This window comes from Dermacentor variabilis, chromosome 6 (genome assembly GCF_050947875.1).
Source record: "Dermacentor variabilis isolate Ectoservices chromosome 6, ASM5094787v1, whole genome shotgun sequence".
In the NCBI taxonomy this organism is placed as follows: Eukaryota; Metazoa; Arthropoda; class Arachnida; order Ixodida; family Ixodidae; genus Dermacentor; species Dermacentor variabilis.
The window spans coordinates 196,387,745-196,459,833 of record NC_134573.1 but is presented as its reverse complement, the minus strand read 5'-3'; positions in this window follow the sequence as shown (position 1 = coordinate 196,459,833).

The window sequence follows — 72,089 nt, the reverse complement described above, 5'->3', positions numbered from 1 at the left end:
CACTCCCCATACGTGGGCCAATCCCGAAGATAGTGCAATACCGGGCCTACCCAAGGTGAGGCAGGCGTTAAACACTCCCCATACTTGGGCCGATCGCGAACATAATGGAATGCCGGGCCGCCCCGCGGTGGAGGTGCAGTTCGCCGTCAAGGTGCCCACATACACAGCTTCGCTGCTCATACTTCTGCATCGAGTGTAAGGGAACGGGGGTTCTTTCATTTGCATTGATTTCGCTTTTGGAAAGAGATAATGCTATAAAAGCAATGTCGTTCGTTCTTGTCTAGTAGATTTAAATATGGGTTTAAATAAACTGCAGTGTATATCCTATTCATCCCCAAAAGTATATGTAAGCGGCCAAATGCTCGCAAGCTCTCTATCTCTCTCTCTCTCACACACACATACACACGCACACACACACACACACACGCACGCACGCACTATACTGAGACACAAACACGCGCGCACTATCAAATACAATTACACACGCACGCACGCTCAAGGTGTGCACACCCATATACACTCCCTCTCTTGCTCTGTTGCCTCACAAAAACATACGTGTGCAAACAGACTTAATGACACTCGCTCTGCAATTACCGTTTAGAACTTCAGTTGTAATAAATCGCTTTACGTTTTATTTTTCGCGCTTCTCCTCGTCAATATGCCCTCTTCTGATAGGGTGCAGAACCATTTGCTCTTGTCGTGCGAATTAACTGCCCATTCCCGACCACTACAGTGCTTTAACGCACCACCAATGTTCCAACTAAATGCCATAAATGCATATGTTGTTACAATGGACTACACTTGGTGCAGACAGCTGAAACTTGTTACTCGGCTATTATATATAAATAAAATTGTTTAAAATTTTGCCTATAGATTTAGGCGTGTACATTGCCGTGAAGTTCCACAGGATGGTGAAGGCGCAAGTCCGGAATTCTTGAGCATGTCTATCATACAAGGCACGAATAGTAATTTTTTTCAACGTAACACAAAGACATGCGCATGCTTGTTGTTATGTAGTGCAAGGAATAAAATCTAATAATATAAACGATGGCTTAACAAATAAAGAACACAGTGCTACGTTTCAGGAAGTGAAAATAGAGAAAATAATATTTGAAGAGCCCTCCTGAAAAAACCGGAACTGAAACCAAATCTTGAGTTTTTTGTTTCGGCCATCTGCATGGTGGGAGACTGTCGAACTGAATCCTACGCGGTGTTAAAAAAAAGCTGTCGCGCAGCGCGGCATCGAACGGCTGCCATGATGACGTGGAACGAAATGTGCGAGTGATTAAACGACTCGGCCAGGGTTCCAATGCTTCCTCAAGTGATAAGCTTGCAACGACGAAAGCTGAGCTACTTGGTAAGGATTCATTATGCTAAAAAGAAGAAGCGTGCAGGCAGGACACAAGAGTAGAGAAGTGGACAACACGAACGCCATAAACAAACGTTCGTGTTCTCCAATTCTCTACTCTTGTGTCCTATGTGCACGCCTCACCTCTTTTTTGCATAATAATAAGCTTGGGTTTTTATAGATACCATGTGAACTTCAAACTGTGCTTCAAAGTTTTTTGGGGAACAGTGTTACGCCATGGGTAGAGAGTCGAGAAAGCATCCATGGAAAGCTGAGACTCCGTACTGCGTACGCTGCAGCGGCTATTACAATAGACGCCTAGTTTTATCACAGCTGCAGTTTGTCTTGGCTTACATTGCTGAATGTTTCGCCGCTGTGGGAACAAAATTCTTGCTTGTCACAGCGTGATCACTGCATTTGGCTCGTGTGGATTGTCTTGCAGAACATGTCTGTCACCTGCCTTTTTCAATAATCGACCTACAACTTTTATTATTATAGAAAAACCCGCTCGTTCCATTGAAAACGCGCTAGGTTCGTGCCGGGGCCGCTTGGAGCGCTAGTTGGTACGTGTCCAGAAAAGCTGGATATAGGATAAACCTTATGGGACGACTGCTTGCGGCACAAAGTGACACTTGCTGATCAGTTGGTTGAAACGGATAGGAATCTTGAGAACTGGTTTTGTAAGCATTAATCGGCTACTATTTACAGAGATTTTAAGAAGATTTTCGGCACGCGGTTTCGTGGAAGAAAAATGGATCCTGATGGGCACAACGACGAACGAAATATTTAGCTTGAGGCGAACAGTGCAAAGAAAGGGCTTGATACAAAGGAAGACGACCACAGCGCTGAATTTAATTTTTCTCATATTAATTGTGGTGTTTTCCGTGCCAGAACCACCATCTCATTATGATGCGCTCCTGTGGTTTATCATTCCAGATTGCTTGCCAGGCCGCACGCGAGATTGAAGAAGCGTTTTTTATTACCAACCCGGGTGAAAATTATGTCGCAAAGCATCTGTTACATTGTATGCCTCAGAGATAGAATATCTGGATGTGCATCACTGAGCGACCAGTGCTTTGTTGCCTACGCCTTCAAAAAAATTGCTCCGCCACTGTTTGTTTAGAGTACATGCTGTGCTTTATTAATTCATTAATTCATTCTTTACCTACAGCATATTTTACAAGATACGAAAGCATTACTGGACCCATATCCATTGCCTAGTCCCGGGTCCATAGTCAACTTATGTTATAAAACGCAGCACGTGAGCAAACAAAAAAAGCAGACATAAAACATAATAGTAATATTAACATAGGTAACTATGACAAGAATGTACATATACACTCGGTGTTCTTTTATCCTGCACACACGCGAGCAAACAAAACAGACATAACACATAACAATGAAATTGACATGCACAACTTGAGCAATTGACATGCACAACAAAGGCAGGAATGTAAATATAAAGAAGTGTACTTTTATGGACAGTATTTCTTAAAGAAGTATTTTCTCACAGCAGACCTAAAGTTACGGGCTTCTTTTATATGTCTCGGCAGAGAATTCCAAATAAGTGCGCCGTTAAATTCCACGAGCCTTTTCCCATACAGATTATGACATGGAGGCAAATTAAAAGACTGATTAGTGGCAGGTCTTGTATTTCGGAACGGGATTTTAAATAAACTAATTGGAAGTGGATTATTGGTTTCAATAATATTGTGAATGACCTCAGCAATTTTCAATTCATACAATGCATGCACTGGCAACACATGCAGTGAGCTATACAAGTACATACTGGATTGTGTACACCTAGAAGAAGTGACAATTCTTGATGCGCGTTCTTTGCAGACGGAATACAGGCACAAGCTAAGTCATAAAAGTGTTTCCCCATGAATCAATACAGTAATATATGTGACTCTGAATGAAAGAAAAGTACAGAATGCGTAGGACAGGATATTGGAAACATTCACGAGCCTTAAGAAGAATATAACATCCGTAAGCAAGCTTGGAACAGAGGTATTTAATGTGAGTTTTCCAGTGCATGTCTGAATCAAAGAAAATGCCTAAATATTTGTAGGAGACAACTTGTTGTAGTTTTGTGCCTCGTAGTGACATGTCCAGTATCTCAGTATTGAGTTTTTCCTTCCTGGAATGAAAAACTGTATACTTAGTCTTATTAAGATTAAGGGTCAGTTAGTTGGACGTGAACCACTTAAAAACATTATCTAACTGCATTTATTTTATTCTGTGTGTCAAGCAGACTGTCTCCAGTAAATAGAAGAGCGGTGTCGTCAGCATACATTAAAGCGTGCGAATGTCTAAGCGTTGCAGGGAAATCATTCACGTAATGTGAGAAAAGCATGGGACCAAGAACGCAACCCTGTGGCACACCAGTTAGTACGGTTTGTGAAGTAGACGTACAATTTTTAAGTATTACTTGCTGCTTGCGGTTACTGAGGTCGCTTCGAAGCAAGTTCAGGATTTCGCCCCTAAATCCTAGATTGTTGATCTTGTTCAGTAATATCTGATGGTCAACTGTATCGAAGGCCTTTTTTATGTCGAGATAGACAACGACCACAATTTTATTCTGCTGGAGAGCGGTATTTAGTAGGTGCGTCAGGGTGAAAACAGCGGAAGAAGTAGATTTTTGAGGCCTGAAATCGTGTTGGTGGGGGCTCACTATATTGTATTTGGATATGAATTTGTTTATGTCCACGGAAAGTATCTTTTCAAAAACTGTGTTGATAATGCTATTAATTCAAATCGGCCGATAGCTTGATGGATTAAAACGATCTCCGTTGTTATAAATCGGAATTACCTTTGCTATCTTTAATTCTGAAGCATATATTTCGGAATCAAGGGAGTGATTAAATAGGTGGAGGAGGGGACCCGCTAATATATCAGTGTTGTCCTTAATTAGCTTAACAGGTATTTTGTCAAGCCCAGCTGCCTTAGCTTTTAGCCCATTAACAACTGCTATTATTTCAACCACTGTGATATCCTCAATTACCATAGTATTCACCACTGATTGGATAGACTGCGTACATTCGGTGACTTGAGGAAGTTGGTTTGCTAGTTGTGGTCCTATGTTTACAAAATACTCGTTAAATTCATCAACTGTTTCCTGGTCAAGTACAACAGGCAATATACGCTGCTCTGAAGGAAGCCCTACTGCACCTGTTACAATATTCAAAATTTTACCTGTGCTGCCCTGAGCATTAATGATAAGTGAGGAGTAGTATTCTTGTTTTCTTTTATGCAGTAGAGACACCGACAGGTTCCTGAAACGCTTAAATTGGCTTAGATAATAATTATTGGTTTTAGCACGTTTCCACTCCTCATGCCATTTTTCTTTCTCCTTCAGTATGCGTAGCATGTCGGGAGTCATCCATGGGCATATAGGTGCAACGTATCGACCCGAGGTCTTGTGTTTGGTGCTCTGCAAGACGGCACTCTGGACAACTGTAAAGAAGTTTGCATATTCTTTGCTTATGTCAGTATCATAGGTATCAAAGAAGTTTACTTGCTGCAAGTTCTCGCGAAGTAATCGATAGTCAATCTTTTTCTGCGGTTCATGACCAAATATTCTCGCAGTTATCTTTCCTTGCGTTTTAACCGCAACAAATATGGGTATGTGATCGGCTATTGTATCTAGGTAAGTTCCGGCCCATCTGTTACATGTGATGTTCGTAAGCGCATGGCCTATTAAAGCGCTAGAAGTGCTAATGATACGCGTTGGCTCTGTTGTAAGATTGCACATGTTATATGACTGTAGAAGTAAGGTGTAATTGTTAGTTTCTCCAGAAACATCTATGTTAAAGTCTCCTACAATTACAATACGGTAACTTTTTTTAGAGGTTAAGATTTCTATAATTAATTCAAGTTTCTCAGTAAAAATTGAAACAGCAGAACCGGGAGGCTGGTAGACCACACCGATTGTTATACCACACTCAATTTTTATAAAAGGTGCTTCAATTGTAGGGTCACTGATAGTAAGGGTAGGAAGAACTTCAGAAGCAATACTTTCTTTTATAAAGAAGGCAACACCACCTCCTCGTGCCCTTGAAACCCTTGGCAGAGAAGAAAGTTTGCAGCCTGGTATATATGGCGACTCTTTATCCTTGAGCCAGGTTTCCATAATAGCGATAAAGTCGAAAAGAAAAGTGTGCTGGGATAGGTAAGCACTCAGTAAGTTAAGATTTTTTTGGATACTGCGCACATTGGAATGAAAAACTGAGAACCCATTTTTATGTTTTATTAATTGATCAACTTGATACCAACTAAAGGTCATGATGAAATAGAAGGACAGCAAGAAGATATGAACAGAGGAAAAAAGTATGCAATTTGAGTCGGGTCGCTCTCACTCTCAATTCTCAACACAGTTGAGGTTTCCGTCTTTCTCATGAAGATCTTTCCTTGCGAAACCCAGGCAAACTTCCATTTTTTCTCTAGGCGCAGATGACGTGCTCTGCTCAACAATACTTTGATCTCAATGCAGAGATGCTCATTAACATAAACCGGATTGCTTTCTTCGAAGCCAAGAACCTCAGTGGTAAGCCTTGCCTTTCTAGCTGCCGAGAAGAACTTATCCCGCACAGCACGAGTGGAAAACCACAACACAACATTAGGTCTATCCTTGTCCTTTGAATGGACGCGGTGTACAACGTCATTGTCGTCTTCGGAGACATCGACAACCACGAATGTTGCTATTTTTTCCACAGACTTACGCAGATTGTCATCAGGTAGCACTGGTACGCCTTTTATTTCTACGTTCTGGCTCCTGCTGTATTGCTTTAGCTCAATAATTTCTTTCTTTGCTTCCACTACTGCCTTCTGCATCTGCTTAATTTCATACTGGCATTGAGAATTGTGTGTTTCGATTTCGGTCACCTCGCGATGGAGCTCCACGACATCCTTCTTGAACTGCTCAAAGCTCTCATTCATGAAACCCATAGCTCCTCGTATTCCCTCTAGTTCAGAATGGATGTCAATGTTTGATGTTCGCACGGCTGCAATTTCATTCTTCACGTCAGTTGCGAACTTGTCAAGCTTCGCTAGTACGTCTTTTAACACTTTCACAATATCTTTTATGCTATTCGGTTGTTTTTCGTCAAAAGCCGTGACAGCGTCCCCCCGAGTGCCGGTGTTCGCCATAATTAAAAAAACAGAAAGCACCAGCGAACCGCCAATGTCACCGCGAACACGAATTTGACAACACGCAAACAATTGGCAATACACACGTTGCAGCAACAGTGACGGCGCGGCGTAATATTTCCACAAATAGGAACGCAATTACCACCAACCTGCGAAAGGTAGATCAGGTTGGTTATGACGTGTCTGTATGCCGCCGCTGCTGCTGCCAAAGTGAATGCAGCAAGCAGGAATGCAGCCCCTTCGATGAAGACGATAAGCCCAGGAGTAGTCTCCGGTCAGCGAAAACAGATGGCAGCAGGCGTGAGTCCTGTTGCACTTGAAGTACTGGGTTTTCTTCAAGATTGGCAACGCACGAAGGCAGATATGTTCCGGGACCCTTGCAATATGCTGGCAGCTTACGCTGGCAGCGCTTTTGTCCTGCTCCTGCGAAAGGTAGGTCAAGTTGGTTATGCCGCGTCTGTACGCCGCCGCTGCTGCTGCCAATTAGCCGTCAGCCGATAACGCTGTGTTCTTTACTTTTTTGAGCTGCTCGCTTCAAGAATGGAATACCACCACGGCCAGCAACAAGCCACCCTCCTGAAAGACAAAAATTATGTATAACTCTGCTATCGCAAACACCAGAGACCAGCAGAGCTGGGGGAAGGCCAGTAAAGTAGTACTAAACCGCACACTTAGTCTAACTTTTCCTGGGCTTCCCCCAGCTGTGCTGGTCTCTAGTGTTTGCGATAGCAGAGCCAGGCATAATATTTTTTCACTGCGAGGAAGAGGACCGCCGAAACGAGCGCACGGATTTTTATCGGAGAGCAATGACGTCACACCACCTGTGTCTCAGCCACGCCACTCCTTCTCTCTCGCGAGGCTCCTCCCACACTCACCGCGTCGCTATCCTGCCCGATGCTATATTTATAATCTGCCTTCACTCTCTCTCAACTCTCTCACCCCCAGCTCGGCAAGGCTGCGGACGTCAAGAGAAACCCAGCGAGGTTCTAACAGGTCCACTGTAAAAGGGTGAAATAATAGTAGGCCATGCGAAGGGCTTCATGGCTTGCAGCTGCTTAGCGCTGTCATCGACTCTACGCTGCGAAGTGTTAAATTCTGTCGTTTTACATGACAAAACCGCGGTCTGCTTAAGAGGCACGCGGAGGCCGGGGACTGCGGATTAATTTCGACCACCTGGGGTTCCTTAACGTGCATCTGAAGAACGACGGTACCCAAAGGTTTTTGCACTTCGTCCCCATTGAAGTACGCCAGCCGCGGCCGGGGTTTGATTCCACGACCTCGGGCTTAGCAGCGAAATGCCATAGCCACTAAGCCATGCACCATGGCACGTGTCGGCTGGCAATTCTGAATATATATTTACGTTGAATTTCAATCACGAAAGTTGGGATTGTATATCATGTGATTCCACCATGATGTGGTATGTAAAAAAGAAAACGATTTCTCAGGTACGTGAGTGTATTTTTAAAACAACTTTGTATCGCGGGCATTAGGTTTTTGGAGTACTGGTAGGGCGCCTGAATCAGAGCCCAACTAAGAAATAGAGAAATTTTTGACATTATTTGCTGAGTTGCTAATAACCCTGTCACCGGCAAACTCATTTAACTCCGTCGTCTTTGTCTCGAGGAAACTGCACTCGGTGTCGCACGGTCGCCCTTCCGCTGAGGGATGGAGCTTTTTGCTTACAGATCTCCCTCGGCGGCTGAACGGAGTACTGTCGTGCCCATACTTGTAAAACTGGTAAGTTAATTACTGTTTGCATTAAGATTAATGTTGCTATGTTTAGAACGTTTCTGATGAATTAAATAAACTTTCCAGCGCAATTAAGCAACAATTATGTTTACTGCTGCACAATACTCTCAACCTAGGCCGCTTGGCGCTATGCCTTTCTCGTCTTTCAGGGCGCTTACACGGACCCGACAGAATCGGGTCGAGTCGGCTTGTAGGGCTGGAGTATGCCTGTCGAGTTCATGCAAACGCTAGCCGGTCGGACTGGACAAGCGTCGAGTCGGGCTGAGCGTCGAGTAGGGCAGGTTGACCCGAATCGACCTGTTGGTAGCGTGCATGTAGACGCGGACGAGTCCGGCCCGCCAGCATCGGGACTTGCGCAGGAACACTGGGACGTCGCGATTTATGCGCCGGCAGCGGGAATAGTAGCAGGATAATCCCAAGAAGGCACAAGCAGAACGCAGAGCAATCTCAAGCAGAACGCAGAGCCAACGCGCCACAGCACAGGGTGGCTAGCGTCGCTGTCAGCACTGCTATGTTTAGTCAGGGGACTATGATTTTATTCAGTTATATTTATTCAATATACCTTACAGGCCTGAAGAATGGGCATTGGGTAAGGGAAAAAATTTTACACAGTATAAAGAGCAAAGAATTATACAAAATTATACAATTATACAATTTTGTGAATAATAATACAAAGACGAGTCAAGTTTACACAAACTCTAAAATTCTGAAATATCTATATCTATCTATCTAAAATACACTCCAGGCGCATCCTGTCGCAGTCGGCGTTGTCGTGATGCTCCGTATAAAGTCCAGGGCGATAAAACCGTCGCCGCGCCCTATGCTGCATGTGCGAGTGAAAGCGTGTGAGGGTGAGCTGGCGAAGGCTGTTCAATCTCGCGTGCGCAAGTGAGGAACGCGGCCCGGGTGCGTGCCCTCTCCTGTCGCGCGCGAGGCAGTGGGGTCAGGCGAAGGAGGAGGGGCGTTGTTCCTACACCACCTACACGAGCGAAGGCCTGAGCGCTCGGCGAGTGACGCCACGGAGAAGAAGCCGGCAGCGTGCTAGTGGATACAGGTTCAATGACGGGGTCGCGCCCTTATAGGCAACGTTGACCAGAGCGTAGTTATTACTTTTCTTTTAGGCATAGTTGAGCGGATGGCCCGCAGAGAACATAGGCTCTTCAAAGGTTATTTCTGCAAAGCTATTTACGCGCTGCGTTATTAAAAAGCCCGTCCATAAAAGATGAAACGGTTCAACCTTAGGATTGAGAAGGAATTTGGGGTAAATGATGACAGGGAGCATGGCTTATATTGAAAAGTCACAGTGCTGCCCTCCTCTTCACAGTAGCTACCTTGCCTTGATTTATCGTCGGCGTCAAAAAGCTTGCCCTTAATACCACCACAAAAGTTCTTCAACAAAATGTTAGCTCTGCACCATAACACAGATTTCATGACAACTTCACTGGTGTGCCCTTCTTCACATTCGGGACACATGTATTTATTCCAGTCTAGATTAGGCTGTAAACGAATAACATTGCTTGCGAGGCATTATTACATACGAGTACCGCAGTCCGCATATTTACAACACATCAAATGAGCTTAGCAACGGAGATACAAAACATTCGTGCAACTATTTACAAAGAAACATCATCCTTATTCCGCAGAATTCCAGCTTTGACAGATTGACATCCAATATTCTGTCATTGATTTTCCGGAAACATGAACGCATGATTTTTCCGCCCCGATTTGTAATTGCTCCAGCAATTGGACACGCCGCACTTATTGGGAATATCCTGGCATGAGCGTAATCCACATTCATTGGCAATGAAGGCTTGCCGGAAACACAACCGCAATCGCAGCACAACAGCAGAAACTACATGGGCGGTCCACGTCCAGAAAAAAAGTGCGCTCGGAAGCATGTTGCAGAGCGCCAGGACTTTTCTAACCCCCAAGCTATCCAAGGAGCGGCAGCGATGCGCCAATACCGGAGATAATGAAATACAAAGCATGCGTTCCCATAGGGGTGGGGGGCTAGCATTGGCCAGATTACGTCCGTATAAGCGAAAGGAGTGTGTGCGCCCATCCCAGAAATAGTGCAGTACGAGGCATGCGTTCCCAGCGGGCTACCGTGGCTGGCTTACGCTCGTATAGGGGAGGGGTATGATGCGCCAATACCGGAGATAGTGAAATACCGGGCATGCGTTCCCATAGGGGTGGGGGGCAACATTGGCCACATTACGTTCGTATAATCGAAAGGAGTGAGTTCGCCCATCCCGGAGATATTGCAGCAGCGGGCATGCGTTCCCAGAGGGCTACCGTGGCCGGATAACGCCCGTATAGCCGACAGCTATGATGCGCCAATACCGGAGATATTGAAATACTGGGCATGCGTTCCCATAGGGGTGGGGGGCAACATTGGCCACATTACGTTCGTATAATCGAAAGGAGCGAGTGCGCCGATCCCGGAGATCGTGCAGTAGCAGGCATGCGTTCGCAGAGGGCTAGCGTGGCCGGATAACGCCCGTATAGCCGACAGGTATGAAGCGCCAATACCGCAGATAGTGAAATAGTCGGCATGCGTTCCTATCGGGGTGGGGGGCAACATTGGCCACATTACGGTCGTATAATCGAAAGGAGTGAGTGCGCCGATCCCGGAGATAGTGCAGTAGCAGGCATGCGTTCCCAGAGGGCTACCTTGGCCGGATAACGCCCGTATAGCCGACAGGTATGATGCGGCAACACCGGAGATAGTAAAATAATGGGCATGCGTTCCAATAGGGGTGGGGGGGCAACATTGGCCACATTACGTTCGTATAATCAAAAGGAGTGAGTGCGCCGATCCCGGCGATAGTGAAGTAGCAGGCATGCGTTCCCAGAGGGCTACCGTGGCCGGATAACTCCCGTATAGCCGATAGGTATGATGCGCCAATACCGGAGATAGTGAAATACTGGGCTTGCGTTCCCATAGGGGTGGGGGGCAACATTGGCGACATTACGTTCGTATAATCGAAAGGAGTGAGTTCGCCGATCCCGGAGATATTGCAGTAGCGGGCATGCGTTCCCAGAAGGCTACTGTGACCGGATAACGCCCGCATAGCCGACAGGTATGATGCGCCAATACCGCAAATAGTGAAATACTGGGCATGCGTTCCAATAGGGGTGGGGGGCAACATTGGCCACATTACGTTCGTATAATCGAAAGGAGCGAGTGCGCCGATCCCGGAGATAGTGCAGTACCAGGCATGCGTTCGCAGAGGGATAGCGTGGCCGGATAACGCCCGTATAGCCGACAGGTATGATGCGCCAATACCGCAGATAGTGAAATACTGGGCATGCGTTCCCATAGGGGTGGGGGCCAACATTGGCCACATTACGTTCGTATAATCGAAAGGAGCGAGTGCGCCGATCCCGGAGATAGTGCAGTAGCAGGCATGCGTTCGCAGAGGGCTACCGTGGCCGGATAACGCCCGTATAGCCGACAGGTATGATGCGCCAATACCGCAGATAGTGAAATACTGGGCATGCGTTCCCATAGGGGTGGGGGCCAACATTGGCCACATTACGTTCGTATAATCGAAAGGAGCGAGTGCGCCGATCCCGGAGATAGTGCAGTAGCAGGCATGCGTTCGCAGAGGGCTACCGTGGCCGGATAACGCCCGTATAGCCGACAGGTATGATGCGCCAATACCGGAGATAGTGAAATACTGGGCATGCGTTCCCATAGGGGTGGGGGGTAACATTGGCCACATTACGTTCGTATAATCGAAAGGAGCGAGTGCGCCGATCCCGGAGATAGTGCAGTAGCAGGCATGCGTTCGCAGAGGGCTAGCGTGGCCGGATAACGCCCGCATAGCCGACAGGTAGGATGCGGCAACACAGGAGATAGTGAAATACTGGGCTTGCGTTCCCATTGGGGTGGGGGGCAACATTGGCGACATTACGTTCGTTTAAACGAAAGGAGTGAGTGCGCCGATGCCGCAGATAGTGCAGTAGCGGGCATGCGTTCCCAGAAGGCTACCGTGGCCGGATAACGCCCGTATAGCCGACAGGTATGATGCGTCAATACCGCAGATAGTGAAATACTGGGCATGCGTTCCAATAGGGGTGGGGGGCAACATTGGCCACATTACGTTCGTATAATCGAAAGGAGCGAGTGCGCCGATACCGGAGATAGTGCAGTAGCAGGCATGCGTTCGCAGAGGGCTAGCGTGGCCGGATAACGCCCGTATAGCCGACAGGTAGGATGCGACAATACCGGAGATAGTGAAATACTGGGCACGCGTTCCCATAGGGGTGGGGGGAAACATTGGCCATATTACGCTCGTATAATCAAAAGGAGTGCGTGCGCCGATCCCGGAGATATTGCTGTAGCGGTCATGCGTTCCCAGAGGGCTACCGTGGCCGGATAACGCCCGTATAGCCGACAGGTATGAAGCGCCAATATCGCAGATAGTGAAATACTGGGCATGCGTTCCCATAGGGGTGGGGGGCAACATTGGCCACGTTACGTTCGTATAATCGAAAGGAGTGAGTGCGCTGATGCCGGAGATAGCTCAGTAGCAGGCATGCGTTTCCAGAGGGCTACCGTGGCCGGATAACTCCCGTATAGCCGACAGGTATGATGCACCAATACCGCAAATAGTGAAATACTGGGCATGCGTTCCCATAGGGGTGGGGGGCAACATTGGCCACTTTACCTTCGTATAAACGAAAGGAGTGAGTGCGCCGATCCAGGAGATAGTGCAGTAGCGGGCATGCGTTCTCAGAGGGCTACCGTGGCCGGATAACGCCCGTATAGCCGAAAGGTATAATGCGCCAATACCGCAGATAGTGAAATTCTGGGCATGCGGTCCCATAGGGGTGGGGGGTAAAATTGGCCACATTACGGTCGTATAATCGAAAGGAGTGAGTGCGCCGATCCCGCTGATAGTGCAGCAGCAGGCGTGCGTTCCCAGAGCGCTACCGTGGCCGGATAACGCCCGTATAGCCGACAGGTATGATGCGCCAATACCGGAGATAGTGAAATACTGGGCATGCGTTCCCATAGGGGTGAGGGAGGCAATGTTGGCCAGATTAAGTTCGTATAGACGACAGCAGTGTGTGCGCCGATCCAAGAGATAGTGCAATACCGGCCATGCGTTCCCAGAGGGCTATACCATGGCCGGATAACGCCCGTATAGCCGACAGGTATGATGCGCCAATTCCGGAGATAGTGAAATACTGGGCTTGCGTTCCCATAGGGGTGGGGGGCAACATTGGCGACATTACGTTCTTATAATCGAAAGGAGTCAGTGCGCCGATCCCGGAGATAGTGCAGTAGCAGGCATGCGTTCCCAGAGGGCTACCATGGCCGGATAACGCCCGTATAACCGACAGGTATGATGCGCGAATACCGCAGATAGTGAAATACTGGGCATGAGTTCCCACAGGGGTCGGGGGCAACATTGGCCACATTACTTTCGTATAATCGAAAGGAGTGAGTGCGCCGATCCCGGAGATAGTGCAGTAGCAGGCGTGCGTTTCCAGAGGGCTACCGTGGCCGGATAACGCCCGTATAGCCGACAGGTATGATGCACCAATACCGCAAATAGTGAAATACTGGGCATGCGTTCCCATAGGGGTGGGGGGCAACATTGGCCAGTTTACGTTCGTATAATCGAAAGGAGTGAGTGCGCCGATCCCGGAGATAGTGCAGTAGCGGGAATGCGTTCTCAGAGGGCTACCGTGGCCGGATAACGCCCGTATAGCCGACAGGTATGATGCGTCAATACCGCAGATAGTGAAATACTGGGCATGCGTTCCAATAGGGGTGGGGGCAACATTGGCCACATTACGTTCGTATAATCGAAAGGAGCGAGTGCGCCGATACCGGAGATAGTGCAGTAGCAGGCATGCGTTCGCAGAGGGCTAGCGTGGCCGGATAACGCCCGTATAGCCGACAGGTAGGAGGCGACAATACCGGAGATAGTGAAATACTGGGCACGCGTTCCCATAGGGGTGGGGGGAAACATTGGCCATATTACGCTCGTATAATCGAAAGGAGTGAGTGCGCCGATCCCGGAGATATTGCTGTAGCGGTCATGCGTTCCCAGAGGGCTACCGTGGCCGGATAACGCCCGTATAGCCGACAGGTATGAAGCGCCAATAACGCAGATAGTGAAATACTGGGCATGCGTTCCCATAGGGGTGGGGGGCAACATTGGCCACTTTACGTTCGTATAATCGAAAGGAGTGAGTGCACCGATGCCGGAGATAGCTCAGTAGCAGGCATCCGTTTCCAGAGGGCTACCGTGGCCGGATAACTCCCGTATAGCCGACAGGTATGATGCACCAATACCGCAAATAGTGAAATACTGGGCATGCGTTCCCATAGGGGTGGGGGGCAACATTGGCCACTTTACCTTCGTATAAACGAAAGGAGTGAGTGCGCCGATCCAGGAGATAGTGCAGTAGCGGGCATGCGTTCTCAGAGGGCTACCGTGGCCGGATAACGCCCGTATAGCCGAAAGGTATAATGCGCCAATACCGCAGATAGTGAAATTCTGGGCATGCGGTCCCATAGGGGTGGGGGGTAAAATTGGCCACATTACGGTCGTATAATCGAATGGAGTGAGTGCGCCGATCCCGTTGATAGTGCAGCAGCAGGCGTGCGTTCCCAGAGCGCTACCGTGGCCAGATAACGCCCGTATATCCGACAGGTATGATGTGCCAATACCGGAGATAGTGAAATACTGGGCATGCGTTCCCATAGGGGTGAGGGAGGCAATGTTGGCCAGATTAAGTTCGTATAGACGACAGTAGTGTGTGCGCCGATCCAAGAGATAGTGCAATACCGGCCATGCGTTCCCAGAGGGCTATACCATGGCCGGATAACGCCCGTATAGCCGACAGGTATGATGCGCCAATACCGCAAATAGTGAAATACTGGGCATGCGTTCCAATAGGGGTGGGGGGCAACATTGGCCATATTACGCTCGTATAATCGAAAGGAGTGAGTGCGCCGATCCCGGAGATATTGCTGTAGCGGTCATGCGTTCCCAGAGGGCTACCGTGGCCGGATAACGCCCGTATAGCCGACAGGTATGAAGCGCCAATATCGCAGATAGTGAAATACTGGGCATGCGTTCCCATAGGGGTGGGGGGCAACATTGGCCACTTTACGTTCGTATAATCGAAAGGAGTGAGTGCGCCGATGCCGGAGATAGCTCAGTAGCAGGCATCCGTTTCTAGAGGGCTACCGTGGCCGGATAACTCCCGTATAGCCGACAGGTATGATGCACCAATACCGCAAATAGTGAAATACTGGGCATGCGTTCCCATAGGGGTGGGGGGCAACATTGGCCACTTTACCTTCGTATAAACGAAAGGAGTGAGTGCGCCGATCCAGGAGATAGTGCAGTAGCGGGCATGCGTTCTCAGAGGGCTACCGTGGCCGGATAGCGCCCGTATAGCCGAAAGGTATAATGCGCCAATACCGCAGATAGTGAAATTCTGGGCATGCGGTCCCATAGGGGTGGGGGGTAAAATTGGCCACATTACGGTCGTATAATCGAAAGGAGTGAGTGCGCCGATCCCGGTGATAGTGCAGCAGCAGGCGTGCGTTCCCAGAGCGCTACCGTGGCCAGATAACGCCCGTATATCCGACAGGTATGATGCGCCAATACCGGAGATAGTGAAATACTGGGCATGCGTTCCCATAGGGGTGAGGGAGGCAATGTTGGCCAGATTAAGTTCGTATAGACGACAGTAGTGTGTGCGCCGATCCAAGAGATAGTGCAATACCGGCCATGCGTTCCCAGAGGGCTATACCATGGCCGGATAACGCCCGTATAGCCGACAGGTATGATGCGCCAATACCGCAAATAGTGAAATACTGTGCATGCGTTTCAATAGGGGTGGGGGGCAACATTGGCCACATTACGGTCGTATAATCGAAAGGAGTGAGTGCGCCGATCCCGGTGATAGTGCAGTACCAGGCATGCGTTCCCAGAGGGCTACCATGGCCGGATAACGCCCGTATAACCGACAGGTATGATGCGCGAATACCGCAGATAGTGAAATACTGGGCATGAGTTCCCACAGGGGTCGGGGGCAACATTGGCCACATTACTTTCGTATAATCGAAAGGAGTGAGTGCGCCGATCCTGGAGATAGTGCAGTAGCAGGCATGCGTTCCCAGAGGGCTACCGCGGTCGGATTAAGCCCGTATAGCCGAGAGCTATGATGCGTCATTAGTAGAGATAGTGAAATACTGTTTATACGTTCCCATAGGGTAATATGGCAACATTTGCCATATTACTTTGTATAGACGACGAGTGTGTGTGCGCCGATCCTAGAGATAGTGCAGTAGCAGGTAGGCGTTCCGCGAAGGCTACCATGGCCGGCTCACGCTCGTATAGGGTAAGCTATGATGCGCCAATACCGGAGATAGTGAAATACTGGGCATGCGTTCCCATAGGTGTGCGGGGGCAACATTGGCCAGTATACGTTCGCATAAGCGAAAGGAGCGCGTGCGCCGATGTCAGAGATAGTGCAGTACCGGGTATGTGTTCCCAGAGGGCTACTGTGGCAGCTTACACCCGTATAGCCGACAAGTATGATGCACCAATACCGGAGATAGTGAAAAATTGGGCATGCGTTCCCAAAGGCGGTAGGTTGTGCCCTGGGCAGCTTACTTTCGTATAAGAGACAGGAGTGTGTGAGCCGATTCTGGAGACAGTGCAGTACAAGGCGTGTGTTCACCGAGGCCTACCGTGGCCGCATTGCGCCTGCATAGGGGACAGGTATGGCGCCCCTATCCTGCAGACAGTGAAATGCTGGGCAAGGGTTCCTATAGCGGGGGTGCCACCCTGGCCAACGTACTTTCGTATAAGCGTCAGGACTATGTGCGCCGATCCCAGAGATAGTGGAGTACCGGGCATGCGTTCCCAAAGCGCTACCGTGGCCGGATAACGCCCGTATAGCCGACAGGTATGATGCGCCAATACCGCTGATAGTGAAATACTGGGCATGCGTTCCAATAGGGGTGGGGGGCAACATTGACGACATTACGTTCGTATAATCGAAAGGAGTGAGTGCGCCGATGCTGCAGATAGTGCAGTAGCAGGCATGCGTTCCCAGAAGGCTACCGTGGCCGGATAACGCCCGTATAGCCGACAGGTATGATGCGCCAATACCGCAGATAGTGAAATAGTCGGCATGCGTTCCCATAGGGGTGGGGGCAACATTCGCCACATTACGTTCGTATAATCGAAAGGAGTGAGTGCGCCGATCCCGGTGATAGTGCAGTAGCAGGCATGCGTTCGCAGAGGGCTAGCGTGGCCGGATAACGCCCGTATAGCCGACAGGTATGATGCGGCAATACCGGAGATAGTGAAATACTGGGCATGCGTTCACATAGGGGTGAGGGAGGCAATGTTGGCCAGATTAAGTTCGTATAGACGACAGCAGTGTGTGCGCCGATCCAAGAGATAGTGCAATACCGGGCATGCGTTCCCAGAAGGCTACCGTGGCCGGATAACGCCCGTATAGCCGACAGGTATGATGCGTCAATACCGCTGATAGTGAAATACTGGGCATGCGTTCCAATAGGGGTGGGGGGCAACATTGACGACATTACGTTCGTATAATCGAAAGGAGTGAGTGCGCCGATGCTGCAGATAGTGCAGTAGCAGGCATGCGTTCCCAGAAGGCTACCGTGGCCGGATAACGCCCGTATAGCCGACAGGTATGATGCGCCAATGCCGCAGATAGTGAAATACTGGGCACGCGTTCCCATAGGGGTGGGGGACAACATTGGCCACATTGCGTTCGTATAATCGAAAGGAGTGAGTGCGCCGATCCCGCAGATAGTGCAGTAGAAGGCATGCGTTCCCAGAGGGCTACCGTGGCCGGATAACGCCCGTATGGCCGACAGGTACGAAGCGCCAATACCGCAGATAGTGAAATAGTGGGCATGGGTTCCTATCGGGGTGGGGGGCAACAATGGCCTCATTACGTTCGTATAATCGAAAGGAGTGAGTGCGCCGATCCCGGAGATAGTGCAGTAGCAGGCATGCGTTCCCAAAAGGCTACCGCGGTCGGATTAAGTCCGTATAGCCGAGGGCTATGATGCGTCATTAGCAGAGATAGTGAAATACTGTTTATACGTTCCCATAGGGTAATATGGCAACATTTGCCATATTATTTTGTATAGACGACAAGAGTGTGTGCGCCGATCCTAGAGATAGTGCAGTAGCAGGTAGGCGTTCCAAAAAGGCTACCGCGGCCGGCTCACGCTCGTATAGGGTAAGCAATGATGCGCCAATACCGGAGATAGTGAAATACTGGGCATGCGTTCCCATAGGGGTGCGGGGGCAACATTGGCCAGTATACGTTCGTATAAGCGAAAGGAGCGTGTGCGCCGATGTCACATATAGTGCAGTATCGGGTATGTGTTCCCAGAGGGCTACCGTGGCAGCTTACACCTTTATAGCCTACAAGTATGATGCACCAATACCGGAGATAGTGAAAAACTGGGCATGTGTTCCCAAAGGCGGTAGGTTGTGCCCCGGGCAGCTTACTTTCGCATAAGGGACAGGAGTGTGTCAGCCGATTCCGGAGACAGGGCAGTACAAGCCGTGTGTTCACCGAGGCCTACCGTGGCCGGATTGCGCTTGTATAGGCGACAGGTATGGTGCCCCTATCCTGCAGACAGTGAAATGCTGGGCAAGCGTTCCTATAGCGGGGGTGCCACCCTGGCCAACGTATTTTCGTATAAGCGACAGGACTATGTGCGCCGATCCCAGAGATAGTGGAGTACCGGGCATGCGTTCATAAAGCGCTACCGTGGCCGGATAACGCCCGTATAGCCGACAGGTATGATGCGCCAATACCGGAGATAGTGAAACACTGGGCATGCGTTCCCATAAGGGTGGGGGGCAACAATAGCAACAGTACGTTCGTATAATCGAGAGGAGTGAGTGCGCCGATCCCGGAGATAGTGCAGTAGCAGGCGTGCGTTTCCAGAGGGCTACCGTGGCCGGATAACGCCCGTATAGCCGACAGGTATGATGCACCAATACCGCAAATAGTGAAATACTGGGCATGCGTTCCCATAGGGGTGGGGGGCAACATTGGCCAGTTTACGTTCGTATAATCGAAAGGAGTGAGTGCGCCGATCCCGGAGATAGTGCAGTAGCGGGCATGCGTACTCAGAGGGATACCGTGGCCGGATAACGCCCGTATAGCCGACAGGTATGAAGCGCCAATACCGCAGATAGTGAAATAGTGGGCATGCGTTCCTATCGGGGTGGGGGGCAACATTGGCCACATTACGGTCGTATAATCGAAAGGAGTGAGTGCACCGATCCCGGAGATAGTGCAGTAGCAGGCATGCGTTCCCAGAGGGCTACCTTGGCCGGATAACGCCCGTATAGCCGACACGTATGATGCGGCAACACCGGAGATAGTAAAATAATGGGCATGCGTTCCAATAGGGGTGGGGGGGGGCAACATTGGCCACATTACGTCCGTATAATCAAAAGGAGTGAGTGCGCCGATCCCGGCGATAGTGAAGTAGCAGGCATGCGTTCCCAGAGGGCTACCGTGGCGGGATAACTCCCGTATAGCCGACAGGTATGATGCGCCAATACCGGAGATAGTGAAATACTGGGCTAGCGTTCCCATAGGGGTGGGGGGCAACATTGGCGACATTACGTTCGTTTAATCGAAAGGAGTGAGTGTGCCGATCCTGGAGATAGTGCAGTAGCAGGCATGCGTTCCCAGAGGGCTACCGCGGTCGGATTAAGCCCGTATAGCCGAGAGCTATGATGCGTCATTAGCAGAGATAGTGAAATACTGTTTATACGTTCCCATAGGGTAATATGGCAACATTTGCCATATTACTTTGTATAGACGACGAGAGTGTGTGCGCCGATCCTAGAGATAGTGCAGTAGCAGGTAGGCGTTCCGAGAAGGCTACCATGGCCGGCTCACGCTCGTATAGGGTAAGCTATGATGCGCCAATACCGGAGATAGTGAAATACTGGGCATGCGTTTCCATAGGGGTGCGGGGGCAACATTGGCCAGTATACGTTCGCATAAGCGAAAGGAGCGCGTGCGCCGATGTCAGAGATAGTGCAGTACCGGGTATGTGTTCCCAGAGGGCTACTGTGGCAGCTTACACCCGTATAGCCGACAAGTATGATGCACCAATACCGGAGATAGTGAAAAATTGGGCATGCGTTCCCAAAGGCGGTAGGTTGTGCCCTGGGCAGCTTACTTTCGTATAAGGGACAGGAGTGTGTGAGCCGATTCTGGAGACAGTGCAGTACAAGGCGTGTGTTCACCGAGGCCTACCGTGGCCGCATTGTGCATGCATAGGCGACAGGTATGGCGCCCCTATCCTGCAGACAGTGAAATGCTGGGCAAGCGTTCCTATAGCGGGGGTGCCACCCTGGCCAACGTACTTTCGTATAAGGGTCAGGACTATGTGCGCCGATCCCAGAGATAGTGGAGTACCGGGCATGCGTTCCCAAAGCGCTACCGTGGCCGGATAACGCCCGTATAGCCGACAGGTATGATGCGCCAATACCGGAGATAGTAAAATACTGGGCATGCGTTCCCATAGGGGTGGGGGCAACATTCGCCACATTACGTTCGTATAATCGAAAGGAGTGAGTGCGCCGATCCCGGTGATAGTGCAGTAGCAGGCATGCGTTCGCAGAGGGCTAGCGTGGCCGGATAACGCCCGTATAGCCGACAGGTATGATGCGGCAATACCGGAGATAGTGAAATACTGGGCATGCGTTCACATAGGGGTGAGGGAGGCAATGTTGGCCAGATTAAGTTCGTATAGACGACAGCAGTGTGTGCGCCGATCCAAGAGATAGTGCAATACCGGGCATGCGTTCCCAGAAGGCTACCGTGGCCGGATAACGCCCGTATAGCCGACAGGTATGATGCGTCAATACCGCTGATAGTGAAATACTGGGCATGCGTTCCAATAGGGGTGGGGGGCAACATTGACGACATTACGTTCGTATAATCGAAAGGAGTGAGTGCGCCGATGCTGCAGATAGTGCAGTAGCAGGAATGCGTTCCCAGAAGGCTACCGTGGCCGGATAACGCCCGTATAGCCGACAGGTATGATGCGCCAATGCCGCAGATAGTGAAATACTGGGCACGCGTTCCCATAGGGGTGGGGGACAACATTGGCCACATTGCGTTCGTATAATCGAAAGGAGTGAGTGCGCCGATCCCGGAGATAGTGCAGTAGAAGGCATGCGTTCCCAGAGGGCTACCGTGGCCGGATAACGCCCGTATGGCCGACAGGTACGAAGCGCCAATACCGCAGATAGTGAAATAGTGGGCATGGGTTCCTATCGGGGTGGGGGGCAACAATGGCCACATTACGTTCGTATAATCGAAAGGAGTGAGTGCGCCGATCCCGGAGATAGTGCAGTAGCAGGCATGCGTTCCCAAAAGGCTACCGCGGTCGGATTAAGCCCGTATAGCCGAGGGCTATGATGCGTCATTAGCAGAGATAGTGAAATACTGTTTATACGTTCCCATAGGGTAATATGGCAACATTTGCCATATTATTTTGTATAGACGACAAGAGTGTGTGCGCCGATCCTAGAGATAGTGCAGTAGCAGGTAGGCGTTCCAAAAAGGCTACCGCGGCCGGCTCACGCTCGTATAGGGTAAGCTATGATGCGCCAATACCGGAGATAGTGAAATACTGGGCATGAGTTCCCATAGGGGTGCGGGGGCAACATTGGCCAGTATACGTTCGTATAAGCGAAAGGAGCGTGTGCGCCGATGTCACATATAGTGCAGTATCGGGTATGTGTTCCCAGAGGGCTACCGTGGCAGCTTACACCTTTATAGCCTACAAGTATGATGCACCAATACCGGAGATAGTGAAAAACTGGGCATGCGTTCCCAAAGGCGGTAGGTTGTGCCCCGGGCAGCTTACTTTCGTATAAGGGACAGGAGTGTGTGAGCCGATTCTGGAGACAGGGCAGTACAAGCCGTGTGTTCACCGAGGCCTACCGTGGACGCATTGCGCTTGTATAGGCGACAGGTATGGTGCCCCTATCCTGCAGACAGTGAAATGCTGGGCAAGCGTTCCTATAGCGGGGGTGCCACCCTGGCCAACGTATTTTCGTATAAGCGACAGGACTATGTGCGCCGATCCCAGAGATAGTGGAGTACCGGGCATGCGTTCATAAAGCGCTACCGTGGCCGGATAACGCCCGTATAGCCGACAGGTATGATGCGCCAATACCGGAGATAGCGAAACACTGGGCATGCGTTCCCATAAGGGTGGGGGGCAACAATAGGAACAGTACGTTCGTATAATCGAGAGGAGTGAGTGCGCCGATCCCGGAGATAGTGCAGTAGCAGGCGTGCGTTTCCAGAGGGCTACCGTGGCCGGATAACGCCCGTATAGCCGACAGGTATGATGCACCAATACCGCAAATAGTGAAATACTGGGCATGCGTTCCCATAGGGGTGGGGGGCAACATTGGCCAGTTTACGTTCGTATAATCGAAAGGAGTGAGTGCGCCGATCCCGGAGATAGTGTAGTAGCGGGCATGCGTTCTCAGAGGGCTACCGTGGCCGGATAACGCCCGTATAGCCGACAGGTATGAAGCGCCAATACCGCAGATAGTGAAATAGTGGGCATGCGTTCCTATCGGGGTGGGGGGCAACATTGGCCACATTACGGTCGTATAATCGAAAGGAGTGAGTGCGCCGATCCCGGAGATAGTGCAGTAGCAGGCATGCGTTCCCAGAGGGCTACCTTGGCCGGATAACGCCCGTATAGCCGACAGGTATGATGCGGCAACACCGGAGATAGTAAAATAATGGGCATGCGTTCCAATAGGGGTGGGGGGGGGGCAACATTGGCCACATTACGTCCGTATAATCAAAAGGAGTGAGTGCGCCGATCCCGGCGATAGTGAAGTAGCAGGCATGCGTTCCCAGAGGGCTACCGTGGCGGGATAACTCCCGTATAGCCGACAGGTATGATGCGCCAATACCGGAGATAGTGAAATACTGGGCTTGCGTTCCCATAGGGGTGGGGGGCAACATTGGCGACATTACGTTCGTTTACTCGAAAGGAGTGAGTGCGCCGATGCCGCAGATACTGCAGTAGCGGGCATGCGTTCCCAGAAGGCTACCGTGGCCGGATAACGCCCGTATAGCCGACAGGTATGATGCGTCAATGCCGCAGATAGTGAAATACTGGGCATGCGTTCCAATAGGGGTGGGGGGGCAACATTGGCCACATTACGTTCGTATAATCGAAATGAGTGAGTGCGCCGATACCGGAGATAGTGCAGTAGCAGGCATGCGTTCGCAGAGGGCTAGCGTGGCCGGATAACGCCCGTATAGCCGACAGGTAGGATGCGACAATACCGGAGATAGTAAAATACTGGGCACGCGTTCCCATAGGGGTGGGCGGAAGCATTGGCCATATTACGCTCGTATAATCGAAAGGAGTGAGTGCGCCGATCCCGGAGATATTGCTGTAGCGGTCATGCGTTCCCAGAGGGCTACCGTGGCCGGATAACGCCCGTAAAAGCCGACAGGTATGAAGCGCCAATATCGCAGATAATGAAATACTGGGCATGCGTTCCCATAGGGGTGGGGGGCAACATTGGCCACTTTACGTTCGTATAATCGAAAGGAGTGAGTGCGCGAATGCCGGAGATAGCTCAGTAGCAGGCATGCGTTTCCAGAGGGCTACCGTGGCCGGATAACTCCCGTATAGCCGACAGGTATGATGCACCAATACCGCAAATAGTGAAATACTGGGCATGCGTTCCCATAGGGGTGGGGGGCAACATTGGCCACTTTACCTTCGTATAAACGAAAGGAGTGAGTGCGCCGATCCAGGAGATAGTAAAGTAGCGGGCATGCGTTCTCAGAGCGCTACCGTGGCCGGATAACGCCCGTATAGCCGACAGGTATAATGCGCCAATACCGCAGATAGTGAAATTCTGGGCATGCGCTCCCATAGGGGTGGGGGGTAAAATTGGCCACATTACGGTCGTATAATCGAAAGGAGTGAGTGCGCCGATCCCGGTGATAGTGCAGCAGCAGGCGTGCGTTCCCAGAGGGCTACCGTGGCCGGATAACGCCCGTATAGCCGACAGGTATGAAGCGCCAATACCGCAGATAGTGAAATACTGGGCATGCGTTCCCATAAGGGTGGGGGGCAACATTGCCCATTTTACGTTCGTATAATCGAAAGGAGTGAGTGCGCCGATCCCGGAGACAGTGCAGTAGCAGGCATACGTTTCCAGAGGGCTACCGTGGCCGGATAACGCCCGTATAGCCGACAGGTATGATGCGCCAATACCGGAGATAGTAAAATACTGGGCATGCGTTCCCATAGGGGTGGGGGCAACATTCGCCACATTACGTTCGTATAATCGAAAGGAGTGAGTGCGCCGATCCCGGAGATAGTGCAGTAGCAGGCATGCGTTCCCAGAGGGCTATACCATGGCCGGATAACACCCGTATAGCCGACAGGTATGATGCGCCAATACCGGATATAGTGAAATACTGGGCTTGCGTTCCCATAGGGGTGGGGGGCAACATTGACGACATTACGTTCGTATAATCGAAAGGAGTGAGTGCGCCGATGCTGCAGATAGTGCAGTAGCAGGCATGCGTTCCCAGAAGGCTACCGTGGCCGGATAACGCCCGTATAGCCGACAGGTATGATGCGCCAATGCCGCAGATAGTGATATAGTGGGCATGCGTTCCTATCGGGGTGGGGGGCAACAATGGCCACATTACGTTCGTATAATCGAAAGGAGTGAGTGCGCCGATCCCGGAGATAGTGCAGTAGCAGGCATACGTTCCCAAAAGGCTACCGCGGTCGGATTAAGCCCGTATAGCCGAGGGCTATGATGCGTCATTAGCAGAGATAGTGAAATACTGTTTATACGTTCCCATAGGGTAATATGGCAACATTCGCCATATTATTTTGTATAGACGACAAGAGTGTGTGCGCCGATCCTAGAGATAGTGCAGTAGCAGGTAGGCGTTCCAAAAAGGCTACCGCGGCCGGCTCACGCTCGTATAGGGTAAGCTATGATGCGCCAATACCGGAGATAGTGAAATACTGGGCATGCGTTCCCATAGGGGTGCGGGGGCAACATTGGCCAGTATACGTTCGTATAAGCGAAAGGAGCGTGTGCGCCGATGTCAGATATAGTGCAGTATCGGGTATGTGTTCCCAGAGGGCTACCGTGGCAGCTTACACCCGTATAGCCGACAAGTATGATGCACCAATACCGGAGATAGTGAAAAACTGGGCATGCGTTCCCAAAGGCGGTAGGTTGTGCCCCGGGCAGCTTACTTTCGTATAAGGGACAGGAGTGTGTGAGCCGATTCTGGAGACAGGGCAGTACAAGCCGTGTGTTCACCGAGGCCTACCGTGGCCGGATTGCGCTTGTATAGGCGACAGGGATGGTGCCCCTATCCTGCAGACAGTGAAATGCTGGGCAAGCGTTCCTATAGCGGGGGTGCCACCCTGGCCAACGTACTTTCGTATAAGCGACAGGACTATGTGCGCCGATCCCAGAGATAGTGGAGTACCGGGCATGCGTACCCAAAGCGCTACCGTGGCCGGATAACGCCCGTATAGCCGACAGGTATGATGCGCCAATACCGGAGATAGTGAAACACTGGGCATGCGTTCCCAGAGGGCTACCGTGGCCGGATAACTCCCGTATAGCCGACAGGTATGAAGCGCCAATACCGCAGATAGTGAAATAGTAGGCATGCGTTCCCATAGGGGCGGGGGCCAACAATGGCCACATTACGTTCGTACAATCGAAAGGAGTGAGTGCGCCGATCCCGGAGATATTGCAGTAGCGGGCATGCGTTCCCAGAGGGCTACCTTGGCCGGATAACGCCCGTATAGCCGACAGGTATGAAGCGCCAATACCGCAGATAGTGAAATACTGGGCATGCGTTCCCATAAGGGTGGGGGGCAACATTGCCCATTTTACGTTCGTATAATCGAAAGGAGTGAGTGCGCCGATCCCGGAGACAGTGCAGTAGCAGGCATGCGTTTCCAGAGGGCTACCGTGGCCGGATAACGCCCGTATAGCCGACAGGTATGATGCACCAATACCGCAAATAGTGAAATACTGGGCATGTGTTCCCATAGGGGTGGGGGGCAACATTGGCCACTTTAAGTTCGTATAATCGAAAGGAGTGAGTGCGCCGATCCCGGAGATAGTGCAGTAGCAGGCATGCGTTCCCAGAGGGCTACCGCGGTCGGATTAAGCCCTTATAGCCGAGAGCTATGATGCGTCATTAGCAGAGATAGTGAAATACTGTTTATACGTTCTCATAGGGAAATATATCAACATTTGCCATATTACTTTGTATAGACGACAAGAGTGTGTGCGCCGATCCTAGAGATAGTGCAGTAGCAGGTAGGCGTTCCGAGAAGGCTACCGTGGCCGGCTGACGCTCGTACAGGGTAAGCTATGATGCGCCAATACCGGAGATAGTGAAATACTGGGCATGCGTTCCCATAGGGGTGCGGGGGCAACATTGGCCAGTATACGTTCGTATAAGCGAAAGGAGCGCGTGCGCCGATGTCAGAGATAGTGCAGTACGGGGTATGTGTTCCCAGAGGGCTACTGTGGCAGCTTACACCCGTATAGCCGACAAGTATGATGCACCAATATCGGAGATAGTGAAAAACTGGGCATGCGTTCCCAAAGGCGGTAGGTTGTGCCCTGGGCAGCTTACTTTCGTATAAGGGACAGGAGTGTGTGAGCCGATTCTGGAGACAGTGCAGTACAAGCCGTGTGTTCACCGAGGCCTACCGTGGCCGGATTGCGCCTGTATAGGCGACAGGTATGGCGCCCCTATCCTGTAGACAGTGAAATGCTGGGCAAGCGTTCCTATAGCGGGGGTACCACCCTGGCCAACGTACTTTCGTATAAGCGTCAGGACTATGTGCGCCGATCCCAGAGATAGTGGAGTACCGGGCATGCGTTCCCAAAGCGCTACCGTGGCCGGATAACGCCCGTATAGCCGACAGGTATGATGCGCCAATACCGGAGATAGTAAAATACTGGGCATGCGTTCCCATAGGGGTGGGGGGACAACATTGGCCACATTACGTTCGTATAATCGAAAGGACTGAGTGCGCCGATCCCGGAGATAGTGCAGTAGCAGGCATGCGTTCCCAGAAGGCTACCGTGGCCGGATAACGCCCGTATAGCCGACAGGTATGATGCGCCAATACCGGAGATAGTAAAATACTGGGCATGCGTTCCCATAGGGGTGGGGGCAACATTCGCCACATTACGTTCGTATAATCGAAAGGAGTGAGTGCGCCGATCCGGGAGATAGTGCAGTAGCAGGCATGCGTTCCCAGAGGGCTATACCATGGCCGGATAACACCCGTATAGCCGACAGGTATGATGCGCCAATACCGGAGATAGTGAAATACTGGGCTTGCGTTCCCATAGGGGTGGGGGGCAACATTGACGACATTACGTTCGTATAATCGAAAGGAGTGAGTGCGCCGATGCTGCAGATAGTGCAGTAGCAGGCATGCGTTCCCAGAAGGCTACCGTGGCCGGATAACGCCCGTATAGCCGACAGGTATGATGCGCCAATGCCGCAGATAGTGAAATAGTGGGCATGCGTTCCTATCGGGGTGGGGGGCAACAATGGCCACATTACGTTCGTATAATCGAAAGGAGTGAGTGCGCCGATCCCGGAGATAGTGCAGTAGCAGGCATGCGTTCCCAAAAGGCTACCGCGGTCGGATTAAGCCCGTATAGCCGAGGGCTATGATGCGTCATTAGCAGAGATAGTGAAATACTGTTTATACGTTCCCATAGGGTAATATGGCAACATTTGCCATATTATTTTGTATAGACGACAAGACTGTGTGCGCCGATCCTAGAGATAGTGCAGTAGCAGGTAGGCGTTCCAAAAAGGCTACCGCGGCCGGCTCACGCTCGTATAGGGTAAGCTATGATGCGCCAATACCGGAGATAATGAAATACTGGGCATGCGTTCCCATAGGGGTGCGGGGGCAACATTGGCCAGTATACGTTCGTATAAGCGAAAGGAGCGTGTGCGCCGATGTCAGATATAGTGCAGTATCGGGTATGTGTTCCCAGAGGGCTACCGTGGCAGCTTACACCCGTATAGCCGACAAGTATGATGCACCAATACCGGAGATAGTGAAAAACTGGGCATGCGTTCCCAAAGGCGGTAGGTTGTGCCCCGGGCAGCTTACTTTCGTATAAGGGACAGGAGTGTGTGAGCCGATTCTGGAGACAGGGCAGTACAAGCCGTGTGTTCACCGAGGCCTACCGTGGCCGGATTGCGCTTGTATAGGCGACAGGTATGGTGCCCCTATCCTGCAGACAGTGAAATGCTGGGCAAGCGTTCCTATAGCGGGGGTGCCACCCTGGCCAACGTACTTTCGTATAAGCGACAGGACTATGTGCGCCGATCCCAGAGATAGTGGAGTACCGGGCATGCGTTCCCAAAGCGCTACCGTGGCCGGATAACGTCCGTATAGCCGACAGGTATGATGCGCCAATACCGGAGATAGTGAAACACTGGGCATGCGTTCCCATAAGGGTGGGGGGCAACAATAGCAACAGTACGTTCGTATAATCGAGAGGAGTGAGTGCGCCGATCCCGGAGATAGTGCAGTAGCAGGCGTGCGTTTCCAGAGGGCTACCGTGGCAGGATAACGCCCGTATAGCCGACAGGTATGATGCACCAATACCGCAAATAGCGAAATACTGGGCATGCGTTCCCATAGGGGTGGGGGCAACATTGGCCAGTTTACGTTCGTATAATCGAAAGGAGTGAGTGCGCCGATCCCGGAGATAGTGCAGTAGCGGGCATGCGTTCTCAGAGGGCTACCGTGGCCGGATAACGCCCGTATAGCCGACAGGTATGATGCGGCAACACCGGAGATAGTAAAATAATGGGCATGCGTTCCAATAGGGGTGGGGGGGGGCAACATTGGCCACATTACGTCCGTATAATCAAAAGGAGTGAGTGCGCCGATCCCGGCGATAGTGAAGTAGCAGGCATGCGTTCCCAGAGGGCTACCGTGGCCGGATAACTCCCGTATAGCCGACAGGTATGATGCGCCAATACCGGAGATAGTGAAATACTGGGCTTGCGTTCCCATAGGGGTGGGGGGCAACATTGCCGACATTACGTTCGTATAATCGAAAGGAGCGAGTGCGCCGATCCCGGAGATAGTGCAGTAGCAGGCATGCGTTCGCAGAGGGCTAGCGTGGCCGGATAACGCCCGTATAGCCGACAGGTAGGATGCGGCAATACCGGAGATAGTGAAATACTGGGCATGCGTTAACATAGGGGTGAGGGAGGCAATGTTGGCCAGATTAAGTTCGTATAGACGACAGCAGTGTGTGCGCCGATCCAAGAGATAGTGCAATACCGGGCATGCGTTCCCAGAGGGCTATACCATGGCCGGATAACACCCGTATAGCCGACAGGTATGATGCGCCAATACCGGAGATAGTGAAATACTGGGCTTGCATTCCCATAGGGGTGGGGGGCAACATTGACGACATTACGTTCGTATAATCGAAAGGAGTGAGTGCGCCGATGCTGCAGATAGTGCAGTAGCAGGCATGCGTTCCCAGAAGGCTACCGCGGCCGGATAACGCCCGTATAGCCGACAGGTATGATGCGCCAATGCCGCAGATAGTGAAATACTGGGCACGCGTTCCCATAGGGGTGGGGGACAACATTGGCCACATTGCGTTCGTATAATCGAAAGGAGTGAGTGCGCCGATCCCGGAGATAGTGCAGTAGAAGGCATGCGTTCCCAGAGGGCTACCGTGGCCGGATAACGCCCGTATAGCCGACAGGTATGATGCGCCAATGCCGCAGATAGTGAAATAGTGGGCATGCGTTCCTATCGGGGTGGGGGGCAACAATGGCCACATTACGTTCGTATAATCGAAAGGAGTGAGTGCGCCGATCCCGGAGATAGTGCAGTAGCAGGCATGCGTTCCCAAAAGGCTACCGCGGTCGGATTAAGCCCGTATAGCCGAGGGCTACGATGCGTCATTAGCAGAGATAGTGAAATACTGTTTATACGTTCCCATAGGGTAATATGGCAACATTTGCCATATTATTTTGTATAGACGACAAGAGTGTGTGCGCCGATCCTAGAGATAGTGCAGTAGCAGGTAGGCGTTCCAAAAAGGCTACCGCGGCCGGCTCACGCTCGTATAGGGTAAGCTATGATGCGCCAATACCGGAGATAATGAAATACTGGGCATGCGTTCCAATAGGGGTGCGGGGGCAACATTGGCCAGTATACGTTCGTATAAGCGAAAGGAGCGTGTGCGCCGATGTCAGATATAGTGCAGTATCGGGTATGTGTTCCCAGAGGGCTACCGTGGCAGCTTACACCCGTATAGCCGACAAGTATGATGCACCAATACCGGAGATAGTGAAAAACTGGGCATGCGTTCCCAAAGGCGGTAGGTTGTGCCCCGGGCAGCTTACTTTCGTATAAGGGACAGGAGTGTGTGAGCCGATTCTGGAGACAGGGCAGTACAAGCCGTGTGTTCACCGAGGCCTACCGTGGCCGGATTGCGCTTGTATAGGCGACAGGTATGGTGCCCCTATCCTGCAGACAGTGAAATGCTGGGCAAGCGTTCCTATAGCGGGGGTGCCACCCTGGCCAACGTACTTTCGTATAAGCGACAGGACTATGTGCGCCGATCCCAGAGATAGTGGAGTACCGGGCATGCGTTCCCAAAGCGCTACCGTGGCCGGATAACGTCCGTATAGCCGACAGGTATGATGCGCCAATACCGGAGATAGTGAAACACTGGGCATGCGTTCCCATAAGGGTGGGGGGCAACAATAGCAACAGTACGTTCGTATAATCGAGAGGAGTGAGTGCGCCGATCCCGGAGATAGTGCAGTAGCAGGCATGCGTTCGCAGAGGGCTAGCGTGGCCGGATAACGCCCGTATAGCCGACAGGTAGGATGCGGCAATACCGGAGATAGTGAAATACTGGGCATGCGTTAACATAGGGGTGAGGGAGGCAATGTTGGCCAGATTAAGTTCGTATAGACGACAGCAGTGTGTGCGCCGATCCAAGAGATAGTGCAATACCGGGCATGCGTTCCCAGAGGGCTATACCATGGCCGGATAACACCCGTATAGCCGACAGGTATGATGCGCCAATACCGGAGATAGTGAAATACTGGGCTTGCATTCCCATAGGGGTGGGGGGCAACATTGACGACATTACGTTCGTATAATCGAAAGGAGTGAGTGCGCCGATGCTGCAGATAGTGCAGTAGCAGGCATGCGTTCCCAGAAGGCTACCGCGGCCGGATAACGCCCGTATAGCCGACAGGTATGATGCGCCAATGCCGCAGATAGTGAAATACTGGGCACGCGTTCCCATAGGGGTGGGGGACAACATTGGCCACATTGCGTTCGTATAATCGAAAGGAGTGAGTGCGCCGATCCCGGAGATAGTGCAGTAGAAGGCATGCGTTCCCAGAGGGCTACCGTGGCCGGATAACGCCCGTATGGCCGACAGGTATGAAGCGCCAATACCGCAGATAGTGAAATAGTGGGCATGCGTTGCTATCGGGGTGGGGGGCAACAATGGCCACATTACGTTCGTATAATCGAAAGGAGTGAGTGCGCCGATCCCGGAGATAGTGCAGTTGCAGGCATGCGTTCCCAAAAGGCTACCGCGGTCGGATTAAGCCCGTATAGCCGAGGGCTATGATGCGTCATTAGCAGAGATAGTGAAATACTGTTTATACGTTCCCATAGGGTAATATGGCAACATTTGCCATATTATTTTGTATAGACGACAAGAGTGTGTGTGCCGATACTAGAGATAGTGCAGTAGCAGGTAGGCGTTCCAAAAAGGCTACCGCGGCCGGCTCACGCTCGTATAGGGTAAGCTATGATGCGCCAATACCGGAGATAGTGAAATACTGGGCATGCGTTCCCATAGGGGTGCGGGGGCAACATTGGCCAGTATACGTTCGTATAAGCGAAAGGAGCGTGTGCGCCGATGTCAGATATAGTGCAGTATCGGGTATGTGTTCCCAGAGGGCTACCGTGGCAGCTTACACCCGTATAGCCGACAAGTATGATGCACCAATACCGGAGATAGTGAAAAACTGGGCATGCGTTCCCAAAGGCGGTAGGTTGTGCCCCGGGCAGCTTACTTTCGTATAAGGGACAGGACTGTGTGAGCCGATTCTGGAGACAGGGCAGTACAAGCCGTGTGTTCACCGAGGCCTACCGTGGCCGGATTGCGCTTGTATAGGCGACAGGTATGGTGCCCCTATCCTGCAGACAGTGAAATGCTGGGCAAGCGTTCCTATAGCGGGGGTGCCACCCTGGCCAACGTACTTTCGTATAAGCGACAGGACTATGTGCGCCGATCCCAGAGATAGTGGAGTACCGGGCATGCGTTCCCAAAGCGCTACCGTGGCCGGATAACGCCCGTATAGCCGACAGGTATGATGCGCCAATACCGGAGATAGTGAAACACTGGGCATGCGTTCCCATAAGGGTGGGGGGCAACAATAGCAACAGTACGTTCGTATAATCGAGAGGAGTGAGTGCGCCGATCCCGGAGATAGTGCAGTAGCAGGCGTGCGTTTCCAGAGGGCTACCGTGGCCGGATAACGCCCGTATAGCCGACAGGTATGATGCACCAATACCGCAAATAGTGAAATACTGGGCATGCGTTCCCATAGGGGTGGGGGGCAACATTGGCCAGTTTACGTTCGTATAATCGAAAGGAGTGTGTGCGCCGATCCCGCAGATAGTGCAGTAGCGGGCATGCGTTCCCAGAAGGCTACCGTGGCCGGATAACGCCCGTATAGCCGACAGGTATGATGCGTCAATGCCGCAGATAGTGAAATACTGGGCATGCGTTCCAATAGGGGTGGGGGGCAACATTGGCCACATTACGTTCGTATAATCGAAAGGAGCGAGTGCGCCGATACCGGAGATAGTGCAGTAGCAGGCATGCGTTCGCAGAGGGCTAGCGTGGCCGGATAACGCCCGTATAGCCGACAGGTAGGATGCGACAATACCGGAGATAGTGAAATACTGGGCACGCGTTCCCATAGGGGTGGGCGGAAGCATTGGCCATATTACGCTCGTATAATCGAAAGGAGTGAGTGCGCCGATCCCAGAGATATTGCTGTAGCGGGCATGCGTTCCCAGAGGGCTACCGTGGCCGGATAACGCCCGTAAAAGCCGACAGGTATGAAGCGCCAATATCGCAGATAGTGAAATACTGGGCATGCGTTCCCATAGGGGTGGGGGGCAACATTGGCGACTTTACGTTCGTATAATCGAAAGGAGTGAGTGCGCGAATGCCGGAGATAGCTCAGTAGCAGGCATGCGTTTCCAGAGGGCTACCGTGGCCGGATAACTCCCGTATAGCCGACAGGTATGATGCACCAATACCGCAAATAGTGAAATACTGGGCATGCGTTCCCATAGGGGTGGGGGGCAACATTGGCCACTTTACCTTCGTATAAACGAAAGGAGTGAGTGCGCCGATCCAGGAGATAGTGCAGTAGCGGGCATGCGTTCTCAGAGGGCTACCGTGGCCGGATAACGCCCGTATAGCCGACAGGTATAATGCGCCAATACCGCAGATAGTGAAATTCTGGGCATGCGGTCCCATAGGGGTGGGGGGTAAAATTGGCCACATTACGGTCGTATAATCGAAAGGAGTGAGTGCGCCGATCCCGGTGATAGTGCAGCAGCAGGCGTGCGTTCCCAGAGGGCTACCGTGGCCGGATAACGCCCGTATAGCCGACAGGTATGATGCGCCAATACCGGAGATAGTGAAATACTGGGCATGCGTTCCCATAGGGGTGAGGGAGGCAATGTTGGCCAGATTAAGTTCGTATAGACGACAGCAGTGTGTGCGCCGAACCAAGAGATAGTGCAATACCGGCCATGCGTTCCCAGAGGGATATACCATGGCCGGATAACGCCCGTATAGCCGACAGGTATGATGCGCCAATACCGGAGATAGTGAAATACTGGGCTTGCGTTCCCATAGGGGTGGGGGGCAACATTGGCGACATTACGTTCTTATAATCGAAAGGAGTCAGTGCGCCGATCCCGGAGATAGTGCATTAGCAGGCATGCGTTCCCAGAGGGCTACCATGGCCGGATAACGCCCGTATAACCGACAGGTATGATGCGCGAATACCGCAGATAGTGAAATACTGGGCATGAGTTCCCACAGGGGTGGGGGGCAACATTGGCCACATTACTTTCGTATAATCGAAAGGAGTGAGCGCCGATCCTGGAGATAGTGCAGTAGCAGGCATGCGTTCCCAGAGGGCTACGGCGGTCGGATTAAGCCCGTATAGCCGAGAGCTATGATGCGTCATTAGCAGAGATAGTGAAATACTGTTTATACGTTCCCATAGGGTAATATGGCAACATTTGCCATATTACTTTGTATAGACGACAAGAGTGTGTGCTCCGATCCTAGAGATAGTGCAGTAGCAGGTAGGCGTTCCGAGAAGGCTACCATGGCCGGCTCACGCTCGTATAGGGTAAGCTATGATGCGCCAATACCGGAGATAGTGAAATACTGGGCATGCGTTCCCATAGGGGTGCGGGGGCAACATTGGCCAGTATACGTTCGTATAAGCGAAAGGAGCGCGTGCGCCGATGTCAGAGATAGTGCAGTACCGGGTATGTGTTCCGAGAGGGCTACTGTGGCAGCTTGCACCCGTATAGCCGACAAGTATGATGCACCAATACCGGAGATAGTGAAAAACTGGGCATGCGTTCCCAAAGGTGGTAGGTTGTGTCCTGGGCAGCTTACTTTCGCATAAGGGACAGTAGTGTGTGAGCCGATTCTGGAGACAGTGCAGTACAAGGCGTGTGTTCACCGAGGCCTACCGTGGCCGGATTGCGCCTGCATAGGCGACAGGTATGGCGCCCCTATCCTGCAGACAGTGAAATGCTGGGCAAGCGTTCCTATAGCGGGGGTGCCACCCTGGCCAACGTACTTTCGTATAAGCGTCAGGACTATGTGCGCCGATCCCAGAGATAGTGGAGTACCGGGCATGCGTTCCCAAAGCGCTACCGTGGCCGGATAACGCCCGTATAGCCGACAGGTATGATGCGCCAATACCGGAGATAGTAAAATACTGGGCATGCGTTCCCATAGGGGTGGGGGCAACATTCGCCACATTACGTTCGTATAATCGAAAGGAGTGAGTGCGGCGATCCCGGAGATAGTGCAGTAGCAGGCATGCGTTCGCAGGGGGCTAGCGTGGCCGGATAACGCCCGTATAGCCGACAGGTATGATGCGCCAATATCGCAGATAGTGAAATACTGGGCATGTGTTCCCATAGGGGTGGGGGGCAACATTGGCCACATTATTTTCGTATAATCGAAAGGAGTGAGTGCGCCGATGCCGGAGATAGTGCAGTAGCAGGCATGCGTTCCCAGAGGGCTACCGTGGCCGGATAACTCCCGTATAGCCGATAGGTATGAAGCGCCAATACCGCAGATAGTGAAATAGGGGGCATGCGTTCCAATAGGGGTGGGGGGCAACATTGGCCACTTTAAGTTCGTATAATCGAAAGGAGTCAGTGCGCCGATCCTGGAGATAGTGCAGTAGCAGGCATGCGTTCCCAGAAGGCTACCGTGGCCGGATAACGCACGTATAGCCGACAGGTATGATGCGCCAATACCGGAGATAGTGAAATACTGGGCACGCGTTCCCATAGGGGTGGGGGGCAACATTGGCCACATTACGCTCGTATAATCGAAAGAGTGAGTGCGCCGATCCCGGAGATATTGCAGTAGCGGGCATGCGTTCCCAGAGGGCTACCTTGGCCGGATAACGCCCGTATAGCCGACAGGTATGAAGCGCCAATACCGCAGATAGTGAAATACTGGGCATGCGTTCCCATAGGGGTGGGGGGCAACATTGGCCATTTTACGTTCATATAATCGAAAGGAGTCAGTGCGCCGATCTCGGAGACAGTGCAGTAGCAGGCATGCGTTTCCAGAGGGCTACCGTGGCCGGATAACGCCCGTATATCCCCAGGTATGATGCGCCAATACCGGAGATAGTGAAATACTGGGCACGCGTTCCCAAAGGCGGTAGGTTGTGCCCTGGGCAGCTTACTTTCGTATAAGGGACAGGAGTGTGTGAGCCGATTCTGGAGACAGTGCAGTACAAGCCGTGTGTTCACCGAGGCCTACCGTGGCCGGATTGCGCCTGCATAGGCGACAGGTATGGCGCCCCTATCCTGCAGACAGTGAAATGCTGGGCAAGTGTTCCTATAGCGGGGGTGCCACCCTGGCCAACGTACTTTCGTGTAAGCGTCAGGACTATGTGCGCCGATCCAAGAGATAGTGGAGTACCGGGCATGCGTTCCCAAAGCGCTACCGTGGCCGGATACCGCCCGTATAGCCGACAGGTATGATGCGCCAATACCGGAGAAAGTAAAATACTGGGCATGCGTTCCCATATGGGTGGGGGCAACATTGGCCACATTACGTTCGTATAATCGAAAGGAGTGAGTGCGCCGATGCCGGAGATATTGCAGTAGCGGGCATGCGTTCCCAGAGGGCTACCTTGGCCGGATAACGCCCGTATAGCCGACAGGTATGAAGCGCCAATACCGCAGATAGTGAAATACTGCGCATGCGTTCCCATAGGGGTGGGGGGCAACATTGGCCATTTTACGTTCGTATAATCGAAAGGAGTGAGTGCGCCGATCTCGGAGACAGTGCAGTAGCAGGCATGCGTTTCCAGAGGGCTACCGTGGCCGGATAACGCCCGTATAGCCGACAGGTATGATGCACCAATACCGCAAATAGTGAAATACTGGGCATGCGTTCCCATAGGGGTGGGGGGCAACATTGGCCACTTTAAGTTCGTATAATCGAAAGGAGTGAGTGCGCCGATCCCGGAGATAGTGCAGTAGCAGGCATGCGTTCCCAGAGGGCTACCGCGGTCGGATTAAGCCCTTATAGCCGAGAGCTATGATGCGTCATTAGCAGAGATAGTGAAATACTGTTTATACGTTCTCATAGGGTAATATGGCAACATTTGCCATATTACTTTGTATAGACGACAAGAGTGTGTGCGCCGATCCTAGAGATAGTGCAGTAGCAGGTAGGCGTTCCGAGAAGGCTACCGTGGCCGGCTCACGCTCGTATAGGGTAAGCTAGGATGCGCCAATACCGGAGATAGTGAAATACTGGGCATGCGTTCCCATAGGGGTGCGGGGGCAACATTGGCCAGTATACGTTCGTATAAGCGAAAGGAGCGCGTGCGCCGATGTCAGAGATAGTGCAGTACCGGGTATGTGTTCCCAGAGGGCTACTGTGGCAGCTTACACCCGTATAGCCGGCAAGTATGATGCACCAATATCGGAGATAGTGAAAAACTGGGCATGCGTTCCCAAAGGCGGTAGGTTGTGCCCTGGGCAGCTTACTTTCGTATAAGGGACAGGAGTGTGTGAGCCGATACTGGAGACAGTGCAGTACAAGCCGTGTGTTCACCGAGGCCTACCGTGGCCGGATTGCGCCTGTATAGGCGACAGGTATGGCGCCCCTATCCTGTAGACAGTGAAATGCTGGGCAAGCGTTCCTATAGCGGGGGTACCACCCTGGCCAACGTACTTTCGTATAAGCGTCAGGACTATGTGCGCCGATCCCAGAGATAGTGGAGTACCGGGCATGCGTTCCCAAAGCGCTACCGTGGCCGGATAACGCCCGTATAGCCGACAGGTATGATGCGCCAATACCGGAGATAGTAAAATACTGGGCATGCGTTCCCATAGGGGTGGGGGGACAACATTGGCCACATTACGTTCGTATAATCGAAAGGACTGAGTGCGCCGATCCCGGAGATAGTGCAGTAGCAGGCATGCGTTCGCAGAGGGCTACCTTGGCCGGATAACGCCCGTATAGCCGACAGGTATGAAGCGCCAATACCGCAGATAGTGAAATACTGGGCATGCGTTCCCATAGGGGTGGGGGGCAACATTGGCCATTTTACGTTCGTATAATCGAAAGGAGTGAGTGCGCCGATCTCGGAGACAGTGCCGTAGCAGGCATGCGTTTCCAGAGGGCTACCGTGGCCGGATAACGCCCGTTTAGCCGACAGGTATGATGCACCAATACCGCAAATAGTGAAATACTGGGCATGCGTTCCCATAGGGGTGGGGGGCAACATTGGCCACTTTAAGTTCGTATAATCGAAAGGAGTGAGTGCGCCGATCCCGGAGATAGTGCAGTAGCAGGCATGCGTTCCCAGAGGGCTACCGCGGTCGGATTAAGCCCTTATAGCCGAGAGCTATGATGCGCCATTAGCAGAGATAGTGAAATACTGTTTATACGTTCTCATAGGGTAATATGGCAACATTTGCCATATTACTTTGTATAGACGACAAGAGTGTGTGCGCCGATCCTAGAGATAGTGCAGTAGCAGGTAGGCGTTCCGAGAAGGCTACCGTGGCCGGCTCACGCTCGTATAGGGTAAGCTAGGATGCGCCAATACCGGAGATAGTGAAATACTGGGCATGCGTTCCCATAGGGGTGCGGGGGCAACATTGGCCAGTATACGTTCGTATAAGCGAAAGGAGCGCGTGCGCCGATGTCAGAGATAGTGTAGTACCGGGTATGTGTTCCCAGAGGGCTACTGTGGCAGCTTACACCCGTATAGCCGACAAGTATGATGCACCAATATCGGAGATAGTGAAAAACTGGGCATGCGTTCCCAAAGGCGGTAGGTTGTGCCCTGGGCAGCTTACTTTCGTATAAGGGACAGGAGTGTGTGAGCCGATACTGGAGACAGTGCAGTACAAGCCGTGTGTTCACCGAGACCTACCGTGGCCGGATTGCGCCTGTATAGGCGACAGGTATGGCGCCCCTATCCTGTAGACAGTGAAATGCTGGGCAAGCGTTCCTATAGCGGGGGTACCACCCTGGCCAACGTACTTTCGTATAAGCGTCAGGACTATCTGCGCCGATCCCAGAGATAGTGGAGTACCGGGCATGCGTTCCCAAAGCGCTACCGTGGCCGGATAACGCCCGTATAGCCGACAGGTATGATGCGCCAATACCGGAGATAGTAAAATACTGGGCATGCGTTCCCATAGGGGTGGGGGGACAACATTGGCCACATTACGTTCGTATAATCGAAAGGACTGAGTGCGCCGATCCCGGAGATAGTGCAGTAGCAGGCATGCGTTCGCAGAGGGCTAGCGTGGCCGGATAACGCCCGTATAGCCGACAGGTAGGATGCGGCCATACCGGAGATAGTGAAATACTGGGCATGCGTTCCAATAGGAGTGGGGAGCAACATTGGCCACATTACGTTCGTATAATCGAAAGGAGTGAGTGCGCCGATCCCGGAGATAGTGCAGTAGCAGGCATGCGTTCCCAGAAGGCTACCGTGGCCGGATAACGCACGTATAGCCGACAGGTATGATGCGCCAATACCGGAGATAGTGAAATACTGGGCACGCGTTCCCATAGGGGTGGGGGGCAACATTGGCCACATTACGCTCGTATAATCGAAAGAGTGAGTGCGCCGATCCCGGAGATATTGCAGTAGCGGGCATGCGTTCCCAGAGGGCTACCTTGGCCGGATAACGCCCGTATAGCCGACAGGTATGAAGCGCCAATACCGCAGATAGTGAAATACTGGGCATGCGTTCCCATAGGGGTGGGGGGCAACATTGGCCATTTTACGTTCGTATAATCGAAAGGAGTGAGTGCGCCGATCTCGGAGACAGTGCAGTAGCAGGCATGCGTTTCCAGAGGGCTACCGTGGCCGGATAACGCCCGTATAGCCGACAGGTATGATGCACCAATACCGCAAATAGTGAAATACTGGGCATGCGTTCCCATAGGGGTGGGGGGCAACATTGGCCACTTTAAGTTCGTATAATCGAAAGGAGTGAGTGCGCCGATCCCGGAGATAGTGCAGTAGCAGGCATGCGTTCCCAGAGGGCTACCGCGGTCGGATTAAGCCCTTATAGCCGAGAGCTATGATGCGTCATTAGGAGAGATAGTGAAATACTGTTTATACGTTCTCATAGGGTAATATGGCAACATTTGCCATATTACTTTGTATAGACGACAAGAGTGTGTGCGCCGATCCTAGAGATAGTGCAGTAGCAGGTAGGCGTTCCGAGAAGGCTACCGTGGCCGGCTCACGCTCGTATAGGGTAAGCTAGGATGCGCCAATACCGGAGATAGTGAAATACTGGGCATGCGTTCCCATAGGGGTGCGGGGGCAACATTGGCCAGTATACGTTCGTATAAGCGAAAGGAGCGCGTGCGCCGATGTCAGAGATAGTGCAGTACCGGGTATGTGTTCCCAGAGGGCTACTGTGGCAGCTTACACCCGTATAGCCGACAAGTATGACGCACCAATATCGGAGATAGTGAAAAACTGGGCATGCGTTCTCAAAGGCGGTAGGTTGTGCCCTGGGCAGCTTACTTTCGTATAAGGGACAGGAGTGTGTGAGCCGATACTGGAGACAGTGCAGTACAAGCCGTGTGTTCACCGAGGCCTACCGTGGCCGGATTGCGCCAGTATAGGCGACAGGTATGGCGCCCCTATCCTGTAGACAGTGAAATGCTGGGCAAGCGTTCCTATAGCGGGGGTACCACCCTGGCCAACGTACTTTCGTATAAGCGTCAGGACTATGTGCGCCGATCCCAGAGATAGTGGAGTACCGGGCATGCGTTCCCAAAGCGCTACCGTGGCCGGATAACGCCCGTATAGCCGACAGGTATGATGCGCCAATACCGGAGATAGTAAAATACTGGGCATGCGTTCCCATAGGGGTGGGGGGACAACATTGGCCACATTACGTTCGTATAATCGAAAGGACTGAGTGCGCCGATCCCGGAGATAGTGCAGTAGCAGGCATGCGTTCGCAGAGGGCTAGCGTGGCCGGATAACGCCCGTATAGCCGACAGGTAGGATGCGGCCATACCGGAGATAGTGAAATACTGGGCATGCGTTCCAATAGGAGTGGGGAGCAACATTGGCCACATTACGTTCGTATAATCGAAAGGAGTGAGTGCGCCGATCCCGGAGATAGTGCAGTAGCAGGCATGCGTTCCCAGAAGGCTACCGTGGCCGGATAACGCACGTATAGCCGACAGGTATGATGCGCCAATACCGGAGATAGTGAAATACTGGGCACGCGTTCCCATAGGGGTGGGGGGCAACATTGGCCACATTACGCTCGTATAATCGAAAGAGTGAGTGCGCCGATCCCGGAGATATTGCAGTAGCGGGCATGCGTTCCCAGAGGGCTACCTTGGCCGGATAACGCCCGTATAGCCGACAGGTATGAAGCGCCAATACCGCAGATAGTGAAATACTGGGCATGCGTTCCCATAGGGGTGGGGGGCAACATTGGCCATTTTACGTTCGTATAATCGAAAGGAGTGAGTGCGCCGATCTCGGAGACAGTGCAGTAGCAGGCATGCGTTTCCAGAGGGCTACCGTGGCCGGATAACGCCCGTATAGCCGACAGGTATGATGCACCAATACCGCAAATAGTGAAATACTGGGCATGCGTTCCCATAGGGGTGGGGGGCAACATTGGCCACTTTAAGTTCGTATAATCGAAAGGAGTGAGTGCGCCGATCCCGGAGATAGTGCAGTAGCAGGCATGCGTTCCCAGAGGGCTGCCGCGGTCGGATTAAGCCCTTATAGCCGAGAGCTATGATGCGTCATTAGCAGAGATAGTGAAATACTGTTTATACGTTCTCATAGGGTAATATGGCAACATTTGCCATATTACTTTGTATAGACGACAAGAGTGTGTGCGCCGATCCTAGAGATAGTGCAGTAGCAGGTAGGCGTTCCGAAAAGGCTACCGTGGCCGGCTCACGCTCGTATAGGGTAAGCTAGGATGCGCCAATACCGGAGATAGTGAAATACTGGGCATGCGTTCCCATAGGGGTGCGGGGGCAACATTGGCCAGTATACGTTCGTATAAGCGAAAGGAGCGCGTGCGCCGATGTCAGAGATAGTGCAGTACCGGGTATGTGTTCCCAGAGGGCTACTGTGGCAGCTTACACCCGTATAGCCGACAAGTATGATGCACCAATATCGGAGATAGTGAAAAACTGGGCATGCGTTCTCAAAGGCGGTAGGTTGTGCCCTGGGCAGCTTACTTTCGTATAAGGGACAGGAGTGTGTGAGCCGATACTGGAGACAGTGCAGTACAAGCCGTGTGTTCACCGAGGCCTACCGTGGCCGGATTGCGCCAGTATAGGCGACAGGTATGGCGCCCCTATCCTGTAGACAGTGAAATGCTGGGCAAGCGTTCCTATAGCGGGGGTACCACCCTGGCCAACGTACTTTCGTATAAGCGTCAGGACTATGTGCGCCGATCCCAGAGATAGTGGAGTACCGGGCATGCGTTCCCAAAGCGCTACCGTGGCCGGATAACGCCCGTATAGCCGACAGGTATGATGCGCCAATACCGGAGATAGTAAAATACTGGGCATGCGTTCCCATAGGGGTGGGGGGACAACATTGGCCACATTACGTTCGTATAATCGAAAGGACTGAGTGCGCCGATCCCGGAGATAGTGCAGTAGCAGGCATGCGCTCGCAGAGGGCTAGCGTGGCCGGATAACGCCCGTATAGCCGACAGGTAGGATGCGGCAATACCGGAGATAGTGAAATACTGGGCATGCGTTCCAATAGGAGTGGGGGGCAACATTGGCCATATTACGTTCGTATAATCGAAAGGAGTGAGTGCGCCGATCCCGGAGATAGTGCAGTAGCAGGCATGCGTTCCCAGAAGGCTACCGTGGCCGGATAACGCCCGTATAGCCGACAGGTATGATGCGCCAATATCGCAGATAGTGAAATACTGGGCATGTGTTCCCATAGGGGTGGGGGGCAACATTGGCCACATTACTTTCGTATAATCGAAAGGAGTGAGTGCGCCGATTCTGGAGATAGTGCAGTAGCAGGCATGCGTTCCCAGAGACCTGCCGTGGCCGGATAACGCCCGTATAGCCGACAGGTATGATGCGCCAATACCGGAGATAGTGAAATACTGGGCACGCGTTCCCATAGGGGTGGGGGGCAACATTGTCCACATTACGCTCGTATAATCGAAAGAGTGAGTGCGCCGATCCCAGAGATAGTGGAGTACCGGGCATGCGTTCCCAAAGCGCTACCGTGGCCGGATAACGCCCGTATAGCCGACAGGTATGATGCGCCAATACCGGAGATAGTAAAATACTGGGCATGCGTTCCCATAGGGGTGGGGGGACAACATTGGCCACATTACGTTCGTATAATCGAAAGGACTGAGTGCGCCGATTCCGGAGATAGTGCAGTAGCAGGCATGCGTTCCCAGAGAGCTGCCGTGGCCGGATAACGCCCGTATAGCCGACAGGTATGATGCGCCAATACCGGAGATAGTGAAATACTGGGCACGCGTTCCCATAGGGGTGGGGGGCAACATTGGCCACATTACGCTCGTATAATCGAAAGAGTGAGTGCGCCGATCCCGGAGATATTGCAGTAGCGGGCATGCGTTCCCAAAGGGCTACCGTGGCCGGATAACGCCCGTATAGCCGACAGGTAGGATGCGGCAATACCGGAGATAGTGAAATACTGGGCATGCGTTCCCATAGGGGTGGGGGACAACATTGGCCACATTACGTTCGTATAATCGAAAGGACTGGGTGCGCCGATCCCGGAGATAGTGCAGTAGCAGGCATGCGTTCCCAGAGGGCTACCTTGGCCGGATAACGCCCGTATAGCCGACAGGTATGAAGCGCCAATACCGCAGATAGTGAAATACTGGGCATGCGTTCCCATAGGGGTGGGGGGCAACATTGGCCATTTTACGTTCGTATAATCGAAAGGAGTGAGTGCGCCGATCTCGGAGACAGTGCAGTAGCAGGCATGCGTTTCCAGAGGGCTACCGTGGCCGGATAACGCCCGTATAGCCGACAGGTATGATGCACCAATACCGCAAATAGTGAAATACTGGGCATGCGTTCCCATAGGGGTGGGGGGCAACATTGGCCACTTTAAGTTCGTATAATCGAAAGGAGTGAGTGCGCCGATCCCGGAGATAGTGCAGTAGCAGGCATGCGTTCCCAGAGGGCTGCCGCGGTCGGATTAAGCCCTTATAGCCGAGAGCTATGATGCGTCATTAGCAGAGATAGTGAAATACTGTTTATACGTTCTCATAGGGTAATATGGCAACATTTGCCATATTACTTTGTATAGACGACAAGAGTGTGTGCGCCGATCCTAGAGATAGTGCAGTAGCAGGTAGGCGTTCCGAAAAGGCTACCGTGGCCGGCTCACGCTCGTATAGGGTAAGCTAGGATGCGCCAATACCGGAGATAGTGAAATACTGGGCATGCGTTCCCATAGGGGTGCGGGGGCAACATTGGCCAGTATACGTTCGTATAAGCGAAAGGAGCGCGTGCGCCGATGTCAGAGATAGTGCAGTACCGGGTATGTGTTCCCAGAGGGCTACTGTGGCAGCTTACACCCGTATAGCCGACAAGTATGATGCACCAATATCGGAGATAGTGAAAAACTGGGCATGCGTTCTCAAAGGCGGTAGGTTGTGCCCTGGGCAGCTTACTTTCGTATAAGGGACAGGAGTGTGTGAGCCGATACTGGAGACAGTGCAGTACAAGCCGTGTGTTCACCGAGGCCTACCGTGGCCGGATTGCGCCAGTATAGGCGACAGGTATGGCGCCCCTATCCTGTAGACAGTGAAATGCTGGGCAAGCGTTCCTATAGCGGGGGTACCACCCTGGCCAACGTACTTTCGTATAAGCGTCAGGACTATGTGCGCCGATCCCAGAGATAGTGGAGTACCGGGCATGCGTTCCCAAAGCGCTACCGTGGCCGGATAACGCCCGTATAGCCGACAGGTATGATGCGCCAATACCGGAGATAGTAAAATACTGGGCATGCGTTCCCATAGGGGTGGGGGGACAACATTGGCCACATTACGTTCGTATTATCGAAAGGACTGAGTGCGCCGATCCCGGAGATAGTGCAGTAGCAGGCATGCGTTCGCAGAGGGCTAGCGTGGCCGGATAACGCCCGTATAGCCGACAGGTAGGATGCGGCAATACCGGAGATAGTGAAATACTGGGCATGCGTTCCAATAGGAGTGGGGGGCAACATTGGCCATATTACGTTCGTATAATCGAAAGGAGTGAGTGCGCCGATCCCGGAGATAGTGCAGTAGCAGGCATGCGTTCCCAGAAGGCTACCGTGGCCGGATAACGCCCGTATAGCCGACAGGTATGATGCGCCAATATCGCAGATAGTGAAATACTGGGCATGTGTTCCCATAGGGGTGGGGGGCAACATTGGCCACATTACTTTCGTATAATCGAAAGGAGTGAGTGCGCCGATTCTGGAGATAGTGCAGTAGCAGGCATGCGTTCCCAGAGACCTGCCGTGGCCGGATAACGCCCGTATAGCCGACAGGTATGATGCGCCAATACCGGAGATAGTGAAATACTGGGCACGCGTTCCCATAGGGGTGGGGGGCAACATTGTCCACATTACGCTCGTATAATCGAAAGAGTGAGTGCGCCGATCCCAGAGATAGTGGAGTACCGGGCATGCGTTCCCAAAGCGCTACCGTGGCCGGATAACGCCCGTATAGCCGACAGGTATGATGCGCCAATACCGGAGATAGTAAAATACTGGGCATGCGTTCCCATAGGGGTGGGGGGACAACATTGGCCACATTACGTTCGTATAATCGAAAGGACTGAGTGCGCCGATTCCGGAGATAGTGCAGTAGCAGGCATGCGTTCCCAGAGAGCTGCCGTGGCCGGATAACGCCCGTATAGCCGACAGGTATGATGCGCCAATACCGGAGATAGTGAAATACTGGGCACGCGTTCCCATAGGGGTGGGGGGCAACATTGGCCACATTACGCTCGTATAATCGAAAGAGTGAGTGCGCCGATCCCGGAGATATTGCAGTAGCGGGCATGCGTTCCCAAAGGGCTACCGTGGCCGGATAACGCCCGTATAGCCGACAGGTAGGATGCGGCAATACCGGAGATAGTGAAATACTGGGCATGCGTTCCCATAGGGGTGGGGGACAACATTGGCCACATTACGTTCGTATAATCGAAAGGACTGAGTGCGCCGATCCCGGAGATAGTGCAGTAGCAGGCATGCGTTCCCAGAGGGCTACCGTGGCCGGATAACGCCCGTACAGCCGACAGGTATGATGCGCCAATACCGGAGATAGTGAAATACCGGGCATGCATTCCCATAGGGGTGGGGGGCAACATTGGCCACTTTAAGTTCGTATAATCGAAAGGAGTGATTGCGCCGATCCTGGAGATAGTGCAGTAGCAGGCATGCGTTCCCAGAGTGCTACCGTGGCCGGATAACGCCCGTATATCCCCAGGTATGATGCGCCAATACCGGAGATAGTGAAATACTGGGCACGCGTTCCCAAAGGCGGTAGGTTGTGCCCTGGGCAGCTTACTTTCGTATAAGGGACAGGAGTGTGTGAGCCGATTCTGGAGACAGTGCAGTACAAGCCGTGTGTTCACCGAGGCCTACCGTGGCCGGATTGCGCCTGCATAGGCGACAGGTATGGCGCCCCTATCCTGCAGACAGTGAAATGCTGGGCAAGCGTTCCTATAGCGTGGGTGCCACCCTGGCCAACGTACTTTCGTGTAAGCGTCAGGACTATGTGCGCCGATCCCAGAGATAGTGGAGTACCGGGTATGCGTTCCCAAAGCGCTACCGTGGCCGGATAACGCCCGTATAGCCGACAGGTATGATGCGCCAATACCGAAGAAAGTAAAATACTGGGCATGCGTTCCCATATGGATGGGGGCAACATTGGCCACATTACGTTCGTATAATCGAAAGGAGTGAGTGCGCCGATGCCGGAGATAGTGCAGTAGCAGGCATGCGTTCGCAGAGGGCTAGCGTGGCCGGATAACGCCCGTATAGCCGACAGGTAGGATGCGGCAATACCGGAGATAGTGAAATACTGGGCATGCGTTCCAATAGGAGTGGGGAGCAACATTGGCCACATTACGTTCGTATAATCGAAAGGAGTGAGTGCGCCGATCCCGGAGATAGTGCAGTAGCAGGCATGCGTTCCCAGAAGGCTACCGTGGCCGGATAACGCACGTATAGCCGACAGGTATGATGCGCCAATATCGCAGATAGTGAAATACTGGGCATGTGTTCCCATAGGGGTGGGGGGCAACATTGGCCACAATACTTTCGTATAATCGAAAGGAGTGAGTGCGCCGATCCTGGAGATAGTGCAGTAGCAGGCATGCGTTCCCAGAGAGCTACCGTGGCCGGATAACGCCCGTATAGCCGACAGGTATGATGCGCCAATACCGGAGATAGTGAAATACTGGGCACGCGTTCCCATAGCGGTGGGGGGCAACATTGGCCACATTACGCTCGTATAATCGAAAGGATTGAGTGCGCCGATCCCGGAGATGTTGCAGTAGCAGGCATGCGTTCCCAGAGGGCTACCGTGGCCGGATAACGCCCGTATAGCCGACAGGTATGATGCGCCAATACCGGAGATAGTGAAATACTGGGCATGCGTTCCCATAGGGGTGGGGGACAACATTGGCCACATTTCGCTCGTATAATCGAAAGGAGTGAGTGCGCCTATCCCGGAGATAGTGCAGTAGCAGGCATGCGTTCCCAGAGGGCTACCGTAGCCGGATAACGCCCGTATGGCCGACAGGTATGATGCGCCAATACCGGAGATAGTGAAATACTGGGCATGCGTTCCCATAGAATGGGGGGCAACATTGGCGACATTACGATCGTATAATCGAAAGGAGTGAGTGCGCCGATCCCGGAGATATTGCAGTAGCGGGCATGGGTTCCCAGAGGGCTACCGTGGCCGGATAACGCCCGTATAGCCGACAGGTATGATGCGGCAATACCGGAGATAGTGAAATACTGGGCATGCGTTCCAATAGGGGTGGGGAGCAACATTGGCCACATTACGTTCGTATAATCGAAAGGAGTGAGTGCGCCGATCCCGGAGATAGTGCAGTAGCAGGCATGCGTTCCCAGAGGGCTACTGTGGCCGGATAACACCCGTATAGCCGACAGGTATGATGCTCAAATACCGGAGATTGTGGAATACTGGGCATGCATTCCCATAGGGGTGGGGGGCAACATTGGCCGGGTTACGTTGGTATAGACGACAGGAGTGTGTGTTCCGTTCCCGGAGATAGGGCAGTACCGGGCATGCGTTCCCAGAGGGCTACCGTGGGCAGCTTACGCTCGTATAGCCGACAGGTATGATGCACCAATACCGAAGATAGTGAAATACTGGGCATGGGTTCCCATAGGAGGTAGGATGTGCCCTGGCGGGCTTTCTTTCGCATAGGCGGCAGGAGTGTGTGGGCGGATCCCAGATATAGTGCAGTACCGGGCATGTATTCCCAAAGAGCTACCGGGGTCGGCTTACGCCTGTATAGGCGACAGGTATGGCGCCCCGATCATGGAGATAGTGAAATACTGGGCATGCGTTCCTATAGCGGGGGTGCCACCCTGACCAACGTACTTTCGTATATGCGACAGGAATGTGTGCGCCGATCCCAGAGATAGTGCAGTAGCAGGCATGCGTTCCCAGAGGCCTACCGTGACCGGATTGCGCCCGTATAGTTGACAGGCATGATGCCCCAATACTAGAGATATTGAAATACTGGGCATGTGTCCCCGTAGAGGTGAGGGGGAAACATTGGCCAGATTACGTTCGTATAGGCCGTGTATAGACAGTGCGTTACCGGGCATGAGTTGCTAGATGGCTACCGCTGCCGGCTTATGCTGGTATGGGCGACTGGTATGGTGCGCCAATCCCGCAGATAGTGAAATACTGGGCACGCGTTCGTATAAGGGGAGTGGGAGGATTCTGGCCAGCTTAAGTTCCTATAGGCGACAGGAGTGTGTGCGCCGACCCCACACATATTGCGGTACCGGGCATCCATTGCAGGGAGCTACCGCGGTCGGCTTAGGCCCGTATAGGCAACAGGCAGTGGTGTAGCCAGAAATTTCGTTCGGAAGGGCCTCACTTTGCAGCTCGGCCACCTCCTTATAGAAATAGTCGAGGGATCAAATACATTGAACATTAATAATAACTGCGTTTCCATTGAAAAGATGCTGCAAATGAATTCTTGAACGCTACGCACTGTAAAGACAAGTAAAATTTGTACTTTTTCATAAAAGAATATACTCGTTTGTCTCAACATTGTGCCCGAAATAACTTATATGAATGCTTGCATGTTTTCTGTGTATTTGATAAGTAAATGTGGCGCGAACTTTAGAACTACATCCGTTTGAAACCAGCAAGACAGTTCATGCCGCTGGTATGAAAAATGTAAAGGCCATGAAATAAACAAGTTGAGGACAAATATTTTAATGATAATTTGTTAGCCTCCTGACCTTTCTCTAATTTAATCCTCTCTCTCACTCTCTGTCATTCAATAACCTTGTCTACATTTTTTTACATATGCAACGACCAGGGTAAAATCTCAATGACGCTGTCCTTTGTTAGGATGTATTTAGAAGGAGCAGCTGTCACCGGTCGAGTATTGCGAGCAATTGCTCCGAAATTATAGTCGCGACAGAGAGCACATATAAAAATCAGGAGTTCTGCAAAATATATGAGGGCTAGTCAAATGTAAGTGAGCCAATGCGAATATATGACAAACGGGGTACTTTATTTAAAGGTAGTCTCCATGAGCATCTAGATATTTGTCCCACTGACTAACGAGTCGCGTAATTGCCGTCTCATAATTGCCGTCGTAATTGCCGTCTCCTTGCGTTGCTGCTTCAAAAATTTGTAACTGGCTCTACGTCATCGTCCGACACGAATCTGGTTCCCTCGAGCAGTTTTTTCAAATGCTTCCAAATGTGGAAATCGCCAGGCGACAGGTATCGGCTATATGGCGCATGTTTCAGCGTTTCGCCCTTGAAATTTGCCAGTTTTGTATTAACCACATCAGCAACGTGAGGACGGGCAATGTCGTGGAGCAAAATAATCCAATTGCTCTATTGTCCATGTCGTTTGTTCTTGATTGCGACACGCAGCCGATCAGACGTTTCACAATATCAGAAACGATTGATAGTCTCTCCAGGTTTAGCGAATTCGATCAGTAATTATCCCTACCGATCGAAAAAAATGTCAGCACCTTTCCGGCAGAAATGACGGCCTTTGCTTTCCTTGGGGGTGGTGAGTACAAATGTTTCCACTGTAAGATTTGCCGTAGTGTTTCAGGCTAGTAGTAGCGGCATCATGATTCGTCCCCGGTCACATTTGCAGACAAAAAGTCGTCACCTCATTGTGATACCGGATTAGATGAGTCAAGGCAGCACCGAACTTCTCCGTCTTCTGGCAGTGGTTCAAAATATTGGGCATCCATTGCGCACACACGAGGCGATGACGGAGATGTTCGTGAATTATGTTGTGAACTGAACCGTGACTGATGTTCACGCGTTGTGCCAGTTCATCGATGATTATCATCCGTTTTTGTCTAATCAGCTCATCAACTTTGGCAATTGCGTTGGGGGTGATTGCACGGTGGCTTTGGCACGGTCTTGGATCGTCTTTGCAGCTCTCACGTCACTCATTGAACCGTTTGCTCCAACGCTTCACCGTGGCAAATGAAATGTAATGTACAACGCACACAGCAGCCATACGGCGTCTAATTTCTTTTTGGGAAACATGTTCATCTGTCAAAAACCCCACCACACCACGCTGTTCAACTTTTGGAGTGTCCATTATGTCACGCAACCATGTTCAACCCAGTGTATAAGAGCAATAAAGAACATTTATTCTCACCCCTGCATGTCGCTTTTCTTAATGAGATGCCTATGTGCTATGCGCATGCCTCGCAAATAATGAACCGAACCATTATTGCGCGGGGCAGGTTGGCTCACTTTCATTTGACTCGCCTTCGTTCATTACAAATGCGAAGATACAATGGAATATACAAATGTTTGAAAAGGGCAAAAAGTGTCACTGGAAACAAAGTTCCCTGCGCATATACACAAAACCTCGCAACAAGGTATTTAGATATACGTATAAGTCTCCAATAAATCTACGTATCTAAGAAAAAGTCACGATGTATGATGCGTCAAACAAGGTAAAAAAAAAAAAACACGTGGCGCAACCACAGTATCCCAGATCACAGCCCCTCCCCTCCACTCCCCCGATGTATCGCGCGCGACGGAAGGCCGCGCGCTTACTCGCCACTTTTCTCCCTTGCGTACCCAAGAATGAGCCACCATCGGCTCACCCATGCCGCTCCGCCCCCTTACGCTTTCACTCGCACATACAGCATGCGGCGCGCGCACACGATGTTATCGCCCTTGGACTTTATTTATACAAAACATGTGGGCGACGGCGATGGCAGGAATGCGTCTGGAGTCTCCATACAGCTGCTATTGCAGTAATACAAAAAGAGTTTCCGGCAACTGAAGCGTCCCATGGCCCATTAATTTCCGCAAAAGAAGTAACAAAATCGAACTTTCACCATGCGACAATTCGCTGCGCCGCAACAATGTCTTTTTTTTTTCTTTTGTGGGGCGGGGGCCGCCGAAATGAAATAACGCGAAGGAAAGCATGTTGGCCATAGTCGAATGCCTGCTTTGGGCATCTAATGCGGGTACTGAAGGAATATCGAAGAAAAGGTGAGACGCTTGGTCCACACAGAAGCATACGCATTCTGCTCGGTATCCTACACCGGTGAGACAAGATTTTCCGGAGAGGTTGCGCTGAAGTTAACGCGCTGCAATCCGTCGAGTCCCCGCAGTGTTGGCGGCGAGCGACAATGCATTGTTTCTTTTTCTCGTTGCTAGCCAAAAAGCATCCAAAACTCTGCCAGGCGAAAATCCAGTTGGCCAGGGAAAAACGAACGTGCATAGAAGTGCGCCGCGCGGTGGTCGATGCAGCACGAGAAAAACGTATGCGCCCTGGCTGGATCGGCAACCCACGGGTAGCAAAAACAAACAAAAGAAGAAAAAAGAAAAAAGAAAAAGGGGCTGAATGTGTCCTATCGAAGAAAAGTCCAAGTAGAAAAATAAATAAGAACCTAGTTACCTTTGCTGGCTTCAGTGTCTTGACATGGATGCTTTGGAGCAGGGGAAAAAATGTTGGTATTCTTTTCTGTGACATGACGGCACAAATGAACCACCACAACGCTTTGTCTCATCGGACCTCGCTGTGTGCTTTGTCAACTTGTCTGACAGTGTGTTGATTTGGTGTGTCTCTTTGTATGGCCCATGTACGACTTTAGAAAAGTCCATGCACCTTTGGCGTCAAATGTTTATAACAGCATTACACCCGCAAAGTTCCGGAATTAAAAATCTAAAGCACGACTGTGGAAATGTCAGTGCACCTTTCGCATCAAAAGGTTATGAGAACTTCATACCCATAGAGTTTCAGAATCCAAGCGCTCCGTAGATTCCGCGGCCTCCGCGAGATGCCGAGGCGGGCCCGCTCGCCATCAAAACGCCCTTGAAACTTTGTGCTTGGTGGGGCTCCTTGCGTTACAATATGTGACTCCCGATGCATAGGCGTTGCCGCGAAATCCAGCCCGATTTCGCAATGTTCCCGCTAAAATGTCTTTTCCAGTGTGAAATGGACATTCTAGACGAAATCTAGCTTGATTTGCGGCGCCGGGAGTTGTTTAGGTCGGCGGCGCATGACAGCACGAAAAAATTTCGGGGGGGGGGGGCTGAAGCCCCATAAGCCTCCCCCCCCTGGCTACGCCCCTGACCAGAATGAAGCCGATCTAACCGCTAACCAGTTTTTAGAATTTATAAAGTGTTACGTGTCTTCAACGTTTGCTGCTTGGCGTGAATCAACGTTTTTACAAAGCGAAGGCGTATGCATTGGTTTTTGCCTCGCGCCTCTCTTAAGCGACCTAGTTCTCGCCCATTAAGATAGGATTCTCGGCACTAGCTTGAAAGGATCAGAGATTGCAAAAGTGTTTAGGTACGTCGATGCTTATCTAGTGTTTCTAGAATGTGACAATGCATGCTTGGTATCTGCCACATCTGTTTCTTGCTAATTTTTTCGCGAGTGCCTCCAACCTCTTATTTTGTCAAGTGAAGAGTCTGCTAACCGTTCCATTAGGTTTTTAGATTTTGCGCTTGTTTTCTCAAACATTCATGTGTGTTGGTGCTATGAGCCCCGAGGGAAGAAAGCCATTCTAACATTTTCATCAGGCAACAAATTCAGACAGACTTCTGTGCGACAATGAAATTCAACGACACGTCACCGGAATATGCCGATGTCGACAGACACCTGTTACACCTTTGGGAGGCTGGCCACTGCCTGCAAAAAGGTGGAAAAAGCAGAAACACAATAGCAAGCTCAGGCAACGGAGAGCCGCCTTTACAGCCCAGGCGGAAAGTTACGCGACCGAACTAACGCGAAACAATTGGACGAACCTGCGCAATCAAATGCAGGGCGGCACCTTGGGCACCACCAAAACGTGGATACTGCTTAGAAATCTCATCGACCCCAATCAAAGCAAACCAATGAGGAGAAAAGCCCTTCAAAAGATCTGGAGACAGAGACCTGGGGATGACGCGGCCATAATAGAACATCGAGAAGACACTTACATAGGTACAGGCCCCACACCAGCTTACATAGATTATCCGCATGCAGAGCCTTCGGAATTAGACAAAGACGTCACACAACACGAGGTCAGAGCGGCACTGCATCGAATAGTACGCAACAGCGTCCGGGAGCTGACGGAATACAGTACCGGCTTTTAAAGAAACCGCGACGACAGATCGATAAAAGAAATAACAGATTACTTTCAATACCACTGGCTGGAGGGCACGGTGCCGCTAGAATGGCGGTATGCCGATCCGTAGGGTCACCAACCGCCGTCACGGCCTAAAAGAATCCGACGGCACGGCCATCGTACAAGCCTTAATCGTTAAGCCCCATTACCTGTCACGCACCTTACCACCGACCCACCCAAAAACAAACAAACCAGCTAGACGTCCTCATACGCACAGCGGCGAAAACGGCGAGAGGCCTTTCTATATGCACCTCAGCATTCGAACCACTAAAGCTTGGTTTGCAAACCACCATCGCCGAATTAATTGAAGTTCGGAAAATCAATCAGATCGAATGACTGAAACGTACATCGACTGGAAGGCCCGTACTCATACAAGTACGGTACGCAACATCAGAGTTTGCCCCACGCGAGCCCCTGAGAATCGCAGCAAACATCAGAGAAAACATTACAGTGGCCCCCATACCTCGGAATATGCATCCCGAACACCGTGAAGGCAGGCGCGCTGCACGTGCAATGGCGTGGCACTGAGCATACGGCCACGACACCTTCTCTGCACAGACGCCGCGTGCCACCCCGACGCTACATCTGAAGCGGTGGCCGACTGGAGGGACGAAACAGTATTATCAGCCACAATACGGGCCGACAACTGCACGGAAGCGGAATAATGTGCCATAGCTCTCGCCATCAGCGCTTAACTTCCAGATAATATATATTCTTACAGATTCCCAGCAAGCATGTCGAAACTACGCACAAGGCCGGATTTCCCCGATGGCTCATAAGTTGCTACACAAGAACCTGGACATCCCACTAGTTGACCTGGTTTGGACACCTCGGCATGCGTCTCTCGCTGGCAATGAGCGCGTTCATGCGGCAGCTCAAGGCCTCATCCTCCGGGCGCCGGTGGAAAGCCAGTCCAACCCAGACAAGGTGCAAAAGATGACACTTACATACACGCGTGTACTACAACACTACAGACTATCCCGTACAACGTTTCCTCCATCACACGTGAAACTAAACCGTGCAGATGCAGCCACTTGGCTCCAGCTCCAAACTAATACCTTCCCCAGCCTTGCTCTCCGCCACACTTTTTACCCTACCCAGTATCTCTACAATGGTCCTTTCTGTAGAGGACACCCAAACCCCCACAATTCTACGTGGGAATGCTCCAAACCACCCGGCCTTGCCCCAATGCCTCCCTATCCCGCTGGGAAGCCGCCCTTTCCAGCACAGCCTTGGACGACCAGCGACACCTGACTGACCGGACCAGCCGGATAGCAGCAGCAAATGGGGTTCTGCACTGAGGACTCCGGGACTTGATTACAAAATAACAAATAAAGTTTTCTACTACTACTACTACTACTACTACTACTAGTAGTAGTGGTAGTAGCACTAACCTTTGTTTTAAGAAAATTGGAGGACGCTTAAGCTTCGCCTTCAAGAGTAGAACGCGACAGCGTTCCCGTCGACCCGCCAAGGGGTCTAAGACAATGCGCTACGACGCAGTGATCACTTACGAGGCGCCCCGCATCGGACTTTGCACCCACCAATCACGCCCTGAGCGTCGAGCAACGCAGCGTTCGGCGCGGGAACGAAACGTGCGCCTGAGCAAGAGGAACGAACCAAAGAACTCGGTGTCTCGGAGGGGGAAACGATGCACGCCAGCCAAACGTCGTGATCGGCACGGGCAGAGAGATAGAAAGACAGTGATCTAAAGAAAGGAAGGACGCTTGATTCTGCAACCCGTGAGGGAGCACGGCGAAGTGTCGTCAGGGGAGAGGGAGTCCGGGCCGCGACGCGCCTCGCACCGGTCCCCGCACAGCCCCAATGCGCGCGTGGCGCGCCACCTGGCGGGGCAGCGCCGTACATTGAGAGGAGGGGGTCTTCTGTGTTTGCCGCAAGATGGCTCTGCGTGTGCGGAAAGCGCAGAAGCCATGTAGCGAAACGCACTTCGCTACTCGTGTAACTGCGACTTCTGTAAGTTACATGTTCATAATTACCGGCTCGTTTGTAAGGCAACACCGCATTCACTAGAGGCGCTTTTGTACCGCTTTGAAGCATCGAACTCGTGGCTGAGTGGTAGCGCATCCGTCTCACACTCCGGAGACCCTGGTTCGATTTCTACCCAGCCCACCTTGCAAGCTGTTTTTTATTCATGAAGTGCCTCCCGGGATTTATCGCTCACGGCCGCCGACGCCGACACCGACGACACCGGCTTTTCTGCGACACGAGCTCCTTAACGCTCTTCTAAAATCCTGCCGTCCTCTAGTACAGAGAAGCTTCGAAAGGGAAGTTTCACGCCTCAGCACACCAGGCTGCCCTTTGCAAATGCCGAGAGCAGGGACTGGCAGCACGTTAAGAAAAGGCGATGATCACCCGCATTCCGCTGCCCAACAGAGCCGAGGCAGAAAACTGGTGGTGATGCCGTACTTGCACCACGCTAGCCATAATCTGAAAAAAAAAATTGGGAATCCTGTTGGCGTTGACGTCATCTTTTCAGCTCCTTTGAAATTATCTCGTTGGTGTGCTAAAGTTAACAATACATCAAAGTGGCGCCATGAGTGCAACGAAAAACACCGAGTTTGTTTTGTGCATGGAAGCAGTGGTGCACCGTTTTCCTTCAGACTGCTGGAATGAATACATTGGTCAGACGGGAAGGTGCCTCGGTGATCGCTTACGGGAACATTCAACAACATAGCGGAGAGTTTTCATTTTTCCGGAGGGGGCTGGGACCCGGCCAGCTTTCCGAATCCCATATATGTATATATGTGTATTTATTTATTTATTTATTTATTTATTTATATTATTTATTTCGCATACTGTCAATTGCTTATGGGATTATAACAGGAAGGGCAAGTACATATGGTAGTATTTGCGAACAAAGAATACAAATACATTATATAATCACGAGTGTGTCATTGCAATGGTTTTGGCTTCGCTAAGCAAAAGAATTAAGTACTTCATCACAAATGCATTATTTGGGTACAATTTACTATAACGAAGAAGAATATGAGAAAATAAAAAACCAAACAAGAAAGAAAAAAAAACACCCAAGAACACATGTGATATAAAACAACTAATGAGCATGACAAGCAGGATGCAGTCATGCGTATAATGCATCATGCAAACAGAACACTCGTAGATTAAAGTGTTAGGCTATGAAGATCGGTAACAAATCGGAGTATGTAAATCAGAGCTGTAAGGCAAGATGTTTTTCCGCTGAATTAGCAAATGTATCTAATGAGCAGTTACTAATGAATTCACTTAGTTTATTCCACTGCCTTATCGCTAAAGGAAAGAATGAAAATTAAAGCAATCGGTATGAAAAGAATACTCATTGAGTGTTTGTGTGTGTTTATGTCGCGTTGACCGTGTTTCATGTCTGGAGATGTATCTAGAGGTATCAATATTAAGGTTGTGTAGGAGCTGGTACATAAGTTAAGAACGGGCTAATACAGCTCGGTTTTGTACTGTTAGGATTCCGGCTTTGTTAAGTAATTGGGTGGGCGAGTCTGTTAATTTACGTTTATTGTGTGTGTACCGTAGAGCTTGCCTTTGTAGACCTTCTAGTGTTTTAATTAGTTGTTTAGTGTATGGGAAAAAGATAACATATGCGTACTCAAGGACTAACCTCACCAAAGTTTTGTATCGGGTGGTGCTAGTCGAAGGTGTCTTCCAAGAAAGGAAAGGCGTTTTATTGCAGTCGCTGTAAGGTAGTTTATATGGGAGTTCCATCTGAAGTCATGTATTAACGTTAATCCGAGGTACTTGTGTTCATGAACTCGTATTAGTGGCATGTTGTTAACGGTATACATAAAGCTCGAGTTACTTTTTTTTTCTGGTGATTGAAAGAAAGCAGATTTCTTAGTATTGATGGTCATCTGCCAGTGGGCACACCAGTTAGACACAGCTGTCAAGTCGCTGTTTAATGTTCTGTGGTCATCATGTGAGTTACTATTTCGGTAAAGAATGCAGTCGTCTGAAAATAGCCTAAGGCTTCCTGTGATGTCTGCGGGTAGGTCATTAAAAAAATTAGAAATAAAAGGGGAGCCAGAAGGCTTCCTTGGGGGATTCCCGATGTTACCCGGGCTCTCAGTAAATCTGTCCGTTCACTTCCATAAATTGGGTACGGTTAGTAAGATAGTCGCAAATCAAGTCAATTATGGGGCCTGTATCTAATGTAATCTCAAGTTTGCTTATGATCTTTTTGTGCAATACCCGATCAAATGCCTTCGAGAAATCGAGTAGGATGAGGTCTGTTTGTCTATGTTGGTCGATATTAAATGATATGTCGTGGGTTAGTTCCAGTAGTTGAGTGATTGTAGAAAGGCCTCTGTGAAAGCCATGTTGATATGGTGATATGATGCTCTCCTTTTCTAAGAAAACGGTTATATCTTTTAGTATGATGTGTTCCAGAAGCTTGCACACGGTACTCGTAAGCGAAATCGGCCGAAAGTTGGACCGGTCGTCTTTGCAGCCTGATTTATGTATTGGGACAACTTTTGCAGATTTTCAATCCTGTGGAAGAACAGATGATGATAATGTTTTGTTAAATATTATACAAAGGTACTTCGTCGTCCATTCTGCGTATCGTTTCAAGAAAGCGTTGGGTATTTTATCCGGGCCTGGCCTTTTTTTCGTGTCCAGCTTTAGTAGAAGGTTCAGTACTCCGGCCTCCGTGACAGTAAGGGGGCTTAGTCTGCTATACTGCGCTCGTATTGTGTACTTCCTCTCGTCCTTCATCCGGGTTGCGCTGCCCACCCTTAGGAACATGCTCAATCACCAACTCGCCCAGCTTGCCGTGTTAATTCTGCTATTAACGGTGATGTCAATTTGAGGTAGTTTCCCATTGTCAGTTGTGAAGATAGAAGAAAAATAGTTATTTAGCGAATTAGCGCTTTGTTTGTTAGTTTCGGGCGACACTTGAGGATCACTTAATGCCTCAGATTTACCCGCCGTGGTTGCTCAGTGGCTATGGTGCCGGGCTGCTGAGCATGAGGTGGCGGGATCGAATGCCGGCCACGGCGGCCGCATTTCGATGGGGGCGAAATGCGAAAACACCCATGTGCTTAGATTTAGGTGCACATTAAAGAACCCCAGGTGGTCGCAATTTCCGGAGTCCTCCACTACGGCGTGCCTCATAATCAGAAAGTGGTTTTGGCACGTAAAACCCCATAATTTAATTTTTAATGCCTAAGATTTAAGGTAGTTCCAGAACTTGCTCGGTGAATTTCTTAGGAATCCTTGAGGTGTGTTTGAGTAAAAGTTTCACTTCGCTGTCTTTATTTTAGATTTCATGTTTTGATTAGCTAGAGTAAGATTACTTCGAGATAAAGGATTAGGTGCTATCTTGATTGATTTTTTCAGACGCTTCACTTTTCGTTTGGCATGAATGATTTCCCGCGAGATCCAGTGATTGTGCTTCCTCGCTTTTTTAACTTTAGAAGGTACGCGCTTGGAAACACAAGGAAACATTTTTTTAAGCTATGCCACAATGTTTCGATGTTTGTGGTGGCACGTATGGAAAGTGCTTCAAAGGCGGTAAATTCATTCGATGAGTAGTCAATAATACTCATATTGTCTGCTCTACTGAAGTCCGGGTAAGTGATGCGGGGTTGGGAAGAGAACTTAGTATTCTGAGGAGGTACGGCACATAAAGTAATCTTATGATCAGACATGCTATTAATGAATTCAAGATGGGTTTGCTCTGACGGGAAATGATGGCTAAAAAAACTAAATCAAGTATGTTGGAAATAGTTCCTTGAACACGTATGGGCTGTGTTACGATTTGGCTGAGATTCAAGGAAAGCATGAGTTCGAAAATCATATCGGCACTTGGTGAGTGGTGTTCAAGTGTTTGCCTGTTCACATCAGGCAGGTTAAAATCCCCTAGAAGTAGTCTGGCCCCCAAATCGTTATTTTGCTCATACAAGCACAGTCTTTCCATCACTTCAACTTCACATGAGGGACTACGATAATTACAGCCGACGACAACATTGCATGTAGAAAGTGTTATTTTACAAAAAATTCCTTCCACTCCAGTGACATCAGGTAACACGATATAAAGGATTTCCTTTGTAATCAATAAGGCGGCGCCACCACCTCGTGTTAATCGGTACTTCCGTACGATTTCGTAGTTTGGTGGTGTGATTTCAGCATCCCTGATATCCATTGTTAGTCAAGTCTCAGTTTAAGCAACAAAATCTGTTTCGATACCAAGAATTAATGCTTCAAGGAAGTCAGCTTTCTTTAGTATGCTATACGCATTATAATTGCAGAAAGTTGTTTCGCACGGAATGCGTTGCGCCGAGAGCGTGTTGTTTGCCTTTCTGCTTCCTGTTTTTTTTTTTTTTTTTTTTTGCTCAAGGTAGCTGAATGTGGGTGGATTAGAGCCACATATTTGTTTCCTCATCTCATCGGTAGAGGTCATCATTGATACACAGTTTGTCGTAGACCAGCGATAACTTGTCCACAGATTCTTTCCTAGTGTTCGCGTAGTTCCATAGATTTTCCTGGTGTTTCTTACACGCCATGAAAAACCTTCGCTGATTAAAAAACTGCTCCCCTTGAACTTATAGTTGTAGAGTTATAACGTAATGTGATAGAATTGGCACGGAAGCAGCATTTGGAGCACCATGGCTCATGCAGCGCATCTTTCCACTTCGCCGGCGATCTTCGCGTTCTTGCTGCTACTGTGTCCGTGCACAGCGTATTCGGAATATGAGCAGACCGGCAACTATCTCCACATCGACCCACTGCAACTACTGCGCCCAGCCTTCTGCGCACCATAGTCGTCAACTGTGTCGTCACATCGCAGTGGCAACTTAAGTGGCGGTCTAAGCGTCAGCCCGTTTAGTTGGCACGGAAGCAGCATTTGGAGCACCATGGCTAATGCAGCACACCGTTCCACTTCGCAGGCGATTTTCGCATTCTTTTTTCGGTGTCCCGGACCATTTCTGGCAGATTTGTGAAAAAAAAGATCTAGGATATGACTTCCTTGCGTAGGTTTCAGCACAGTTTGTCTTAATGAAAGGAGGTTCATAAAATCGGCAATTTCAGATTTCAAGCTAGGGGAGCTTCCAGAAGCTATCGGCTGTTCATTCCAGTTGAGATTAGGTAAATTAAAGTCCCCACCCACAATGACGTAATCGGATGTGATTTTTGTAGCTGTGGCGGTGAAATGACACAATTCTCTGGCTGAACCAGTTGGTGGCCGGTAAAAAAAGTGATTTGCCGTTCGAGAGTTTCAGCTGACACCAAACAGCTTCACTCCTATCCTGTATAACATTTACGCGAGTAGAACGAATGCGCTGGTCTGCCAAGATAAGTACACCACCACCGTGATAATTTCTAATCTTTCTATAAACTGTAAGGTTATCAGGAAATACTTCAGAGCTCGCTGCGTCTTCATCGAGCCATGATTCGGCGCCAATAGCTACACTAGGTGCACTAAGTTGCTGAAAGCATTAACTTTCTTTTTAATGCTCCTACAGTTGACTACCAAAAAGGAAAGTGAAGTCGATAAGGACTTATTGGGTCATTTGCACGGCACAACCTTGTCTGAAAGGTCATCATAGGTGTACTTTATGCCGTCGATGTAAAGTATGTCACGCTTTAATTTCACACGTGCGTCCTTACTTTTGTGTTCCTGAGCAAACCGCCACAGGTTTCGCCTTCTCTTGCGCACTGGCTCGGAAAAGTCTTCCGACATACTGATACCTGTGTCTTTCAAATTTTGGATTTTCCTAAAATCAAATGTTTTTCTTTCAGAGACCCCAACCTTGCCATCAAGGGTTGCGTTTTCCCTTCTCGAAATTTTCGAAATCGATCGGCTTTTTCGATCGACTCAGGGTTAACTTGCAATTTTGTTGCGCATGCTTCCTTCAAAAGCAATTCAGATGATGACCAAGATTCGCGAATATTTGTATCAAGTATGCCGTAGAACACGAGGTTGTCCTGCCTACTACCATTCTCCAGATCATCAACCTTATTTTGGAGCAGCTGTATCACCCCGTGCTGTGCGTCATAGTGTGCGGTACACTCAGTAATGGCGGATTCCAAGTTTGCTAATACTGACATTTTTACTTCAATTGACGACACACGGGAAGTCAAATTATTTGTAGCTGCCTTCTGTTCCGCTTGATTCGCCTCAATAGTATTAAGCTTTCGAAGAATCACATTTTGCCCATGCAAAATTTTCTGTAGTGTCACATCAGTGCTAGGGCCGGGTTTCATTTCAATATCACCACACAGTATTAACAATAAGTAGTAAAAGGCATAACGACGCAACAATAAAATGCGGTGCCTTGAGCGGTTTCTCGCGTCGGAATGCATACGCACACAGTTGTACAGGATACGGGGTGGAACATGCAGACATACGTTATTTCATGCGTTGAGCTCACCTGACGTCGCCTCGATCAAGTAAACACGATCTTGTACATTATCTCATAGAAAGAAATTAAGTGGAGAGAGGTCACGTGACCTAGGCGGCCAATTTACAGGCCCCTGCCATCATATCTCCTTCGCATGAAAAGTCGCATCCAGCCAGTTTCGTGCTATGCTGCTGCTGCTTTGTGCTGGTGCCCCATCTTGCTGATACCACAGAAGTGGAAGACGTGACAGCGGGACTTCGCTGAAAAACTCATCCACCACTCCTTCAATAATTTCATCCAGGTAACGCTGTCCAGTCAGTGTGAGATGGAGGAAGATGGGACTGATTATAGCACCGGCGTAAATTCTGAACCACACATTGCATGACCACTGGTAATGGGGCCGAGTGCGATTTACCCAGTTTGGACTTTACCCTGCGAGTAACTACAAGAGTGTACATTATGCAAATTTACCTGGCCGTTTCTGCAATGATTATCGGGAACTGTGCAGATGGTGTTGCTCAAAAAGTCTGGTAACTCATCGGCTTTAGTGAGGACCCATTTCGAGAAATATAGACGATTCTACAGGTCTCTGTATTCCAAGCATTGATGCAGGTTAAGGTGGTAGGGGTGAAAGTCCGAGTCATTTAGAATACTCTAAAATAGTGACTTGGAAATTGGTACCTGGGCGGCCACGTCCCACACGTTAGCCTGAGGGCTCGAGGCCATGAACTCCAGAACATCCGTGCGTAGGCTATATAAGATTCAAAGATGGAGTCCTCCGCCGCTGTTTTTTGAAGCTGCCCGTATATCTGAAGTTTTCATAATTTCTGATGATAGTCGATGCGTTCGGTCTGCCGCCACGCTTCCATGACTGATATATATTTGCGGCCTCCTTTTGTCATTTGCGGCTACCAAGGCAAGGATCATGTTTTCATTGTGCTCATTAGAGACACTAGAGACATTAGACATTAGAGATATAGAGACATTAGAGACATGCACATTAGAGACATTAAGACATGTCGACTGGGACGAAACAAAACCCAACTTTATACCTTTGCACTGACATTGTGAATTCGCTTTTGTGGTGATAGGTTATGTGGCAAAAAAAGAAAGAAAAATACCTACTGTGCACTTTACCTACGCTAAGACAACAGCTACCACAGCTTCTTTCCGACTAACATGAACCACGACATGTTACGTCAACCACGGCGCGGCAGATAAGGAATTGCTCGATATTTCCTTTATTTCGTTCTGAATAACTCATAGGGAGCCTGTTCGAGGGTGCTGCTTTATAGTCGGGGTAGTTGCGCATTCACGTGGCATTTGTCATATTTCGCGGTGTTTGTTTATCAGTGGTATCAGTGACTGCGGATCCGGATCATGAGACTAAAATAACGAGAAGAATAAAAATGGCCTGGGGTGCCTTTGGCAGACATTCTCAGATCATGAACAGCAGGTTGCCATTATCCCTCGAAAGAAAAGTGTATAACAGCTGTGTTTTACCAGTACTCACGTACAGGGCAGAAACCTGGAGGCTTACGAAAAGGGTTCTACTGAAATTGAGGACGACGCAACGAGCTATGGAAAGAAGAATGATAGGCGTAACGTTAAGGGATAAGAGCAGACTGGGTGAGGGAACAAACGCGAGTCAATGACATCTTAGTTGAAATCAAGAAAGAAATGGGGGGCGGGGGTGGCATGGGCAGGACATGTAATGAGGAGGGAAGATAACCGATGGTCATTAAGGGTTACGGACTGGATTCCAAGGGATTGATTGAAAACATCTTTATTTGTAGGATATTCGTAGAACTCGTGGGTGGGCCGCCTATTCCGGTAGCCCACTGGTTACTACTGCTGCGCTGGCCCTCCCCACCAGCCAGTGCTGACGGTCAGGATCATCGCTGAGCAGAATAGCCTCCCACTGCTCTTTTGAGGGATTTGGAATGGGGTCAACTATGGGATTACATTGGCAAGCCCACACCATGTGGTAGAGGTTAGCTACCTCTCCACAGTGTGGGCATTGCGGGGAGTATAGTGTAGGGTACCACTGGTGTAACTTAGCTGGCGTTGGGTATGTATTAGTTTGTAGTCTCCTAAGAGTGTTCTGTTCCAACTTATCGAGGGCTTTATGTTGTGTTGGGTACTCCTTCCTGGCTGTTCTGTATGGTGCGAGATTGTCAGCATACACTGCTAAAGCAGTTAGGTCCCAGCACTCTTCACGGTCATCAGGGGGAGACGCCCGGTATAGAAGAGCTCGGGCATGCCTGTGAGCGGCTTCGTTTCCTCCTGGTAGTTCCAGGTGACCGGGAAACCAGATGACTGAGGCTTGGCTGGGTGGATGCTTAGTCAGCAATGACAACCCTGACCTGTGAATTAATCCATTATTGAAGTTGCGACAGGCATTCTGGGAGTCAGTGAGCACATCGGCGTTGGGGTTAGATGCTATAGCTAATGCAATAGCTGCTTCCTCTGCGTGAGTGGGGTTGGATGTTTTCATCGAGGCGCAATTCACCATCATTCCTGAAGGCGTTGAGACCACAATAGTCATCACTCCATTCTTTGGCCCTGCGGCGTCCACATAGAAGGTGTTAGGTTGCGCGTCCCATTTCTTCTGCAGGGCTTCCCCTCTTGCTTTTCTCCTTTCGATGTTATATGCGGGATGCATGTTCCGCGGAATGGGGTACACGTTGATGCGTCTCCTCACATCACGTGGTACCTCTTCCTTTTGGTCTATCGTATAGGGCAGATTAATATGGATCTTTTCGAGGAGATCTCTACCTGGTTTTGTGAGTGCGAGCCTATTGAGTTGTGAGAGGTATTGTGCTTCCCACATCTCTTTGAGGGTATCATGTACTCCTAGAGCCATGAGCTTTGCCGTTGGCGTGGAGTTTGGTAGCCCCAGTGCCATCTTGTAGGCCTTCCGGATCAGTGCCTCCAACTTTTCAATTTCCGACTTGGAGAGGTTAAGGAATGCCGCCCCGTACATTATCCGAGAAATCACGAAAGCCTGCACCAAGCGGATGGCGTCCCTTTCCTTCATGCCATGGTGCTTATTTCTGATACGATGCATCATCCGGAGGATTTGCTCGGTGGATGTTGTAAGCTTCTTCATAGTGCTGGTATTCTGTCGCCCCTGCGGGATATACAGCCCTAGGATCTTGATCTCCGTGGGTTTCGGTACTGAGTGGTTGTCTATATACACCGTGATGTTCTGTGCCAGGGGTGTCCTCGGGTTCTTCAGGATGAGCAACTCGGACTTTTCCGGCGCACACTGGAGGCCTCTTTCCCTGGCGTACTGGTCCACCGTGTCCGCTGCTGCTTGAAGACGCTCCTCGATCTCGGCGTCACTCCCCGAGTTGCACCAGACAGTGATATCATCCGCATACAATGTGTGTTTGATGCCCGGGATTTCGGAGAGAAGGCCTGGTAGATCTTTCATAGCCAAATTGAACAAAAGGGGTGACAGTACCGCCCCTTGCGGAGTTCCTCTAGGGCCTAGAGTGATGGGATCTGATTTTATTCCACCGAAGTTTATAGTGGCTTGCCTTGCTGATAAGAAGTTTTTGACATAGTTTTAGGTTCTGGCGCCACAGTTGGTGTCGGCGAGGCAGGGGGCGGCGATAAGTTAGGTGGACGGATGAGATTAAGAAGTTGTCAGGGACGACATGGCCCCAATTAGTACATGACCGGGTAGTTGGAGAAGTATGGGAGAGGCCTTTGCCCTGCAGTGGGCGTAACCAGGCTGATGATGATGATGATGTGTATCAGTGGGAAAAAAATTAGTACGCAGTTAGAGCGTCGCTGGAAATACCGCAGTTAGATGTACCTTGGCTGTGCCATCAAATGCATTATTGACACTTTGATAATTTTAATAGTACGTCTCGAGTTAGATAATTATTTGCATTTACGTAATTAAATCTCCGTAACGAAAAAAATTTCTGGCAGCTACTCCACTGTACTGGAAACAATATACACTAGATTTTCTTCGAGTAACGCTATTGCAGCTTTTTTTAAAACCTGGGTGCATGAAAGTTAATTGGGACACCCCGCATATATTTGTGACCTCTGCATGCAAGTGACGATGTTTCTATCCCTATGATATGTAGTGAATTATTAGGCGAGTTTTTCTTCTTTTCTTTGCTGCATGAGTAGTTAGCATTACTTACTGTAAAGAGAAGTAATACTGAGACACACATCATTCACGTGCATTTCACACGCCATTGATAAAAGACTCTGCCGAAGGGGTCACTGAAGTCTGCAGGTTTTTTCAGGGTCAAAAAAGCACGCAAAGCAATTTGAAGTGAAGCGAAAATACCACAACATATTCATTCTCTAAAGGCATAGGTTATCCATTCGTTTAGAAAGAATTTTATTATTGACCATCTCCTTCTCCTTCAGAAATATATTAAACTTTGTCCTGTGTGTATACTTAAATATATCGCGTACGTTCGGAGTGTTTACAGTGGAAATTTAAAACAAAGTTGATGCGAGACAATGCGGATGAGGCAGCCGCTTCTAGTGCTTAGTATGTGCGTGTCCTCCTATTGTCAAGGTTTGCAGAAATAACGCGAAAGTGCGAATTAAAGGAAGTGCACGTCCGTGCCAACAATGATGCAGTAAGCTAATAGCCATAATAAAATTGTAAGTGAAAAGGTCGAGACAAGTGAAAAGAAACCTCAAAAGATGTGGGAGACAAAACGCTGGTAATCACGGCGGGGTCTTCCGCATCACCGGAGGGGGCTCGACCCCCCCCCCCCCCCCCGCCGTAGTCGGCGCATATATGGCTACCACCGAAGTGTTCGTGGACCCTAGGTCCTCGGGCGGCAGCTGGTCAACTAGCCCAGTGGAGACCATGCGATCCGGCTTCCCGCAGACCGTTGTCTTTCACCGTCTCGATGATGATGCCTACCTTTGGGTGTGCAAGTTGAAGACATTCGGTGCTCGCTTTGCCTGGCCGGACCCCAAGAAATGGCTGGTGCCAGGGAATGGGACAAGGCCTTAATTATGTGCATTCCCGATAGCTGTTTTTCAGCCTCCACTCCTCTGCCTGTGGCCAGCACGACAACTCGGACTGGGCTCGCGAGGTGCACCGCTTCAACGCGCCAGTTGTGCCCAGCAGCGCCTCCACAAATTTGTTGCAATACTGCTTCGCTCTTGCTTTTCGAAAGGTCGGTGCAGCCCGTAACGACGGCCGTCGGGAGCCACGTGCTAGTTCACCGGGTGCTGGCCGCCTTCTACGCTGGATATCCAGGGCCCGTCATCTACTCCCGATATCGAGGCGTCTGACGTGTGCTAGTATTCCACTCTCCCACATGGACAGCTTAATTTCACGCGACAGGTTGCCGAGCTCCGATTATAAAGCGCAACTACTCCAGTACACAGATGACACCGCGTTCTTAGTGTTGTAGAATTCCATACAAAAACGTCTATATTCACCAATTGTCAACTCTATGATGACGCCAAGTGTCTTTGTTGGCAATAACCTAAATGTAAATCGGATAAATCTGGAAATGTGCGTGAAGCCGCTCATAAGGGGCAGCTCGTGAGCTCGTCATTGTGCAAGCTCTTGAACGGGACTTCAAATGTCAAGTGAGGAATACGAAAGGAGGCGCGCGGATGAACATGAAGCCCCAGCGTCTGGCAACCACGAATTCGCATGCGTTCTTCCGCAGCTCCGTGGCACCTATACTTACCACACTCTCTGCAGACGGTGCACCGCCAGGCACCACTAGGCGCAATGGGTGGCCAAATGCGTCCGTGGTGCGGATGCTCGCGCGAAAGAAGACCGCGAGTTCTCGGAATAGAACCGACAACCGCGGGCCGACCGGGCTGCTCTGGGAAGTGAAGCCCCGCAGAGTCTTTCCAGATGAGGCTCGTTCGAAGTGACAGCTTCTCACCGCTACTTGGCACTTTGATGTTACTTTGTCGATTCACTCAGCGCGACGAGTAGAAACTGGGAGGCGTCCCGTATATCAGGTCAGGTGCGAATCAACATTGCAGACGAACACCTAATTTCGCCGCAATTGGCTAGTTTGTAACGACTGCTGTTTTACACGATACATACACCCATCGATAGAACGGCAAGCACACAATAAACAAATTCGAGAGCCAGAGAGAGCCCAGCTTTATTATATATAGGGAGTAGCTTGTTAGGTTAGTTGGTGCATGGTTCTGAGAAGGGGAATGTCAGTGTACAAAATAGGTAACAGTAAAGCCGAAAAGAACGCATAAACTAACGTTTCGTGTTGCCCCTTTCTCTTGAGTCTTGTGTTTTGCTTGCGGTAACTTCCCAAAATCATGAATAATCAACTGGCCTACACCCACACTCTGCTATGTTGCATAAGCTAAATTGAGTGTAGGGCGCTGACTTTACAACCGACTTTCGAGGACAATGTTTTGACTAGTTACCGGTACTTTTCCTTATCAAATATATAACGGTTTGTGATGTCTTTCTTTAGACGCGTTCGTGGGCTGATAATAGTAAAGTGAAGCTCGTTGTTTGTCGAAAGAGCGAGAACAGGAACTCTTTCAGGCGCCTGGTTCCGCATTAATTGCCCAACATCGCCATGGCGTGTCTTGCGAGCACTTCTTGGCAGGCTTTTAAAGCTGGTAGGAGTGTATTGTTAGCTATTCCATCTAGAATAGATGACGCTTGTAGCGGATGCCGGGGGTATTCACCAAGGCATCTACACTGTTGCACCGCGGCTTTTCTACTTTGACATTTATAAGCGTAGTGCACCGTCTATAGAGGCGCCACTGATAGCCATCTAGCGGGCGCTTCGAACAGTACGGTCGGGAGCAGTAGCAGACGACAACCCTTTGCAGCAAGGATGGCTGACGTTTGTGGCTGCGATTTCTCTGTTGTTCGGGTGCCAGACTGCTTATTCCACGGTGACAGCTGCAGGGAAGACGCTGGCCTCTGTGGGAGCGGGCATGAACACGATGTTACCGGTGTTTGGGACAACCAGGCACACACACGTGCCAGGTGCGTCCAGCAGACAAACACAATGAACCCCATTTACACGAAGTAGAGCTCATATTAACTAGCCGCTAGGTTTTGTTGAGTAATGCGATATCTCGATCGTTCTTTTTAATTCTACCCTTGCCGTAATGCTGCTACTTTACATCAATAATAAGCACACGTTGTTAGTGCAGACTTACACCTCAAACAAATCTGCACGCTGTGATGTCTGCGCATGCCGTTGTTATCGTTCTGCCGATGAATACAATGTCATTGCCGAGTAAGTGCCGTGAAAGGCGCTGCAAGAAGAGTAATTACGAATTTATTGATGGAAACGCGTACACTAGTCGACGAAGTCACCAAACCTACGGGTTATTAAGAGCGCGAGTTATCGCTGTACCGCCGATGCAATTATGCTGCATACGCCGATGAACTGCCGTTCCCGCTGCTGTTCTGGCAACTTTACATTCCCTAAGGGAGCTGCTTGGAAACATACAAAGCTAAAGTCTGTCCAACCTTTCAGTAGTTTTTTTTTCTCGAATGTTACTAGAGAGAGATGCAGCGTAATATATTTAAGGGCAGGGAAGTGCAAGCCAAAGTAGACAGGTGCTGGCGGCAATGCCGCGTTGAGTTCTCTGCAGCGTCAGCATAACAAGAAAGACTTCAGTTAAGTACAATATTCACATGCAAATAGGGACTACGTTGTGAAACAAACAAATCACTCGGCGTGGTATGTCTGCTCAGACACCATCGAGGTTTGACGATTTCCCCAAACGCGATGCGAACTTTTCAGCGAAAATGGAACAGAAATACCATAGGCAGCAACTATTAGTTATTCTTGCCCTGAACTACTTATTAACAGATTTCCTAAGAAACCACAATATCTAAAATGCCCTTGGGCGAAAAGATTAAAGCTGTTAAAGAATCACTTGCCTGGTACCATTCCGATAAGTCAAAAATTTTGGACCCTTTACAAACGAAGCAGGGTGAAAACCTCGCACCTCAAGAAAATCAACAGTTCTACATTAAGCAACTAGCAACAGCTCAATATGCGCGAAGCCACGCATAAAGTAGATGCAACAACATGAAGTGCATGACAGCTCGCGCGAGGTTTTACCGGGCCGCATAGAAGCAACAATTTCAGTTCTTGCAAGCTTCAGTAGCTTTAACACACAACGCGATTCACTCGTGCAGTCGTGCTGCCTAGCTAGCGCAACGCGGTAAAGAAGCGGCAAACGGTAGATGCGGCAAACGGCATTCAGAACTTCAGCGAAATGCCTTTAAACCACATGCTGCACTGCAGACGAACTTCGTTGCTTACCCGTCTAAATATGATCGAGCGAAAAAAAAAAACACCGACACGGCAAAAGAAAGGATAAGAACAAGAAATTTCCCGCCGAACGGCGGCGATCCAATACTCCCGCTGCTCCCGCTGATGAGGCTTTGCGGGGAATGGTTAGAACCGTATCGCCGGCACGTTCTTGCCGGTATTCGAGCACCCCACCATCCAACAATTTTTCTTCGACATGCCTTGAAGCTTTGCCCCCCCCCCCCCCCGCACATGCGAAGGGTGTTGCTTATTTTGCTCGGAAAACCTGAATAAGACAGAGAAGCACGATCAACGACGCAGTAAACTACGGTGATCCGCTGGCTCCTTTCCCGAGTGCAATGCGCAACGCCGCCACCAGTGGCGCGTCCATCGGCGCGCACACTAAGCGCATACCTAGTGTACAGTACATTTGTTATTAGGAGGGAGGGAGCTTGAGCGGTGGGGAACGTAAGGGCTGTTTTCGCACGATCGCGATGGATGGGTAGCCTGCAGCAGCGCAGTCGCAGGCATTCAGGACGGCATTTGCGTGCGCTCTGAGTTGGTGGCAGGGCGCATGCGGTTGTAAACTTCGGGCAAGGCAAGATCTATAGCATCACATCAAGATCAGGAAGCGTGGCAATTTGTTCGCGTTTACCGATGAGTGCCGTAGTGCCCATTAAATTATCACTGATATAACAAATTGAGGAGGCAGTCTGACTGTCCGACCATGAGGTAAGGACGGACAGGCTTGACGTAAGAGGTCCTTATTGGGCACACTTGGAACCAGAAAAGCAAGCGACACCCAACCACAACCGTAAATCTTTGATTACGTCTCCATATTCCTCGGAACCTAGCTCTGTTTTGTTTGAAAGTCTAATGAGGAAAATCAGGACATAGTCCTGGCATGGCACAAGCAAATAATAATGAAAGAAGCTAAAGTCGCGGCATTCGTTACGTGAACGGTTACTTCGAGCTCTGTTCTAGTTATGAATTTAACCGTGTGATTCCTTTGTGGCTGCTGAGTTCAATGAAAAAATTGGGTTAACTAAAGATTGGACTCTCAAAACACCTTCAATTTTCTACACAATACGTTGACCTATCGGGAAAATCACGTGGCATGGTAATACTGTCCATGATCATCGAAAGCATTACTCAACTTTTGCCGCAACCATTCTAAAGTTGCAAGAAAGAAAATGTCCGCCCTGTTTATTCTCGTGTGCACAACAGGGGCAATAGCTCGAAGGCCAGGCGTTTAGTACACGCCGGATTTCTTTATGTTGACGTACCTACTGTTTCTGTACTAACGAAA